Source organism: Lytechinus pictus, chromosome 2, assembly GCF_037042905.1.
Source record: "Lytechinus pictus isolate F3 Inbred chromosome 2, Lp3.0, whole genome shotgun sequence".
In the NCBI taxonomy this organism is placed as follows: domain Eukaryota; kingdom Metazoa; phylum Echinodermata; class Echinoidea; order Temnopleuroida; family Toxopneustidae; genus Lytechinus; species Lytechinus pictus.
This window is the reverse complement of record NC_087246.1, coordinates 31,817,803-31,876,127: the sequence shown is the minus strand read 5'-3', so window position 1 is coordinate 31,876,127 and position 58,325 is coordinate 31,817,803. Positions and strand designations below refer to the sequence as shown.

Here is a 58,325-nt window from a genome sequence, read left to right as displayed (position 1 = left end):
TGTACGACCTCCAGTCGAGTAAATGCGACTACTTAGTTGTGCCACCTCTCGCACCAAGTCGTGCAACGTTGAACAACACTCCCACGATGATCGCCCGACCGATGGTACGACCCCGGATACGAGCTGATGCGAGTGAATCGGTCTTATTTGATCGCGTTCGGATTTTGAACATGTTCAAAGTTCAGATGTGACCAGTCACGACCACCTCGAGTTCGTGCGACCGTCTACAACGACTGCGAGTGCTCGCAAGTCACCAAGAGATCGATCGTGCAACAGCAGAAAAAAACTGTTGCAGGCGGTCGTAAACTGGTCGGATGTCAATTGTGAAAGGGGCTGTACGGTCGCATACATGCGAATGCAACGGTAGTGGAATGTTGTAAGCCGTAATTTCGATCGGTCTTGCAACAGTCTTATATTATCGCAACCAGTCGCAAGACTGGTCTCTGTAGGTATCTAGCGCATGTGCAAGTGTTGTACGACCTCCAGTCGACTAAATGCGACTATACGTAGTTGTGTCACCTCTCGCACCAAGTCGTACAACGTTGAACAACACTCACACGATGATCGCCCGACCGATGGTACGACCTGATGCGAGTAAACCAATCGTATTTGATCGCGTTTGGATTTTGAACATGTTCAGATTCAGATGCGACCAGTCACGACCACCTCCGACCACCTCAAATTCGTGCGTTCGTCTACAACCACTGCGAGTGCTCGCAAGACACCAAGAGATCGATCGTGCAACAACAAGAAAAATCTGTTGCAGGTGGTCGTAAACAGGTCGTACGTCAATTGTGAAAGGGGCTTTAGGGGTCACTTATTCTTAAACATATGCACCCATAATGTACACAAGTCTATGAGAGAGGAAGTCAACATTTTAACAAATATGAAATGAGGGTTTGTTTCATGGACGGTTTTTGTTACTTCTGCCAACAGTTATTTCAAGAAACTTCTCACATGGCATCAGAGTAACACTATCCAAAAGGCGCGCACACCAAAATAACCATTCGATACGGCACAGAGTGGGGCCAAGGCCTTGAACTTTCTTCTCATTTGCATAATTTTCTAATATTGTGTGCTCACTGATGCATTAAACATCGGGATTTTCATAAAAATCAAATCAAATGAACTATGCAAGGAGGTTTGTGACAGATATCCATATTACAAATTGCATTTTTTCCAATAACGTAAAAAAGAGCTAATCACATTCCACATGTTCATTCAAGCGTGAATGTTTAATTAAACGCCTTTGAAGCATTGAAGCATGTTAATTGGTCATGAAAATAACTAAAAAAGTTGAGAAAAGATCCCTTTCAGTTACCAAAATGAAACAATACATGCCTATGATATTTGAGAATCGTATTTTTGTTTTCAATAAATGTTCATTGAACCGTGAAATGATGAATATTGTTCAAGATACTCTTCCCAAAAATAACTGTCATCATATTCTATCATTTTTATTGATAGAAATGTGTAAAAAATCCAATTAAAGCATATTTGGACTTGTGTTTATTCAACCGTGAAATTTAGCCAAAAAAGTTGTATCGTTTTTTAGAAAGTACCTTTTACAAGCCTTCTGACTATTTTTCATGATGAGAATGTGGAATTTGTTCCAATAAAATGGAATCAAAGTAATGGTATTTGGCTTGTGACTTTTGAAAAGTGACATTTTTGCCTTTTGACAGTGCTCACTGAAGCATGACGTAAAATACGTCCATAACATTTACTCAGAGGGTAGCTTATAAAATTACCTACACGCTCATGTAAAAATATATTAAAAACTTGCATTGGTTCGGAAATTATTGATGTTTGTTTAAGGGGGGACTTACTTTTTTTGTTGTGTATATTTAATACCTGGGTGGGTATAGGCAATGAAGAGTAATAACTTGTCAAAGGTTTCAAAAATTCTTATTTATAGTACAAGAATATGGATGTTATCATCAACTTATTTCAATAATAAGAGACACCAGTTCACAATTTACCTTTTGTAGGACTGCAACAGTCCATTCTTATTCACTAATCCACCGCACCATATTAACCCTCACATGTGAAAAGGGCTCCAGAGCTTTAAGTGTACAAGCTTCCTGCTTTGTCATTGAATGCCCCTCCCATCCACTGGGATAGATGTTGAGTGCATCCACATCAACTAATCTTGTTCTTGGTTGGTCCATAGAGGGCAGTGCTATTATTTAATTCTACCGCTGATACTAGAATGGGGTCCTGGCATTCAATGAAGTGCGATCATGTTTCAATTCTATCAGGGCAATGGGGTCTACATGTACATGTATATTGCCGTTTAATTTAACCTCATTCCCCTATTTAATTGTAAATTCTATCGGACTACCAAATACTGTATACCATTTAAATTACAATATATCATTTGGTTAAAGATTACATTGATCCAATATAAGTTTTGAAAATTTTACTTTGAATTTTTTTTTGATGATACACATAATATACATTTTTTCCAACTGAATAAATGAATACAAAATTCTACCTTGTGCATTTAATGTAAGGTTAAATGATGCTTCCACTATGTAATTTGATCATGAAAGATCTAGCATTTTCTTGATTTTTTTTAAGCTTAAAAATTTTAATATTGATTTATATCATAGAGTTCCACTGAAGATACATAAAGGAGTATTAAAAGAAATGTAAAAAGATATTGAAGGATATGATATCATTTTTACAATTATAATTATATTTGTGCATAGCAATGTACATGTGGTTTTTCATACTAAAGTGTGCATGAGGATATTTATTCTTCTTGAATTTTAGGAAACCAATTAGTAACCCCATAGAAATCAATATCAGGGTTACAAAATCTGAATGATCCTATAATGTTTGAGCCTGTAATGATGTCGTCATGACTCTATTATCCTTTCTTGTAATCCTTAACCCTATTTTTACATTTCAGTTTTAAAGAAAAATCAAGGTGATTGTCTAAATCACTTTGAAATCAACCAAAAAAAGAAGTAAACAATTTAGAAAATGTTCTTTATTTAACAGTCCAACCCCAACCACCCATAAAGTTACATGACATGACAAAGCTTACTGGGGCGTGAGTGATCACAGACAAAAAGAGCTGAAAAAGCTGAAGAGTGTTGAAAAAAAAGCTGAAAAAAGTTGAAAGAGCACCCATACTTCCGTACAGAGGGAAAACTATTAAAATAAACTGAATAAAATCAAAAATAAAAACCCCAAAAGCTGAAATCAGCTAAAATACCAAACTCTCACACCCCTGAGCTTAGCAACAAAACAAGGGCCAATGGGATATGAGACATTAAAGTGTTGCAGAGGCAAGTGATTTTTTTTTTTTGGGGGGGGGTCACGTGACAAAAAGTTCAGACTAAATAAATTCAAACAATTAATGCAAATAAAAATAAGCTAGCTTGAATTAATATGTCCAGAGTTGCATAAACAAACATGTCACGTCATCTAACACAACACGTGTTGTAATAATATAAAATCAATATCTTACAACATGAGTGATGACAAACCAATAATGACATCACAATGGAATCAAGAAATCACTCGAATATCATCCCTTCACGCTAAATTGAAATTTCAATGAACAGTTCATATTTTGTACCTTTATGGTATCTATTTGTACCTTTTTTGTAACATGCTAAGAGAATGATTCATGCCTAACATATATTATTATTCCCAAAACTTAATGGCCCGAATTCACAAAGGATGTATGCAGATTTCCTGTATAAATTACCCTATTTTATTCATGACTCCACTCTTCAAACAGTGGACTCATGAATAAAATAGCGTATCTAACCATGGTAACAGGCGTCAATTTGGTGCACTGTGACAAAAGCACGCATCAGCATGGGTTTTTATACGCACGCCCGATACGCGCTAAATTATAAAGCGTAATTTATACAGGAAATCTGCATAAACCATGGATTTCAACCGTGGTTTTTCAAAACCTTCTTTGTGAATTCGGGCCAATGGCGTTTCAGGGAATAATTTTCCTGGGTAATCACAATTTACATTTTCTAAAAGATTGATACATGAAGAGTCTTTTGTATAGCAGATTTTTTTTACATTGGACTGCACAGTACGCAGTTGAGAGCTCTTCTCTTATGACCGAAAATGCTAATCACATTTGGAAAGCCAAATTATTCCCTGCATTTGTTAACTAGCACATGTGAGGCAACTTGTCACCAAATCTCAACACCTGTACCATATTTGAATGTGGCTTTAATGTGCTGAAGTTAACAAGACACTTTAGAGGTGATCTCTCACTACGGATCACAGGTCAAAGAAGTAATCTAGACCTGACCCAATAATGGCTATCTCGGATTCATTCATTACAAGAAAGCACGAAAACAGACTCTATTTTCTTGGGGGCCTGTATTGATTTGGTGCTCTATTTACAGATGTCGTCGTAACGTAACATACATCTTTCTTTTCCAGGAGATAGCACACTTGGGTTTCTACTGTCACTCTGCTATCACAGCTGTTCACAGCCCGATGCCTGAAGGAACGCGTGACTTGATTTCTCATACAAGATTTCCTTTCAGGTTAAATTGCACCTTTGGATAAGCAGCATTTATTGCATGTTGTTTTATGAGCAACAAACAAAATGACTTTACATAGAATAGATACACTTTATCTCTTTTGTTGATGATTTACTTCTGACTTTTGACAAAATATTCCTTTCCACAAGAATGCCATATATTCTAGGGAAAGTCATAATTAAAAAAGAGGCCCTATTTTTCTTAAACTCATTGTAACAAATGCAAATATTGGTAGATGGATTAGTGGAAAAGTACAAGATCTCAGATTCAAATCAAACTAAAGCACTCATACCCATCGGCAAAGGTATTTATTGACAATTGCAATATACAATTGATTACAACTCTTAATACACGGTTTGCAACAGACTTAAATCACATCTGATTTACTGACATTGCAAGCCAGGCCAGGATCAGGATAAAAATGAAATTATCCCAAGAGTACAGAAGCCCGAGGTTAAATGTTGAAATGGTATTATTTGCAACTCAACTCCATCTCCCCCTCTACTCAAGTATTGGACAGAATGGAGACATAAAGATATACAATACTTGTTTTCTTGCTGATTTTATTGCAAAAATGCAAGCACCATGTATCATTTCATAGAACGTGTTAGCATTAAATAAAACAATAACAAATCGGCAACAACATGAATTTGGGTGAGCTGGTTTCAGAACATAAGGAATGTACATGTATGGTAGCTACATGTAAAATTAGTTTGAGGTTATACCCAAATGCGAAATAGTGGTGCAAAACTGTATAATTTGTTTGCCAAAAAATATCCTGGCTTGATTATCTTTCAATTGGAATTGCCAGTAAATGTGATGTTTGATCCAGTTTATCTCATGTGCACAAGGCAATATACTGTAAGTCCCGCGAGTACCAAATCCAGAGATGATGTGTTCAGCCGGGATCGTAATAGGCCTAAAGATATTTACCAGCAGTCTTGGGACTGAATTTCTACTTTAGATAACATCAAAGATTCAATTGGACAATACCTGTACAATCGATGATATCTTTCATAATACAGGACCAAGATTTTTAAACATATGTCATCACTGTTTGATTGAACGCATATACACATGTACAGGACTGATCCAAACATTTTTACAAACATGACTTAACAAATCAAACACTGTATTAAATTATGAATATGACAAAATCATTTACACACTAACATCTAGCACAGGAACATCACGTTAAAAAAAAATGCAGCATGAAAATTTGACAATTCTTGCAACTCTATATAAGTCTAAAATTATCAATGTTTGTGAGACAAGAAAAATTTTCAATTGGCAAGCTATCAATCCACTTCTGATATGGTGTACGCTAGAAAGTTTTAATATGCTGTGAAGTGCTATACGCATATCGTGCACGCTGAGTTTTTCTTGAAATTGATCAGGGTTCCCAGCTTTTCAAGAAAACAAAATTCCCTGATTATACCCGGATGAAGTTTAAAAAACTCCCTGATAATTATTTAAACCCATTCCCAGTCTCGCATGTTTTCTAAGTTGTTGCAGTGAATTACATGTATTTTCAATATAAAAACAATAATGTTTAACTAATTAGTACCACCATAACCAGTCATTCAATGGATGTTGCTTTGATAAGCAACAAAACATAACAGAGTCTGACTGACTACCGTGCTTTTGACTTTTGGGCTGATCAAAATTCCCTGATTTCCCCCTCATTTGAGGCATTTTTCCCTGATTTGAGGTATTTTTTATCAATTCCCTGATTTTTCCCTCACTGGAAAAAAGAAAAATAATTTTCCCTGATTTCCCTGATGGGCTGGAAACCCTGTTGATGTAAATCAGCATAACTTTCACAAAATAAAATGCAAAGGAGTGAGCCGATGATATCACACACCATCTTTTGCATTATGTTATTTAGTCCTTGTTGTACTGTTTAAGCTCTGGGCCTATAAATACAGATGCCATGAATGGATTAGTAGTATGGTGCTGTGAGTTTGCATAGTCAGTGAGCTGCCAGTAGCATCAAATATTGATGCCGGAAGCTATTATATTGAAAAGCTATCCCACAATGCAATACACATTATCTGGATTTCCCCGATTTCGGCATATCGGTAATAATAGTCAGTTTTTGCATAGGCATAACACATGGCAAATATGTCTCTATGCGCTTCAGAAAATAAAGGAGAGGAAGAGAAGAATGTGTTGGTGAGTTCACTTTGTTGAGCATACGTACAATTTAAATAAGTGGGTTTTAAGGGCTGTTTTGAATTTGAAAAATGAATCGCTATTAAACAAATGGTAATCGCTATTCAGGTGAGTGAGAATGAGAGTACATGTAGTACATGTAGGCATCATGAAATCATGCTCATTGCTGAAAATCACTTTGCGTTAGATGTTCAGGTTGTATTAAAAGCAACCCGTGCAAAAATTGCAATGTAAACTTTTAACTTTGTTTACAAAACAGAATATGACTGCTACTGTTTTGTTTGATAGCTGGTACACATTCTACATTATATTCAACATAAGCATACAATACTTTCTGCTTATCTCTCTTTCACCCATTGTTTCTTCTCTCTCACTCTCTCTCACACACACACAAACACCCTCACATACATGTAGATATAATTGTTGCTAAACAGGGATGGTTAAAAAAAATACACTTCCCATGCAGGTGGGGACACACACTCAGGTATTTGGCATGCAAAGTGGGGAAGTTTCTTTGTGTGCATAGTGACTAACCAGGAATGTAAGGGGTACAACAAAAATTTTGGGCCGACATCTGAAGAAATTTAGCCCCATCTACCTTTAACCCTAAATAGACTGGGCTATTTCGACGCCTAAGAAGACGGGGGGGGGGGGGGGGGCTGATTCAGCCCCCCTTATAATCTCGGCAGTCAATCGCGCAGTCGCGACGAAAATTGGCACCCGCGTTACCCGTGGCATTATCTACAAAACTGTTATATCAAATTCTGCGAAAAATCTCATTGCTCATTAATTATGCTAATTTATGCGTAAAATAATAAGCTTGCTCTAATTAACAAAACGATGCTCTGAAAATGCTAATTTTTGTTTCTCATACTCTTTATAGGCATCTGAACAAATTAATTTTTTTTAATGTCAACATCACATTTATTTTCTTATGTATTTCTTTGTTTTTGACTTTTTGTTGTTTATTGTTTTTTCAATGGAAATTGCCGGGGACTTTATTTTGACCATAAACAAGATAAACTTTATTGATTTTAAGCAGTAAAGGTAAAATAATGATACCATTTATGAATTTCGGCTAAAAACACTACTTGCATTGGATTTGAACACAAATTCATGTATTTGAGCAATTTAGGGTCTGCATGCACATACGAAGTGTTGCGTAATTTTGGAACCGCGTACCCGGGGGTCTTAATTTTGGTCTCAAAAGTTGCGGAAGACTTGAAATTAAAAAGTCAGCGAGCAACGTGTTAAAAAAATTTTGAGCGGCAGATTTATCGTGAAAAATGTCGAGGGGGGGCTGATTCAGTCTCCTTAGGGTTAATATGGAGCCATTTCAGAGGCTAAAAAACAGGGACGATCCCTATTTTCCAGACCCAGAGTGATATTTGAGTGTCACACTCTGGTTATAAGGGACTACAAGCAAACACACACAAACATTTTTCTTCCCCTTCCTCTCTCTTTCCATCCGTCACTGTCTCCCTCTCTTCCTCACAACCTCCCTGGATATACATAACAAAAGTATTACTTACAAGTTAATGAGAAGGGCATCACTGAGATTGCCAAGAGACCAGGTAGCTCTCATTCTCACGTTAACGGAGGAGTCTTGGAGAGAACTCAAGATTGCATTCGCTGTGTCTGCCACAAACAATACATCCTGGAAGAAATCAGAAGGGACAAAAACTTAAGACCCAAATTCATAAAGGTGGTGTGGTTTTGTATCTGTGGTCTGAAGAGAATGGTTTACGCAGACTTCCATGTGTTGTTTATGAATTTCAGAGCATATATTGAGAAAAGGTTAAATAAAAGCATGCTGTTCTCACAAGGTAATAGATTCTGGTTTGTTTCTATGGTAACAGCATTAATAAGTCTACTTTCGAATGTAACATAATTTACATAAAAAGTGTACTCAATATTGCGTTTAAACAAACAGTGGACACATAGACGGTATTTACAGGACTCTTTCTCAATATACATGTACACACTACATTAGGTATGAAAAATCCATGAAATCTGCATAAACCATGGTTTCAGATCACAGTTTCGAAAACTACGTTTGTGAATTTTGTCTTTTAAGATCAGCGCTATTTACCTCAGGAATAAAAGGGGCCACTGGGTGAAAATTGGAGGATCTATTTGTTGCCCTTTCCTTTCAATACACAAGGTACAAGTTTTCAATATTTATACTTCATACTTAGAATCTTGCTGTAAAATATACAAAAAGTGAATCAAGTGATAAATTTTACTTTTGCCCATGAATTCTCGCTACCCCAAATAGCGATTTCGCCGAGATCCGGGAAAATCCCTGTAACGCGCATTGCATTATGGGATAGCTTTTCGGTATTACAACTTCCTGATCGGAAGTCCAATGCACTGTTTTGCCATTCAGATCAACAGTGCCGTCATGCACAACAATACAACATCGCTTCCGCTCGGAAAGTTCGTGATCACAACCCTCTCTTTCACATTTTCACGTGAAATATATTTTTTATTTCTATTTATAATTCAAATGGAATCAAAACTGACCAAATTAGATAAAAAGTATTATAATCTGTACATATTACGCTGATTGGCATCGATTTCAGCGTGGTGGAAAACTCAGTATCGCGAACCTCGCGCGAGCATAACTCTGAACCGGAAGTGGTGATGACGACCCGACGAAGTGAGAATTATCTCGTCTCGCGCATTATGAGATTTTTGTTCCTATTTGGGGTAGCGAGAATTGCAAGGTGTGTTATTGATCTGTCCAGTTAAAGGTAAATGCTAGTTTTGGTAACGATATCAAAATGAGTTCGTACAGAATCCAATGAAATGACCACCAAAGTGTCTGTTTGTATAAATAAAACGCATGTGCCAAAGGATTCTGGAAGAAATTGTGTAATTGCTGAGAAATCAGCAAATAAGCACAGGATTCGGGTAGAGCGTCGGGCCCGACGCTCAAAGCAATAATTATACACTGTCCCACGTGCGCTTATCTGTGTTGGGGAAGTTCAGTCTGAACATTTTTCAGCGTAGATTTCAAGATTTCACAAAGTTCAGTTTATGTAACTGTACCAGATCTAGATCCTCGATGATATACTGACAATTGAGCCTGGTTTTAAAGACTTTCTCATGAAATCAGTGTTTACTGCAACTACTGGAATTTCTCTTTAAAGGATTTGATCCACATGCTTAAAAATGCTATGATGTAAAGTCTTCACTGGTCACACCTGCAGGAATGCAAAGCTTTTAAAATCCCTCTTTTGATCTTTCATATTGTCAGTTACAATAAGTCTTTGATACAAACTACCAACCCTCAAACACCCTACGATCCTCAAGATCTAATTTTTTACGAGTTCCAGTTTCTAAGAAATCATTTGGGTACAGTAACGTTTTCTTTTTTGTTTTGTTTCTGCTTGGCAACCTAATTTGCATGGGGTGCTGCCTACAGTAAAATAACAAACGCAGCACCCCTTGAAAAATTTTGGAGGTGCAGAACTTCCAAGGCTTTTACAGCGCAAATAATGCTGCAGTCACATTTCCCCTACGGCCGCCGCACGGCGAGTCGAAAACAGCCGTTTTATCTCATTTTATTCAAACCACCCAAATGTACCTGGTACAAAAAATGTTAAAATGGCTCGCCGTACAGTGACAGTAGGAGAAATGTGACTGCGCCATAAGAAGTATAGTGAGTGATTGTATTACCGACCGGCCTTGTATTACCGAACGCGCGCATCATACGTATCAGAAACTAATTTCATACGCTCAAAATTTTGCAACATCCTTCCAAAGAGAACTTGATTAGAAAGATGATGAAAAATGGTCAAAAACACATTTTCAAAGTCTTCATATTCTAAAAATAATAAAATATGGTCAAAATAGCCCATCAGTCATTTTGTTATTTTCTCAACTTTTCCCATAGAAAACACACGTTCGGTAATACGATACCTTTTTCAAGTGACCAAAATAATTCACATGCGAAGAGGGGTCCGATTGGAAGCTGAAATCGTAAAAATGAAAAACGATTTCGGCAAAATTGTTACATATTTATATTTTGTAGGTAATTGTGTATTTATGGTGAAAATTTGATGAATTTTATGAAAATAATGTGTTTGATATGATTGAATTCATGAAAAGTGTTCGGTAATACGATCCACTAATCCTACCTGTCTCAAGCATGGGTAGAGGACAAAGACCCCCAGGGCTCTGATCGATGCAGCTTTCACTCGATAATCTTCCTCACAGCTCAGACCAAGCAACAGAGTGATGCACAAAGCCCTCTCTCTTCCCTTCAAATGGATGAAATTAGAAAAAAATGTCATAAAGTTTTCACATTCTGGACAAAGATGCACAAGAGAATAGTTGATCCTGTAATCTGATGACGACCTTGGTTTTGACTCACATCTGTATTGGTCATTTTTCGTCATTTCTGCCTGGATTTCATTATTTCACAATGTTCGGCTTATGTGATCTATTTCAGAACTTTCTACATCTACATCATTGATGATATGGTATAAACAATTAACCTAGAAATCTTGTGACTCAATTTCACAACAAAAGAAGTTTAAACCAACAGGGGGGGGGGGGGATCAATATCATGGAAAGTTCAAATTTAATGGAATTGTGCTAAATTTAGCATGTTTTAGCCTTGGTGGACTTTTTCTCAGAGCACACACTGAATTATACATAATCTGCTTTGACCATGTTTCTGTGCCTCCTCCTGGCTCGTTCAAACCTATTTAGTGAATTTGGGTCGAAGGCTTCCTCTGGATTACCACTGCTCATCAAGTTCAGCTTAATCTCTTTCCTTGATACCCATGAGGGTTTGTGTCTTAGACATCAAGTGCTTACCTCTAAAAGTTCAAAGACCTGAGGTCCAATAGTTGAAAGACAATCACACGCACAGGATTGGAGTACGCTATTTGATGAATCCTGGAGGATTCTGGGTAATGTCCCTGATAACAGCTTCCTCCATACCTCAAGAGCCTGTAATCGAGAAGTACATGTATAATACATTTAAACCAAATGAAGTGAAAATAATCGATGACATTACATAGACACCATGAGCGTTCTGACAAAAGTTGTATCTATAATCAACTTGTAGGTGTTTTAAAACATGTTTATACTTGAAAAAAAAAAAAGAGTTATGTCCTTTCACTTTTTTGTAATAGCTGTGATTCAGAAACCGATGATAAATTCTTATTGATGTGCATTTGAGATCAACTTTCTCTGGCAAAAAAGTTAGTTTTGTTGGGAATACAGTATAGTACATATATGAACATGGTCTAGTGGTTTAGACTCTCGTCTTTCAATCTGAGGGACGTGGGTTCGATTCCCGACCATGGCGTGTTTTCCTTCAGCAAAAGCACCTAACAGGGTGGATACGTGTGCTATATAAATCCTATATTATTTTTTATTATTTAACATCACAAATAAACTTGTTTCTAATTTAATGTAAACACATAAATAAATAGATCAAATGCAAAGCTACACTCATACTTCATGTGATAATGGGGTTCATCACCACTTAAAAATAGTGTGCAAACTTAAATTACAACGGAAATAAGGAGAATAGAGACTTCACAGTACCTCTTGGGGCTGTAGAGGAGGTTTGAGTTTGGCAGATTTCTCACCCTCAGAATCAAGCTGATCTAACAAAGCCTTACCCAGCTCTTCAAGAACCTTCAAAAAAACATTCATAATAAAGGTCAGCACATAAGTGACAAAGCTTTGAACCGCAGATTCAAGGTTTCATCCCAACGTGGCACTAATGCAGCAAAGTCATGGTTTAATCACTTGGCTCTTCTTAAGACTTAGAACTGAGATAAACGTCAAACTGACAAATGGGAAGCATGTAAGCTACACAATACAACAGTGTAAGTTTTATGCACATGCACATGAAATTTACCCACATTGTGCTGCACTCAACCCAGGTGAGGTGAATGATTAACTGGCAGGATCAATTCCTTGTAAGCACCGAGTACCGGAAGGGTTTATTTCCAATTCGTCTAATGCCAATTCGTCCAATTGCCAACTCGTCTACTACCATTTGGTCTATCATCAGTTCGTCTACTCACAACAAGTTCTACTTTCATTTAGTCTAATGCTATTTTGTCTAATAACCAGTTGGTCCAATCGCCATTTAGTCCATATACCATTTGGTCTGATTAAACTAAAGTGTTAAATGTGCAAAATGAATGAAAAGAAAATGGGTATTAGACCAACTGGTTATCAGACAAAATAGTGATTAGATGAAATGATGATTGGACCAATGGTTATTGGACCAAATGATTGTTAGACGAGATGTTGATGGACGGAATGGCATTAGACTAAATGTAGGTAGACCATGTGGTGAGTGGACGAGTTGGCAGTGGACGAATTGGCAATTTACCATCGGAAGCAGCAGCTCAAGGTACATATAGAGCAGGGGTAATAACAATAATGCGCCTTGGCATAGATTATTTCTAGATCGGTGGCGCTGTATGAATCATTATCATTGGATGAAGAATTTCCTACCTTCAGACTATGGAGTTGTATTTGAGCATCTCTATCTGACAAGCATTCAATGATGATATGGGCCAGGTGCATGAGGGACCCTCTCATTATATGAAAGTATCCTTTCACCATCTGGGTTAGTACTTGAAGGGACTCTATCCGCACTGGAAGGGATTCTATACCGTACCTACAAGAAATGAGGTCAGATGCATGCCACGTGAGAGTAGAAAGACAAAGAGGGAAGGGATGTATGTAGAAGTATTGTTAGAAAAGAGAGAGAGAGGGATGATAGGTTTCAATGGCAGACAGAACAGAGAGAGGAAAAAAAGAGAAGAAAGGGAGGGAGAGAGGTAGAGAGAAAAAAAGAGATGATAAGAGAGAGAGGGGGGTTCAAGAGAAGGAGCGAAAATGGTAGAAGAGGGGAAATGCAGAAAAATAAGAAGAGTTAGAAAGAGAGACAGAGTTTGGGAAAACACCAGGAGGAGATAGTAAAAGAAAGATAAGCAGAAAATTGATTGAAACAAAATAGACCAAGATGAGTCCATGCAAACAAAGATGTAAAAACTAACACAAAGAGAGATCGGTGTTAAAGACTATTCAATCAAAGGAATCAGTTATCATCTTTTGACACTAGTCAAGTGATTTTTCAACAAACTGAACATATACACAAATGCCAACAGATTCTCTACAGTTCTCAAGAAAGTTATCCATGATAAAACATCATGCATCATATGTAGCTAAACATTTCATGAAAATTATTTATGGCAGGCATTTTACTGATCACAAAAAATCTAAAGGCAATTGATATGTGTATTCTTATATCATCCAATAAATGAGATTTTAAGTTTTGCATTACATGATATTTGAATGATCACCATGATGACTAACCTTTCATTTTGACTATTTGCTGCATATTCCAGAGTGTCAGCTGGCAAGCATATATCACTGCAAAGTCTTACTAACCAAGACATACGGTTACTACCGTCATTCGCAGGGTTCACAGTCCTGTCATCAGTTGCCTCTGATCTTCCAGAGGCACTTTGTCCATCTTTCAATGACATCCTCTTCAAGGCTTGTTCAGTTCGATCTGCCTCTCCTGCACTAGGGAGACCCAAGGCCTGTCTTGGATCCTGTTCCGCAGAGTCAGCAGGGCTTCCGACCTCTGTAGGATTATCTCTTCCGCTTTCATCCACGGGACTTTCCACATTGTTTGAGGACTGGTTGGCTTTGAGCTGAAGAAACAAGGTTCCGGAACCACCTGCTTTTGGTCTTTCGCTGCTCTCCAGGAGCTTGGTGACTTCATCTAATGGAGGGCTGGCTCCCAGGACGGCCCCTACACACGTCAGGCAGGCTGTCCTTACATTGCTGTCTACAGAAGGATATTATCATACAGATTATTATTTTTATGACTAAAAATATTTTCTGCAGTGTATTCATACATGAACATCTTGTTTCTTTGTGATACAATCTTTATAACCATATCCAGTATGCAATATTGTGAGCCAAATATGTCCCTAACATTGATCATATATAATCATATAAGTAGCAATTGTCACTAATGTCATAATTAAATCATGCAGCTCTGATAAAAAAATACACCTGTTACAGGTTTATAAAATATGATTTTACATAACTGTAATAAGGGTATAATTACCTCTGTGACAGAAGAATGGTTTGAGCGCTCTTATTACCCTGGTAAGAAGACCAGCTTCAAGGTGATTGTAAGGAACATTCATTGCTAACATTGAAAGACACTGGAATGATAACATAATAGAAAGTACATTTTTAAAAATGAGGTGCAAATATAACATAAAAGAGAGAACTTTGTTGGAAACCATTTATTGAAGTTTCTTTTCTTTTATATAGATAGAGGCCTGCTCAATAGAGCATACATTGTCAACCTTTATTTATCAATCTGCTCTTTTATATTCTTGATCTGTTCTGTTTATTCTTTGTCATTATTATTGCTGACCATACATTATTTCTGCACATGTTTTTTGTGATCTTTATTCACTGTTCTATGTCACAGGACTGCAATGTACAACAGCCACTGTAATGATTGTTCTCATCCTATATAAATATATTTCAATAAATAATAACAAATAAATAAGTAGATAAAAAATTAAGGTGCACATAATGCACAAATGAAGAAGAAGCAATGTTGGATTTATGAGACCTGGGGGTGTTTCACAAAGATTTAAGTATGACTTAGAGTCGCACTTAAATACCGAGATGCGTACGGTACGAAAGGCTTGACCACATTGGTCAGATCATGTCATGAGGACGCAAACTACTGCGTATCAATCAATAAGATCGTGTTGCATATCACGTACACGTCGGCGTTTAAGTGCGACTTAAGTCATACTTCATTCAATCTTTGTGAAACAACCCCCAAGATCAAGATCACTGTGCCCATTGGCAAAAGACCCCACATCGAGACTGAGCTGTATTTCTGCTAAAGCAATGGCCTGAACATGTTTTCTCAAGGCACCAAACTTCACAGTAATAAAAGTATAAAAATAGTTGCATATGGTTGAGAGAAGTTTGGGGAAAACCATCACACATGAATGATAAATAGCCTTTACACATCTGATGTTTACAGGCAAGATCCAGGAGGTAAAAGTGTACAGTATTACTGTAAATGCAAAAATAATCATGCAATATCAAGTTTACAGATTTCATGACAAGTGAGATAAACACAAATTAAAACTCAGCACCAGAGTAATAACAGTCGACACATGCAGCAGCAACTCGGGACTGCGCTCTGTAACTACCACAAACTTGTCTGATTTTCTCCAGAAATTTTCATTTATGAAATACTTTAAATAAACTCTGTATCATGTTGAGATAACTGATTTTATTTATTAAGTATGTGAAACTAGTTTAAATAATCCCAGCAATAATGAGCACATAGAGTGTAGAAATACCAAGACTGAAATTGCCAATTTGTAACTTTATTATGTTAGGCCAATTTTCCATTTTGGTCTCTTTGATTTTATGATCCATCATCATCATCATCATAATTTCAAAGTATTTTTCATGATGTTTGAATTATGATTATCCAAACATGGTTGAATAATTATTTCCTGAATATATATTTTTTGCAAACTGGATTCTTTGAGTCAGCTTCAGTGCTGCAAGCTTGACTACACTTGACTTGACTGTGTGCATATAAAAGTGTGTAATGAAACCATTCTTGTGATATTGCGTAGCGTGAAATTAAGATCTTGAGAATGAACTTCTGAGTTTTCTCAGCATGAAATAAAAAAACATTATTTACAGTGTACAGGGTTGCCTTGAAGTGCACTTGTAAACTGCGTAACACGTAAAATATCCCAACTGAGGTCGATACCAACAAGTATTCCTACCTTTACGATTTGTGTAATTGTGGTATGGAAGCTTTCAGCAACCAAGGCTAAAAGAAGGCTTCTGTGTATCTCCTTGATCGTACATGCTAGTGTATAGGAAAATGGCGTGAAGGCGGTTTTCTTCTGAACTCTGTGAGGAAAAATAAATATTATTGTCATTTCACACTGGAACATAGACATAATGAGCAGAGCAATTCCATAAAGGATGTATAAACTTCCGATTCCTCATAAACAGAACCTTCATACGAAAGGTTTAACGCCCATCATGACTTTGGGTAGTTCCTGAAGTGAAGTGAAAAGGGGGTTTGACAAACAAAAATGTTGATTATTTTATGGAAGTATACTCTGACAAACAGTATTGCTACATGCAAAATTCTCAGTGACATCATCTGCAATGAGGTACTGCTTGGAGTTGTCTAAGAAAGTGATGATAATTCCAATACTCCTGCCTATGGGAAGGGTTATTCTTAGAGTCTTAACTACAATACTTCCATCTTGTAAAGCTCAATAATGAGAACAATAAGTTATTACTTATCAACTGACTGTAATAAGAACTTAACTGGGCCATCACGAGCCATGACTACAGCATTAGTTGCAATCCCTGGCCTTGCTTGTAGAGGGCTGTACTCAATTTCCTCAAACTTAATAAAGGAAGGCTAAGATTCTTTTCACAAAGGGTTAACATTCACTTATTCAAATAATCTTTATCCTTTTTAATCCATCAAGGAGAGCTATGATGACCACAATGTGTGCTACCATGTCTGTTGTGATCACAGTGAGTCCCTAGATCTCTAGCAACAAATTCTTATGGAGTTTAATACTGTAAATCTTGTGGTTCCATTTGACCATAGATCGAACAATTACATTTTCTACATCTAAAATATCTTTTTGGTCACCTATACCATTTATGTCTATTTACCAATTTACATGGGAATGCATGTTATTTTGGAGTAATTAATCTGTTGCCATGGCAATGGCCGAAAATGGCATTTACAAATTTACCTCCCACCTTTAAAATTAATCTTACGAAATATACTAATGCTTGTAAAAGTTTCATGCTTTGGTCAAAATTTGCACGATTGTTGTGTTTTTTAGAGCTTATCCGCTCTACTAAATATCATATGTCGTGATAATAGTAAAAAGCCATCACAAAGAGCCATGTTAATTGCAACCCTTGCCATCCTGGCCTTTGGAGTGAGAGGGTATTCTCAAATCTACCAACTCCCTTTCTTAATATCTACCAGAGCTTAATAATGAAAGCTTGTGGTTCCTTTGGGCCAATAAACATGTCAGTTGTTACCTGTCATTTACTGTAATAAAGGAATGTTGGGAGCCATCAAGAAAAGCCATGATGATTGCAACACTTGCCATGTTTTCCTTTAAAGTAACAGGAAATCCTTCGACCTCCCAACTCCCTTTCTCATTTACCAGCTCTAACTTGATAATGAATACCTGAGGCTCGACATGTACATGTATTTAGCCATAGATTAAACATCAATTCTTACCTTTCATCAGCTGCAATAAGGAACTGTTTAGAGCCATCAAGGAGAGCCATGATGACTGCAACACTTGCTACCCTAGCCTTCGGAGATGGATCCTTCAACATACAGGTGAATAGGGTCTGCGTGTTGAGACCCGTGGTAGGCGGTGCGTCTGGAATGAATGCTGCCCAGTAACCAAACATCTGCCTCTTATCCGTGTTCTGGTGAGGAAGTAACAAAAAAATGAGAGATCCTTGAACTACCAACAAAAAACCACAGAGCAGTATTCTCATGAATTAAACCAGGATTTAAATCCAGACAAAACAGGGTTATAGTCCATACTGCTACATACTACTAAATTTCATCTTCCTTATTCAAATACTCACCAGAAAGGCAATGTACTACAGAACACATTAAAATTCATATTAACAGATTGGGGTACACAATGTCCAAAGACCTTAGCCTGAAAATCATTTCATTTCAATGCAAGATTTATTTTGGACAATGTTCACTGCACAATTGAAATAATATATACCTAGTTGGTATTTCACAAAAATTGAGTATGGATAAAACTCAGGATTAGGCACCAACACACATATGTTATTTGATGCACTGATAACTACATGTAGGCGGTAGCATCCTTTCCCTGTGCATAATCTGATCAGTGCAGGGATACATTACATTCCACTGGGTATTTCAGTGTGATGTTTAGTCCCAATTTATATCTTTGTGACCTCCCCCCCGTTGATTAGTATACAAATAGCGAATAGACATGAGTGCGATGGTGCGAGATTATGCATGAGGTGAAAGAAAGATGCTCTATTCAACGAGGCATTAGCCAAGTTGAATAGAGTGTTTCTTTCTGTCACCGAATGCGAAATCTCACACCATTGCACGAATAAGAATATTCGCTATTTGTGTTGTACAACACCCGGTGTTTAGCGAAAATATGAAAAACAAAGAGTTTTTTTCCTGCAGTAATCTATGAAAAGGGAGCAATATATTAAAAGCAAAAAGCAAACTCTCACAAGCGCACATGACCTCAGGCAGCATTGCGCATTTAGCCAGCAGGCTATACGCGTGCATGTATTTCACCTTCATTTTTTACTGAGCGCAATGAATTGAATCGTATTGTGACGTCACCTCCTAGAACCGTGCAATGGTACATTTTGCATGGTATGTCGTGTGTGCAACAGTACTGTTTGACATTCAGTCTCCCATTTGCTCGTGTACAACAAGCTAAGTAGGCGTTGTACAATTGGAACTGGTACTTCATATGAGTGTGATCTTTAATAGTTATAAACCAAGAGTTGATCAATACTATGAGAATGCCTATGGGTACACATGATGAAAGTATACAAGTAAGGAACACTCAGTCACCAGAACAGAAAATGATTATATTCTTTGTCATTTGATTCACAAAAAAAATCAATGTGGTGAAAGTCTTCTCCTCTATGACCTCTAATTACTGATCATCTCTTATTGTCAGTGATATCTATTTTCAAAGTTGCATTAGCTTAAATCAAAGCATCATCAAATTTTGAAACTATGGGTAGTCGAATGTTACAATAATCCCTTACATTATTTTTATTTTTTCAACCTTTTACAAGAAAATGACGAATGTTTTTGTTTTTCAATCATGACAAAATAAGACCAGTTGCCCACAACACAGAGCTTGACAATCATTGTAGAACATTTTCATACGATTGATTGCATTGATTGACTACAATGTTCAATTACTCATGAAATCGAGCGTACGATTAATCTTTACCCTTTGTGTTACAGGACCCAGAAGTGCAGCAAACATAAAGATCATTAAGGTGCTGTATAGTCAAGAGATGTCAAATTCAATTTAGAATGATCTGAAAATTTCAATCAATAATTTGTAACCCTTAATCAGGCTTATGTTTAGAGTCCCTCGTGACATAATATAGGAGGATGTCTTACTAACAAGGCAATTACCTTTCAAAAATAAACTTGTTAACCTTTTAGGCAACACTTTACTTCACCATACTCTACACATCGTGGAAAAGCATGTCTCCTTTTAGATGAAACTGATCTTAATTTAGATACCGGCCCTTCCTCCAAAATACTTTTTAAACCTTTAAATACTCACCTTCACGACACTGTGGAGACACCCTAGGGAAGCCTGCCTCACTTTACATGATGCAGATCTTAGTTTTGATACCTGTCCTCCCTCTGAATCTGAGTACTCTGACTCTGAACTGCTTACTCTACCCCAGCTAGGCCAGAAGGAGAGTGCATCTTGATTGGAAGAGCCATCTGCTGCGGCTGTTCCATCAGGCTGGTGTCCTCCCTGTTTCATGAAAGCTGTTGGGTTTTCTTCCTGTTTCTCCCGCTGTTGTTTTGCTAGTCTACACAAATCAAGAACATGGTTCAATCATATATATCATTCACAGCAATGCCCATTACAAACATGAAAACTCAAGCATCTACTATTAAAATGAACGAGCTTCCAGTCTGCTTTCACAACATTGATATGGTGACATGGGGGATATTTTTTTACTTAATCCAAGGAAATATTGTGGCAAATACTGCAGTATTGTCGGGCATTTATGATTGGGGGCTTTTGAGAGCGCATAGGCCTGGCTCACACCTTTGCGATTTAGGCTCACGTTCAGCTGTGTATTGCACTTTTTTTTTACTCACAAAGTATTACATTCACATTTTGTTGATGATTCCACAGTTCCATTACATCATTGCATATTTTACTATGTCAATATTTAATGTTTTATTGTTTTGAAATCTCACTGACTTTAACCTGCTACCATCTCTAAGTGATAGGATATGGTGTGTACATGTCAAGATTTGATAAACGTGTTCTCTTCTTTTCTCTTCCTTTTCTCCTTCTGGGTTTCCTCCTTTTCTCTCCTCTCTTTTCCATTGAACTCTCTATTTACTCCCTTACACCTTCATGACTTTCATTTTCATTCGTCTAGTTTCCTTCTTTATTCTCACTCACCCACTACTACATTCTTCTTTTTCTCCACTGACACTTTTTTTTCTAAGATCACAAAGTTTAGAGTGTATCATTTAGAAAATGTTATGATACTTTGTATGAAAACTTTATATGTAACTTGCATGTTTGTAAAATAGATCACAATCCGGCCTTTGGCTGTGATTAATAAACCATTCTATCTATCTATCACTCACTCTTTCTCCTGTTGCTTCTTTCCTCCTCTTCTCTTATTCTTCCTTCCTGTGGACGACTTTGGTGTTCCACCCTGGGCGCCTTTCCCCTCTGAAACATCATCTCCTTTCGGCTGGGTATTGGGTCTAGCAGGGGAAGGGCTGGACTGGTAGAGGGAGGAAGGGAAGAGGGTGGAAGGGATCTGAAAATTGGTCCCAATGCCTGGTAATCCATACAAGGAATAGCTCTAAGAAGAAACAGAAAAGGCAATAATATATTAAAAGTTTTTGGAATTTTCTTCTGGTAATTTTTTTTTCTGGTATATTCTATAGCTTTCATCATTAAGAAGTTATGCCAAATTTGACTATCTATAGCTGAACCACAACTTTCGACCACATGCTCAGTTAAACTGGGATTCGCAATAGAAGTGCTTGGATATATCTCAAATAGACCAGTTCGTAGTTATTTCTGGGACAATTTTGGTCAAAAGACCTTTCATTTCTTTCATTAAGATAGGCAGATTTCAAAGCAAGATATTACATATGCATGCCTTACATAGCGGGATGAAGAAATTGAATAGACCAGGTGACTAGAATAGTGCATCAATGAACACTCTATGAAGTTATTTGTTGCATTTCTACTTTGAATGCATACTAGAGGATGTTGTACAATGTACTTGGCAAACTGTGAAATATACCAGTCATTCGTGGACGCATTTTTTTGTGGATGTGAATGAAAAATACAATTCAAAATAATATATGAATAATCAAGACATCGAATTTGGTGCTTATCTCATTAAATTTTAAACCACCATGTCACTTTAGTACAAACGACCTTCCTCTGATCATGCGCAGAATCTTCTGATCATGCGCAGAGTGGAACTACGAACTGGCTTATTGAAATAATGCATTTGTTACTACCTAATTGCATAAAATAATTACATGTATATCAGATAAGAATGTTTGGAAGATGGTGCCGTGATATTACAATGTGATTCTATAGATTATGCTCTTCACCTTCAGGGCTGCTAAAACTGACCCCAACTGTTCAACATGGATGTTCTTCTGAGCAGATAAAAGGTTCTGCAACCCCCGAAGTGCTCCTAATAAGAACTGAAAGAAAAACAAAATCAATGGGTAAGTAAATGTGTTTGATTATGTAACCCAAGTGTGCACTGATTATTCACTTCTACTCCTCTATCAAGGTCTTCTTGTATGTCTTCTTCAGGGTCTTTTTCTTCTTCAGTGTTCATTCAGTTTTTCATTTCTACTCATTTGTCTTCTTCAAAGAAGACAATCTGCTCCCTTCGCAGTCTTTCTGCTTCTTCAGCTCTTTCTCTCTTCCTCTCATTCCTTTTCTGCCTAGTATTCTTCCCCTTTTCTTTTCTCTTTCTCCTTCCCATTCCTCCTACACCTCTTCCTCCTCCACTTCTTCATCCTCCTTTTCATATTGTTCTTTCTCATTTCCTTTTCCTCTGCCCCCTTCCTCTTCTTCTTCATAATTCTCCTCCTTCTGCTCTTCTTCCTCTTCCCCTCCCCCCTCCTCCTTCTCCTTCCCTTGCACCTTCCTCTCCTCATCCATAAAGTGTATGTTGAATAATCTGGTCTGAAAAGTTGCTTAAACTTGGGCAATTATTCAAATTATGGGAGGTAAATTCAACCAGACTACATTTCTTTACTCACCCTAACATGAGTATAGTCATCACAACCAGTCGGTTTAGAGGTATGAAGTGCTGATAAGATTATGTCTAAACTGAGACTCAGAAGCGGCTCGCTGATCACCCTTCCATCCTCACTCCTGTTCGATGTAACAAAAAGACGGGAGAACATAATAAAAGCTTCTAAGATGAAAATTGTTTCCCCCGGGAGCATTTCATGCACAGACTTGTCAGGTGATTTATCTGACAAAGTCCATCTTATCTGAAAGTTACCATAGTAATAATCAGACACCCCTGCTTCTCAGCCAATGAAAATCAATATATTTGTGAAATCTGACCCGTCAGTGACAAATGTTGATGAAATACTCTCCTGAAATCAAAGGAAATCTGCTGTTTGCCTGGTCAAAAACATGAATTGGAAACAAAGTCAACAGCATTTGATTGCCTTTCACAGATATTCTGAACAAAATCTTACAACCATTGACTTCACTGAATAACAGATTTTATGCCTAGATAATAGTATACAGATAATTGTTAACATGCATTCCAATTATAAGATCCATAAATTTCACCTTTCTCACTTATAACAGGTTTCAAGAGTATCCCACTTTCTCTCATATTTCCCTCCAGCATTTGATTTTCTTTACAGCCTTAACACTCTTCAACTTTTGGAAGCCTTTTTTCCCTAGCATTGAATATATCATGAAACATGAAGAATTAGAAAGAAAGTTATGGATTATTGCTTACTTCATACAAGCATTAGCAACGCAGAGGATAGCTGTGCGTCTGACTTCATGGTCATGTGACAAGACCATTTTCTGCAGGAGACCTGGAGGCGTCGGCATCAACATTTCTTCAAGAAACTGAAAAGGAATAAGTACAAAACACATTTTGACGATATCAAGACCCAATGCATTAATATCTATAGTTTAAAGATTTTATTTTACTTTTTCTTTCATAATTTATACTGTTTGGTATGGCAAGGGTTGTCTCACATGTAGGAATATTTTGGGCCTATATAATACAGGACAGTGTCTGAATAGTCATATATACTTGATTAAATTATAATAATAATCCAGTGCTTTTGTTGCAAATATCACTGCAACAGCATCTCTATGCACTGAGGAAAACTAAAAAGATGATATAGTAACTGTATGCTGTAATTGGAACTGTCTCAGCCTAAATACTGTTTGAAACTCAGCTTTAATCTTAGCAATTTGATGATTTACATTGTTGTATTAAATAGTATCAGGGTCTTATGAACAACTAACACTCATTTGGCAGTATGAGCTATCCTGAATTAATAGCAGAAATGAATGAAAAGTAACATATCTAAGCTGCTGTTGAGAAGAATGACCGGAAAAACAGACTTAAAGGTACCAAGGTCACATGAATGCAATATCTTAATAGCAAGAGACTTGATGATCCTTTGAAGGTCAAGTTCATTCTGAAGTAAAATCAGTTTATAATTCAATGGAAAAAACACTATATTTGGCAAAAAAATGAATGAAAAAGTTATGACTTTCAAAACTTCAAATTTATGAATTATTACACTTTCAATTTTCATGTCATCATGAAGCAAGCAGCTCTTCCACAGGTCATGTGATACTAATTCCATTAATTTACATTTTGTCCAAAAATTGAAAATGAAATTAACTATCATTTCAGAATATAAAAAACATTATTTCATAACACTTCTAAATTGAAAAAAAAAAAAATTTCAGTCATCATGAACTACTAACGGTTTGGAAATCATAAAACAGTCATTTCTTTGAAGGGTATTTGCCAAACAATGAATATTTTCCTCAAACTGTTCTCTTATTATTAAACCCTACTTGACGTCTCTTTTAACACAAAGCTACAATGAACACATTTTTCACTTCTAAAGGATTGCCTACCATTTCACTCTTTGGTCCATTTTCATAGAGAATGGCACCTAGAGCCCTTAATGTGTCTGGGAGCATCCATGATACACATTGCTTGCTAACTCCAATCACAAACTCTAGAAGTGCTGTCGTGCTGGGTTTCGTGAGATTCACCTAGGAAAAAAAACACAAGCAACAAAAAACTATTCAATTGTTATGTTCCCATAGCAACATGGTATTAAAAGGGGACAGTTTTATGAAAGTTTTCTGCACTAACTAACAAAATAGTCATTTTCTAACAGTTTCTACAAACATATTACAGCAACAATCATAGAGCATTGCTTCTCAGCCAATCAACAATCTAGAGTATAGTCAGTGCTGATAGTTATATAATGACAAAGGCCCGTATTCTGAAGTCGGGTTTTGAATTAAACCATGGTCTAACACTGTGCTAAAATTATGGGGAGCCAAAAGTTCTGCTTATATTGTATATTTCTTATATTTACTATTTTGTTTCGCTTTGCTTTCATAATAACGAAAATACTTCAGTTATCATTCTGAGACAGTTATTAGTGATATCAGTACCATTAGAGTTAATAAATTGAACATGTACTAATAGAGATTTGTGCCCAAATTGGCTCTCCATAGTTAAACCACAACTTTAAACCAGACTTCAGAATACGGGCCAATAATATTTGTCTGGAAACCAAAGTATGCTCAGCATGTTGCTTTGAGGAACCCAGTGGCCCTGTACAAAGTCTTTGGAAAATTCAGGAATTCCATATTCAACCAGTTAATTTATAAATGAAACAAATTACCTATGATATCTTTAGTGTTTTCTGTAGTCTGCTTAGGATTCCCTGTTAAGTCACTGTCAGGTTAGCAAGACAGTACAAACAATGCACCCAAAATGCGCAGTGTTGCACATAATGATACATCAAAAATGCCCTGGAAGGTTGCATAGATCTGATTAAAGCACAAACCCGAGACTTTAATACACATGCAATAAAATAACTAGGGATCTAATTGATATCATTTTTGCTTCCTTTTTTCCATCATAGAGACTTGATTATTATAAAGATGATTTATTACAGAAAACAAGCGTCTGATACTTTACCTTTTGATGAGTAATGATGACTATTAGCTGACAGACTTTGGTAACCATCAAGTTGTCTTGAAGCGGGACTAGGCGACATGCTTGGCACAAGATCTGTCCAGCGTCCTGTGAAAAAAATGAAATCAAATTAACTTAGGTTAGGTATAATAAACAGATCAAGAAAAATGGCTAGAAAGACCATAATGGTAAACAGCAAGGGTAGTGTGGTCTAGTGCTTAGAGCATTGGACTCATGATTGAAAGGTTGTGAGTTCAAATCCCAGCTCTGCCATTATCTCCAATTTAACCAAAAAGGCCCCAGAGTAATTTCTGTTGTCTATGACCGATTAGCCTAGACGTAAAATGTTTCATACGTAATGGGTTCAGCTTAGCATAATGCGGCAAAAAACTGCTTTGCAGAGTTCCTATGGGAACTGAATGAATTGAAACACAGTTATAAAACTATCCACGAGCTGAATTTAGGTTATGAAATTTATTAGCGCCACAACCGAGCTTCCTTTCATTTCCGTTGAAGAGACATGCGAAAGCACTTTCCCGGCCAAGGTTAGCGGTTTTTCTCTTCTATGTGTGCTTTCAAAGTATGATTTTGAAAAAAATTACTATCTTATAGCTGCTCACCGGGAAGAGCCCCGCTGACTAGCTGGAGCAAGTTTCGGCAAACATTACTTCTGTAATGAAGTGATGTTTACCGACTTCTCAAAAATCCACTGCATAATCAGTAGAGATGCTGATCCAAAAATTTGAATTTTCCAAGAAAACGAGGATATCCTCATAAACCAAGACAAATGGTGTCTTGATAAATTGGGATTGTCCTTGTTTATGGGGATAGTTTTCTTTTACTTACCCCTGCGGGACATAGACAGCAATTACGGGGATTGAGAGTGCTAAAAATGGATTCAGTGACCTCAATTCCCTCAGTGACCTCAATTCCCCCAGTTCACCGTCTATTTTTCATGACCTGATATGTTTACATTGACTAGCGCACTTGATTGGTGTCGGCACTTGACAGGTGAATGAACTTTCCTAGATTTCTTGTGTGGAGAAATCTTTGAAAACTGAGACAGTCCCTGTAAACTGGGACGACCCTAATTTTTTGACCAGCACCTCTACTGGTAATCACGTTTGCAGCGCAGTGCGAGGAGAGTATAGCTAATCTCGCACTAATGTAAGTTGACAAAACATTATACTATAAGTATAAGCCAGAATTAGGCGACATGAGTATCCATACAATGAATCAAGAATCTAGTTTTACAAATACCGACAAGCTGAATTAAGGTTGTGAATTGTATTAGCGCCACCAACGACCTTCCTTTTATTTCCGTCGAAGAGACATGCGAAGCCACTTTCCAGGACGAGGTAAGCAATTTTGCTCTTTTATATGTGCTTTTTATATTAAAAAATATTCAAAAAATTGAAAATGGAACGTTTTTCACCAGAAAAAGCCCTGGCAGTAGAGACTTACGGCCAATATTGGAGACTGTCTCCAATGTGGGAGATTATCTCCAATATCAGAGACTTTTGTAAAGAATTTGGGTATCCAATTTCAGAGACAGTCTCCAATTTTGGAGATCAATTTCCTTTGTTTACATTTGCTGCAAAAGGATTACCTTGGCCGCAAATAAAAATGTGATAAGCAGATTCCTCATGAAAAATTACCCCTTTTCACCGTCTACTTTAAAAATTCACCGTCTACTTTTGTTTTGATAAGGATTTTTGTTGTCAATCACACACAAAACAAATGGGCTTCTGACCTCAGTGAGACAAAATTTTGGGTGGAAAAAATCATGTTTTTGTTGGTGTTGTTTCTTATGTCCTTTTGCAAAGCAAGTCTCTAATGTGGGAGATTGTCTCCCCTATTGGAGAGAGTCTCCCATATTGGCCGTGCGCCTGGTGAGTAGCAGAATGAGTTTCGGCTCACATTTGCGTTATAAAGCGATGTTATCCATCAACTAAAAAATCCACTGCGTAGACACGTTCGGAGTGCGAGGTTACATGTAGTATAGTATTGATACAGCTACAGTAAGCTAGACGCTGCCAAGTGTCTAACGTTACTGTTAGGATAGTAAACTTGCATTAGCAAATGACTTGTCTTGTAAGTATTTCACGTTACTTAAGGCGACGCACACCTTACGGTTGGTCTGCCACACAATTTCAGAATAAAATGTAGTAGAATTTGATGCCAATATCGAGACTTGGAATATCTTACTGTGTAAAAACTGTAATGTTCTAAATCATCGTACGAATACCTATGTTCAAATCTGCGACTATGCTATCATCCTTCAGAATAAAAGCATATTTAATATCTAGTCATAATGACGTCATAGCAGTCGTATGATTGGCTACGATTTGAAACTAAAAAGTAATTTGGCCTTTACTATTTTAGTATTTATTAGGCTTGCAATCTTTCAAAATGGTTATTAGTAGGAAGGGGGGTCGGGTGTCCGGACACTTCATATTTTTGAAGCCTTCTTTTTTGTCTTTGGATTACACTAAAAATACGAATTCAATAGTTGTAATCATCTTCTATTTTGTTCTCTATAATATTTCCTGACATTTTGTACTAAAAATTGATAAAACTTCCCTTGTAAATTTTTCCAAATGACTTTCTAAAATTGATCGTCCGGACACACAACCTGTTCGGACACACAACAACTATTCTTTCAATTAATTTTAACCTCAAATAAAATGATATGCATGATATGTTCCATTCACTTTTTCAGAAAATGAGCAAAATGCGATTTGTTCCAAAATCGGATCGCGAACAGTTGTAAGGTGTGCGGTGGCCTTCAAGTTGGACCACTGGCGTAAATCCGTGTTGATGGGTGGGGGGGATGACTGAAATATTTTGGCATTTTTTGCAATCATGTTTTTAGATATGCAAGGAATTGTCATTGATATGTCCACAGTGGCGTACCGTGGGTCACGGCATTGGGGAGGGGGGGGGGGCACCAGCAAAATTTTTGAATCACTAAGTGAGTGCGCTAAGTTGCCAGTTATACTGACCTAATTGAAACATTTTAAAGACAATGTCATTAAACGGATATGTAGCTCACTGATCAAATAATGCGAGCGCGAAGCGCGAGCTGAAATTTTTTTATATTCACACCTAAAAAGGGACAATATAATCAAATTTGTGTAATCATGATAGGTACCTGTCTCGCTAAACAATGCGAGCCCGAAGCGCGAGCTGAACACTTAGATAATTCAGACCTGAAGTGGGGCATTTTAAGGTTTCTTTGTATGAATTAACTAGGACCATACGTATTTCATTAACCAAATGATGCGAGCGCGAAGCGCGAGCTGAAAATTTTTGATATTCAGATCAGAAGAAGGGACATTTTAAGGACTGATTTTAGGAATTCATGAAGAGCAGACATATCTCACCAATCCACTAATGCAAACGTAATCACGGACAGGAAATGTTTCATATATACGAAGACCTTAACATGGGGCAATCACTTTTGAGTCATGAAAAAGAAGCATATGTCACTACATAAAACAATGATAACTCAAGTGCTAGGAAATATATTTGGTTTATATTGACTTGAAAACGGTATGTTACAGGATTATATATCTCGTTAAACAGACAATGCGAGCACCAGGAACAATAAAAATAGACGTAGGCCCTGGGCAAATTATGTTTCATAAAGTTGTAATGTAACATAACATAATTATAATATAATATAACATTATAATGAATAATATAACATTATAATGAATAATATTTTCTTCTTTCCCACTACGTTTCTCTTCCTTTCTCCCTCTTTTCTCCTTTTCCCCCTTTCCTCGTTTTTGTTTTTGGTCAGCCGATGATGGGGGGGGGGATGTGCCCCCCATGTCCCCCGTAGTTACGCCACTGTATGTCCATATGGCAAATACCCCTCCAATATTATTATCTTTTTTACCCCACGATGGTTTAATGGTTTTATTAGAGATTACATTTAAAAAAATTTGACATTCCATCTTCATCCCTTCCCAAAGACCCCAACATTGATGAATTGGAAGAAACAGGGGTTTCTCTTCAATGTTATAATAAGGAAATAAGTATTTCGTTTGGAAATGGTGAAATGGCTCTTTATTTGCATTTTATGATTTAATAATATTGTTTTATTTGTTAAGCGGTATTTTAGGAAGAATTTTCACCAATAAAACAATTATCTCTTGTGATTTTTGGCATTATCGTGATCCAAGTCCCCGGTGACTCGGATCCACGGACAATTTTTCACAACGTAAAACATGTCCTACCTGTCTCTACCAACGGCCAACCTCGTAGTTGTGTGTTACTTGTCTCTTTTCAGTCTCCACTTTATTTTATTGGCGTAATAAATCAGAATTTGCATCAATATCTATTGCTTTAGTTCGTAAACTATTACTTTTCATATAAATAAATCAGGATTATATTCATCTTTTTATGTTTCTTACAATATCAAATTTGCTTTATTTCGTCTACGTTTTTACTAAATAAATCAATAAGCCCTATATCCTCTTCAGTCTCAATTGCTTAAATTTCGTTGATTCCTTATTTACTAAATAAATCAGAATTGCATCTACTTCTTTTCAATCTATATTGCTTTATTCCGTAAACTAGTACTTTTCATATAAATAAATCAGGATTATATTCATCTTTTTTATGTTTCTCACAATATAATTATAAAATTTGCTTTATTTCGTCTACGTTTTTACTAAATAAATCAATAGGCCCTAGATCCCTCTTCAGTCTCCATTGCTTTATTTCGTTGATTCCTAATTTACTAAATAAATCGGGATTGCATCTACTTCTTTTTCAGTACTTATAGCTTTATTTCGTCGTACTTTTTATGCTAAATAAATCCCTTTTCATATATATGTTTCTTATGATTTTGCTTTATTTCGTCTATCACGTTTTTACTAAATAAATGAAATTGCATCTCGATCCCTCTTAACAGTCTCCATTGCTTTATTTCGTTAGGTAAAAAGAATGTCTGCATAATTACTCCTCGTGATCGATCCAAGTCCCCCCTCTAAAATAAAAAGGCAATTAACCCCGTTGATATTCTACTCATTTCCCTCCTCTTCAAAACCACTCTGCCACTTTTAGACAGTTTCCTAGAGATGATAAATGAATATTTTCGATAATAAGAATCATTAAAATAAATGAAAATCACATTAAAAACACTATTTAACTGTCTTATTACTCCTCGTGATCCGAGTCCCCTTCCCGTGTTAAGACTGTTCAATTTATCATAGGAGGGGACTTGGATAACGAGGAGTACTATTACTCGTGATCCAAGTCCCCTCTCCTAAAAATACAAAACGGTAATTAACCCGTTGATATTCATCTACCCCTCATTTCCCTCCTCTTCAAAACCACTCTGCCACTTTTAGACAGTTTCCTAGAGATGATAAATGAATATTTTCGATAATAAGAATCATTAAAATCAATGAAAATCACATTAAAAACACTATTTAACTGTCTTATTACTCCTCGTGATCCGAGTCCCCTTCCCGTGTTAAGACTGTCCAATTTCTCATAGGAGGGGACTTGGATAACGAGGAGTACTATTACTCGTGATCCAAGTCCCCTCTCCTAAAAATACAAAACGGCAATTAACCCGTTGATATTCATCTACCCCTCATTTCCCTCCTCTTCAAAACCACTCTGCCACTTTTAGACAGTTTCCTAGAGATGATAAATGAACATTTTCGATAATAAGAATCATTAAAATCAATGAAAATCACATTAAAAACACTATTTAACTGTCTTATTACTCCTCGTGATCCGAGTCCCCTTCCCGTGTTAAGACTTCTTCTTCTTCTTCTGTTGATTTCCTCCAGTCCTGGAGAACTGCGAGATCCAGTGGATACGCAGAAAAAGTGGTTAGATAAATACATATAGAAACAAAAGAGCAAGGCTCAGGAGGAGATTGGAATAAAGTGTATCACCAGACTGTCTAGTTGTTGTTCACCAACAGAGAACGTTTAACATGAAGCTCATGCAAGAAATGAAGAGAGTAGTAATGAAGTTGGGGAGCTGAGGCAACAGATATACTAGTTCCATTAGTGTCCAATCCAAGAAGTACAACATTCGTAACAGCTGCTGCGACTTGTGACACAGGAGTTATGGCAAGATCATGTTGGAGGTAGGGAGGAAGGTTGGTGAGGAACCTTTTCCTTTCATCCGTATAGAGGGTGCATTCTCCTATAAGGTGGGTTACAGTCTCATCCTTGATATTGCAATAGCATGTGCTATCATGACGCCTTCCAATCTTGGTGAGACGTGTGTTGGTAGCATAGACACCACAAAGAAGTTGACTCTTCAGGGATAAGGCTTGGCGATGACTATGAGAGTTTAGCTTTGATGGGAGCAGAGTTGTCCTCTGGGCGCAGTCTAGGTGACTAAGCAGCTGAAGTGAGGATTTGGCTGCTAGAGCCGCTTGGGTTTCTTCCTCCCTGTAGTCAAGAACGGCTGTAGAGATGAGTCTCTTCCATTGTTTGTACTGTATAGGGGAGTTGAGAAGATCATTGAAGGAGGGTAGGTCATACTTGTTGATGAGGGATTGGAACATTTGGACAGTCTTGGAGCTGGGGTGCTGGCACATAACATGAAGAAGAAGACGATACTCTAGCCTGCAGGGGTCGAGGTTCACCAGCTTCCCCAGAAGTCTGAGGCGTTGGATGGCTACGATATCAGATACCGCCGGGAGGCCAGTGAGGATATGGACTGATTCATTGGCAGTAGAGCGAGGAAGACCTAGTAGGGTTTTAAATAGGGATATTTGGGCCCTATCTAGGCGATCTAGGGCTGCCTTCGTCAAGTGGATGACCTCTGAACCATACAGCATCCTAGGTATGCAATATCTCTCCCAGAGTGATGCCATGACTGCGGGGGTGAGTCCCATACGGAATGCTCCCACACCAGTAAGAGCATAGAGAGTCTTGTTGCCGGTAGATATCATCTTGGAAGTAGCATCAAGTTTGTGTGAGGAACGGGTGATACCCAGATGAGGGTGCTTGTCTACGAGAGGTATGGTACAAGAACCAAATTGCCATGCCTCTGAGGTCTGGGGACCAGATCCAGTGATGATGACAGCACTCTTAGACGGATTGATGGTATAGCGCCACCTGCAGGAATAGTCGAAGACAAGTTGAAGCATACTGTTCAGTTCTTTTGCGGAGGTAGCCACTAGTGCAACGTCATCTGCGAGTACAAGAATGCCTGTGTATATGGACTGGGTGAAAGCTCCGAGGCCCGACGACTGGAGGCTGTTGATCAGACCATCGATGAAGGCCAAATAGAGTAGGGGGGAAAGAATTCCTCCTTGTCTTACACCTTGCTTCACAGGAAAGCTTTCACTTATTCTGCCTTTCCACCACACAGCAGAGCTAAGATCTTCATACAAACGCCTTATAACAAGCCAGAGATTGCCCCGAACACCAGCCTTGTATAGCTTGAGGAGAAGACCATTGTGCCAAACTGTATCGAAAGCTTTGGCGGCGTCCAGATATGCAATGAATGTTTGCTTCTTGTTGCTTTCGATGATGAGATTCAATGTAGCCGCTACCAGTAGACATGAGTGACCTTCCTGGAATCCACTTTGAAGCTCATGAGGTATGTTTGACTTATGAAGAGCCTCTTCTAATTCTGGCTTAATGAGGAGTTCTAAGATCTTGCAGAACACAGTAGTGAGAGATATACCCCTGTAGTTCGAAGGATCAGTGGGAGATTTCCCCTTTCCTTTATGAATTGGAAGGATTAAGCTGGTCTTGAAGTTGGACGGTATGTGACAGTGGAATAGGATTGAGTTGTAAATCTGCACAAGAACAAGACGAGTGATTGGTCCGGAAAACTTTACATGTTCAGGGGAGATCTGGTCTATGCCTCCTGCTTTGCCGGATTTTAGCTGGGAAATGGCGATGTTCAGCTGCGAAGATGTGACATGCAGTTGAGTTCCTTCGAGTAAAACTTCTGCCTGAGTTACTTCCTCATCCACCTGGCAGGGAGGGCAGGGATCAGGGTTGGAAAGAGCACGGAAGTATTGCTCCCATCCTTCAAGGAGTTGTTGTCCTGTATGCTTCTTATCGGAGACAATAAGAGAGTCTGTTTCTGTCCTGATGTTGCTGGGGGATCTGTGCTGCTTAACAAGTTTGCTGAAGAGAAGGGGGTTGTCATCCTTTGAAGATTCCACTTCTTTTATAATCTCGTTACGACTTTGTTGCCTGCTTTGCCGGAGTGACCGTCTGAACATATTCTTTGATTTTTTGTAGGAAATCCAAGCCGTATTTTCCTTACTCCGAGGGCGACCCTGATCTTTCCAACTCTTCCAATTGACCTTCATTTTTACATACGACTTGTCAACATCTTTGTTCCATTCTGGTTTCCTGTTCCTTGGAGTACTAGAGAGGGAGTGAGGTAGGTTTGAAGTAGACGTCTGTACCATGACACTACAGATTGTATCAAGGAGCCGTTCTGCAGTATCTGGCTGTAGAATTCTGGCTTTGTCTTTGTGTTGCGCCCAGATTTTCCTACACTGAGCCTCCAGAGGTTGTGTGTAAAGTCTTTCGGTACTTGTAGAATCTAATTTATCCCAATGTACTCTGAGTTTCGACAGTTTCTTGCCATAGGGCATTTCACTGGGCTCATGTCGAGGGGTTACTAAGCTGGGGTCGCTGCAAGTGAGAAAGTAGGTCACTCCAACAGGGAGGTGATCTGATGTGTTTTTTGGTTCCTCGTTGCAGATGTGAAACTCTTTGAAACAGTGTTCACTAGGAGTTTTGACCAAGACAAGATCGAGGTTAGACTTCGTGCATCCATCATCACTGGAATAAGTGTAGACTCCAGGAATATGAAGCAGGGTGTTCAGACAACTGAAGTTATGCTCTTCCATGAACTCTTTTAGGGCCTTGGCTGGTAGTCTGTGATGCTTAGCAGGGCGGAGGAGATCTACATTAAAATCTCCAAGTATGACGACCTCTGTTTTCGGATTCAGAGACTGTAGGATGTGAGTCAGTTCGTCTAGTACAGATATGTATTCTGTGGTCATGTCTGTGGAGTTGCCAGTAGGCATGTATACGCTCATGATGACTAGATCCTTGAGGCTTCCATGAGATTTCAACTTCATTCCAATAAGTCTTTCAGAGGTAGTTGGAATAATGGAGGTATATGGCTCTAAATTCTTGCTATAGAAAATCGCAAGACCACCATGGCCACGGCGAGAGACTACAGTCTCTGCAGGACGACAAGAGGACTTACTTAATACCAAATGATTCTGACTAATTTCTGTTAACCTACCAAGAGAGAGTTCATGTAGCCAGTGTTCTTGTATGCAGATAATGTCACAAGTACAAAGAAGATCATATAAGTAGAACTGAGACGAAGCTATTCCACGTACATTGAAGGAGCATAGCTTAACTGAGGATCGGTGGCTGGGAGCAGGTGCTGTTTGTGAAGGTTCAGCAGCCTTATGTGATAAGAGATGTTGTGGAGGTGTGCTTGCATGAGAAACTGTGTCCCTGTCTGATTCCATATGTTGGGGGTTTGTAACACCGCCAATGATGCCATTGCTGCCCTGGTTATGACTGCCATAATGTTTAGGTAAGTGGCGTGGGATGCTCTGCCATGCCGAAAAACCTGGTCTTGTTGTTTTTCTGCACTGTCAGCATCAGGTAAAGGTGCAGATGCAGGATTGGGGATATTCTGGGTACGAGGTCCACTATTGTCTGTCGCTCTTGGTGAAGCAGAAATATTTTGTCCTACAGAATCAGGCATATTAGTTTTTACTATATTAGCATATGTATGGTTCAGTCTGCTGGTGGTGGTTGGTGTAGAGGTGGGCGAGTCAAGAAGAACTGCATCATCATCTTCGGTCACAGTTGTCTCGAAATCCATTTTTGAGGGGATGTTGATTTCACCTTTTCTTTCTGCATCTAGCGCCTCGACAGGATGGGCATGAAGTGTGGGGTCTTCTGCCATTGCGCTAGGTCCGTTGTCTATAGAATGGCGTCTGTCTTTCCTTGGGGAGTGGGCCAGGCCAATCTTATGTCCATTAAAGGGTTGTGAAGGGCTTGGCCCTGACTGTCCAATTTCTCATAGGAGGGGACTTGGATAACGAGGAGTACTATTACTCGTGATCCAAGTCCCCTCTCCTAAAAATACAAAACGGCAATTAACCCGTTGATATTCATCTACCCCTCATTTCCCTCCTCTTCAAAACCACTCTGCCACTTTTAGACAGTTTCCATGATAAATGAACATTTTCGATAATAAGAATCATTAAAATCAATGAAAATCACATTAAAAACACTATTTAACTGTCTTATTACTCCTCGTGATCCGAGTCCCCTTCCCGTGTTAAGACTGTCCAATTTCTCATAGGAGGGGACTTGGATAATGAGGAGTACTATTACTCGTGATCCAAGTCCCCTCTCCTAAAAATACAAAATTAACGGCAATTAACCCGTTGATATTCATCTACCCCTCATTTCCCTCCTCTTCAAAACCACTCTGCCACTTTTAGACAGTTTCCTAGAGATGATAAATGAACATTTTCGATAATAAGAATCATTAAAATCAATGAAAATCACATTAAAAACACTATTTAACTGTCTTATTACTCCTCGTGATCCGAGTCCCCTTCCCGTGTTAAGACTGTCCAATTTCTCATAGGAGGGGACTTGGATAACGAGGAGTACTATTACTCGTGATCCAAGTCCCCTCTCCTAAAAATACAAAACGGCAATTAACCCGTTGATATTCATCTACCCCTCATTTCCCTCCTCTTCAAAACCACTCTGCCACTTTTAGACAGTTTCCTAGAGATGATAAATGAACATTTTCGATAATAAGTATCATTAAAATCAATGAAAATCACATTAAAAACACTATTTAACTGTCTTATTACTCCTCGTGATCCGAGTCCCCTTCCCGTGTTAAGACTGTCCAATTTCTCATAGGAGGGGACTTGGATAACGAGGAGTACTATTACTCGTTATCCGAGTCCCCTCCTATGGGAAATTGGCAGTCTCAACACGGGAAGGGGACTCGGATCACGAGGAGTAATTAGACAGTTAAATAGTGTTTTTAATGTGATTAATTTTGTTTTATTTAGTGTTTTTGATCATTGTTTCATCAACTCGGAAGAATATACAGCCACAGGAGAGAAAAGAAAAAGACTATTATTGTCGTTTGAAAAAGTGTCCGAGTCATTTGTTATTGTGTCAATGGGAAAACGTGTGGTGGAAGGAAGTCCCCGTTCAGTGAGAAGCTTCGCACCGTTTCGCATCGCGAACAATAGATTTCTTTTGAAAATCTGCCAACCGTGGATTCCATTGAAAGTTTGCTGATATTTGAGGTGTATCTTAAGTTTGTCCCCAGTGACTTGGATGACGATAAGGCCTGATTTTTTTTCTTCATTTCTTTCGTAAAAAGTGGGGGGGATGTTTGTACAGGCCATCCCCCCCTCCTCGAAAAGTGGGGGGGATATATCCCCCCCATCCCCCCCGGCCCCGGGATTTACGCCAGTGAGTTGGACATTGTCATTAAAACGCCTCTGCTACCCCATTCCCAGTCATCAAAAGTCAATGAGTGGGGCTGAGCTAAGTTAATTTACCTCATCAATCAATCCATAAATAGAATAGTCTAGAGAGTTCAATTCATCCAAGAGAGCATTCAGTGTCTTCCTACTATCTTCATTTTTGGATGGCACCAAAATACGTAATTTAGAAGCACAAGCCTTGAATTTCTGCCTTTCTTCTGAAGTGTAGTTTCGGTCCATGTTAATTTGTGATGAGTGCGAATGGCATGGGCACCGTATTCCAAAATGGCAGCGCCCTTGAGAACTTTTCGTGCGTGTTTTTCAAGCTTTCGAAAATGTCATACCGGACCGCGTATCTCAGCAGTCAATGCTCGAAATTTCACTTCCAAAGATGCATCTTCAGATAACAAAGGTGAAACGCATTTTGGATTTGAAAATGTTTCTAAAGCAGAGAAAACTGAAAAAGGTAAGCTACTTTTGAGTATAGTATCCATAGTATTGGAGAACGGTCAGCTGAGACAATCTTCCCCGGGACTACCGGGGTAGAGTCTGGGGGGATTGAGCGAGCGCTAATCAGATGCGTGGGCGTGGTTTCACTTCAGGGCAAATTCCGTAGATGGGGCCGATTGCACGAAAGGGTCTTTCCAAGGACCATCTTTCGTGTCGCCCATCTTTTAGTTTTATGATAAGCTGTATGCGGAATTTTTCTTAAATGTAGGATAAACAAATTAAATTTGTTAGTTAGCATTTAAATCAATTTGTAAACAAACTGTATACGAATCTTACGATTTTATGTTATATCAGTTTATCACATTTTATAAATAAACTAAAGATTTTGTTTACTTTAACGGATGAATAAAATATGTTTGCAGGTAATATATGTAAAATGCGTTTCACATGGCGCATCATAATAAATGGGCGACACACGAAAGACGGTTCTTGCAAAGACCCTTTCGTGCAATCGGCCCATGGTGGACCCCAAGTCTGCGCACCTAACAATTTGAGTTAAGATTTAACATGATTTTTTTCTTATTTCACAAAATCTTGCAGTTAATAATGTTCCTTATATTATTATGAGTAAGTGTACCAAATTTCTCATTGAAAAATGAAAGAAAATATAGGATTTTCTTGAAAAAACCTGAAGCAGTCATTTTCAGATTGAAAAAAAAATGGTACCCCATGTCTGCGCACTCATTTACTTTCCACACGATTCGGGGATTTTGATGAGAAAGGCTGCATTTTGAGGCCGTCACATGAAATACCTTAAATTCATTATTTTTCCACTATTTTGAGTCGGATTTTTTTATGAATACCTGTCTATGTATTGCATGTATAAAGTCTGTCACTCTGTGTTTGTTGCGTATCTTCTTTTTAATGTTGTAAATCGGATCAAAAATCAGATCGAAAATCGGATCGGCAGTTAAGCTTATAAAATCGAATCGAAAATCGAATCGGCAATGTTTAAAATCAAAGGAATACATCAAAATTTTGTTTGCGGTCGCGCGCATCTTCCTGAGAAAGTCACAAAGACGAATGCATTGGAATGGAAGTCGGCAACATGCGCGATCGTTTGGAACATGTTTTAAAAGGGTTTTGAGGTGTTACTGCCTTTCAATTAATAAAATGAGTGATTTTTATTGTCTCGCCTGCATAGCAGAGCGAGACTATAGGCGCCATTTTTCCGACGGCGGCGGCGGCGACAACATCAAATCTTAACCTAAGGTTACGTTTTTGAAATGACATCATAACTTAGAAAGTATATGGACCTAGTTCATGAAACTTGGACATATGGTTAATCAAGTATTACAGAACATTCTGCCCGAGTTTCAGGTCACATGACCAAGGTCAAAGGTCATTTAGGGTCAATGAACTTAGACCATGTTGGGAAAATTATTTTCAAAATCTTAACATGCGCGATCGTTTGGAAAATGTTTTAAAAGGGTTTTGAGGTGTTACTGCCTTTCAATTAATAAAATGAGTGATTTTTATTGTCTCGCCTGCATAGCAGATCGAGACTATAGGCGCCACTTTTCCGACGGCGGCGGCGGCGACAACATCAAATCTTAACCTAAGGTTAAGTTTTTGAAATGACATCATAACTTAGAAAGTATATGGACCTAGTTCATGAAACTTGGACATATGGTTGATCAAGTATTACAGAACATTCTGCCCGAGTTTCAGGTCACATGACCAAGGTCAAAGGTCATTTAGGGTCAATGAACTTAGACCATGTTGGGAAAATTATTTTCAAAATCTTAACCGAAGGTTAAGTTTTTGAAATGACATCATAACTTAAAAAAGTATATGGACCTAGTTCATGAAACTTGGGCATAAGGTTAATCAAGTATTAGTGAACATCCTGCTCGAGTTTCAGGTCACATGACCAAGGTCAGAGGTCATTTAGGGTCAATGAACTTTGGCCAAGTTGGGGGTATTTGTTGAATTACTATCATAACTTTGAAAATTTATGGATCTAGTTCATGAAACTTGGACATAAGGTTAATCAAGTACTGTATTAGTGAACATCCTGCCTGAGTTTCAGGTCACATGACCAAGGTCAAAGGTCATTTAGGGTCAATGAACTTTGGCCAAGTTGGGGGTATTTGTTGAATTACCATCATAACTTTGACAATTTATGGATCTAGTTCATGAAACTTAGACATTAAGTTAATCAAGTACCACTGAATATCCTGTGCGAGTTTCAGGTCACATGACCATGGTCAATGGTCATTTAAGGTCAATGAACTTTGGCCGTGTTGGGGGTACATGTATTTGTTAAATTACCATCCTAACTCTGAAAGTTTATGGATCTAGTTCATAAAACTTGGACATAAGAGTAATCAAGTATCACTGAACATCCTGTACGAGTTTCAGGTCACATGACCATGGTCAAAGGTCATTAAAGGTCAATAAACTTTGGCCATGTTGGGGGTATTTGTTGAATTACCATCCTAACTATGAAAGTTTATGGATCTAGTTCATAAAACTTGGGATAGAAGAGTAATCAAGTATCACTGAACATCCCCTGTGAGTTTCAGGTCACAAAACCAAGGTCAAAGGTCAGTTAAGGTCAATAAACTTAGGCCATGTTGGGGTAATTGTTGAATTGCCATCATAACTTTGAAAGTTTATGGATAGAGTGAATGAAATGTGGACATGGGTGTGGTTGACAAGTCTTAAGTCACCGTTCAAATGTCATTTATGGTCAAATGAATGTGGTATTATGTCATTATATGAATGGTGTTTTTGTGAATGATTATTTTATAGTAGTTTTCAAAGTTAGCACTGCTGCTATATTAAATCGCGTAATGCAGGCGAGACCTCCAGAGGCGTTCCACTTGTTAGAAAGATAAACGAATGATGCATCTTCCGAGCAAAGTCGCAAAGGAAAATAAAATGAAAATAATTCTCATAGATCACAGGTCGATGTCATCGGCGGGACATCTTTTATAAGTTATTTTATGTCAGGTGCTAGCGATTTAGAATTATTGGAATGATCTCTTGATCTCGTACGATGTAAGAGAGTAGCGCAGTGATGTCCGTCGATAATACGACCTTTAAAAGTTCACGGCGGCGTCCGTTATCACCACGAGGTTGAAGAGAGGATGTATATAATCATAAACGGAGTAAGAGAGTACCGCAGTGAACTCCGTCAATAATACGACCTTTAAAAGTTCACGGCGGCGTCCGATATCACCACGAGGTTGAAGAGAAGATGTCTATCATCATAAACGATGTAAGAGAGTAACGCAACGAGCTCCGTCAGTAGTACGATCTTTAAAAATTCACGGCGGCGTCCGCTATCACCACGAGGTTGAAGTGAAGATGTATATAATCATAAACGGAGTAAGAGAGTACCGCAGTGAACTCCGTCAATAATACGACCTTTAAAAGTTCACAGCGGCGTCCGCTATCACCACGAGGTTGAAGAGAAGAGGTCTATCATCATAAACGATGTAAGAAAGTAACGCAACAAGCTCCGTCAGTAGTACGATCTTTAAAAGTTCACGGCGGCGTCCGCTATCACCACGAGGTTGAAGAGAAGATGTCAATCATCATAAACGATGTAAGAGAGTAGCGCACTGATGTCCGTCAATAATACGACCTTTAAAAGTTCATGGCGGCGTCCGCTATCACCACGAGGTTGAAGAGAAGATGTCTATCATCATAAACGATGTAAGAGAGTAGCGCAGTGATCTCCGTCAGTAATTAGACCTTTAAAAATTTCACGGCGGCATCTGCTATCACCATGAGGTGGAAGAGAAGATATATAATATATCCTCGTAAACATCGTCAGAGATAATACCGCGTCTTTCTCCCTGAATAATGCGACCTCTAAATAGCTAGCACCTCAAAAACAATCTTGAAATATGTTCTGAACGATCACGCACTGTAACTAACGTTAGATCTACGCCGATTTTTTATATCCGATTTTTTCCTTCAAGGGGCATGATCGAAGATCGGCAAGTGATCTCCGATTGTGGTGAAATCGAATGGAATCGGTTGCCGATTGCAAAATCAGTTACAAGCTTACTTCTTTTACTAGAATCGCGCAGATACGCATGTGCGCAGACAAGGGGGACTGCGCAGACTTGGGGGAACTTGCCATACGGTATACCCGTATGTATGATGGTTGTCCCCAAGTCTGCGCGCCTAACAATTTGAGTTAAGATTCAGCATGAATTTATTTTTATTTCACAAAATCTCTCAGTTAATAAAAATGTTCCTTAACCCTAAATAGACTTGGCTATTTTGATGCCTACATGTAAGAAGACTGGGGGGGGCTGATTCAGACCCCCCCCCCTATGATCTCGGCCGTCGACCGCGCAATCGCGACGAAAATTGGCACGTGCATTACCCATGGCATAATCTCCAAGACTGTAGAATCAAATTTTCCGAAAAATCTCATAATTCATTAATTATGCTAATTTATGCGTAAAGTCTAAGATTTGCTCTAATTAACTAAATAAGGCCTCTAAACTGCTAATTTTTATTCACAGACTCTTTGAAGGAATCTGATCAAATGTATATTAAAAAAATTCAATATCACAATTCTTTTCTTATGTATTTTATTGTTTTTAAAATTTCTTATGTATTTCTCTGTTTTTCGACTTTTTGTTTTTTATTGTTTTTTCAATGGAAATCGTCCGCTACTTTATTCTGACCATAAGCAAGATGAAATTAATTGAGTTTGATTAGTAAAATTGAAAATAATGATACATTTATGAATTTTGGCTAAAAACACAATTTGCATTGGATTTGTACACAAATTCACGTTTTTGAGCAATTTCGGGTCAACGTGCACTTACAAAATGTTGCGTAATTTCTGAACCATGTACCAAGACTTGAAAAAAAGTCATGGAACGGCGCGGCGCCAGCTTTTCGCGTTACAGATTTATCGTGAAAAATGTTCAGGGGGGGCTGAATCAGCCCCCCCCCCCCTCCCAGTCTTTTTAGGGTTAAATCATTGTGAATAGGTGTACCAAATAAATATCTTATAAAAATGTGAAAGAAATTGGCCTACCGCCTAAGTTAGATCTAAATCATGTAGCATGTAGGCCTATACCTCGAGCAAAGTTCGTGCAGGCTCCTCTCACTTCACTACCGCTACACTACACTCAAGTTCCACCTACCCGAACTCCGGGACGGTGAACTCAATCGGATATTCCGTGTGACAAAGGTGGGATGAAAATGTTATTTATTGTAAAAATTATAGAAAAAAATATAACGAGAAAGAAAAATAGCTTAATTTCTTACTCTTCACCCGTACTTCACTCCATGTTCATCCTCCGGTTATCCTCAAAATTGGTGATTTTGGGCCAGTATATATTTCCTCACATGTATTATTCACGGCTACTGATTCGTGGAATATTTTTCCAAGCTCTTCGAATATTTTTGGTATTTTGATGAGAGATAAAGTGGGGCATGCATATTAAAGCAAATGATTTATCCCCCAAGTTTTTTAAACTTTTGGAATAACAAGGTAGCCCGAAGTGGATGATCGCAAAGACCTGCTTGGTCTGTAGTAATTAAATAAAAGAAAGGCTCTATTGGGATGCTGATCCGTGAATGATATGAAAAGCGAGCAACAAAATCTCAAAGATAATCCGATTTTTGATCGGGAACCAATGCAGCGAATTCAAGATGGGAGTGATATGAGAGCGTTTATTTAACAAAGTGACGATCGATGCAAGCAGCTGCATTCTGAAGCTTATATAACTGCGCCTGGGGTAGATTGAATAAAAGGACATTAAAGAAATCAAGGCATGGACTATCTTTTTGGTGGCAGACTTTACATTTCCAGATAAAACATAGGTTACATAGATGGTACCAAACTAATTTACAGATATTAGAGATTTGGGAAGACACTGTCATATGTGAATCAAAGATTACTCCAAGATTGCGGCAAGTACATGTATGAGACAAATGGATTGTGTGGCCAGAAAATGAAAAGGAATCGACATCAATTTTGTTGATTTTGTCTTCTCTCCCTTCGGTTAATGACATAATTAATTGACATAAAAACAACAATTTGCTCATCACTGGCTAAACTTATAAAATTTGGTGTGGTGTTTTTTGATGTACCGGCTGATGTGGTAGCCTGGTCAGTAACTATAGACCTTTGATGCTTCAGCATATTTACTTTTTTTCTTTATTTCTTGTACTTCTTTAGCCCTTTTTGCCTGCTGGCATCCTTTAAAAGTGTTCTCCTCCACATATTGGTGTCAATTTCTTCTGGCATTGATCAAAATTATGATGATCTCCACATCTAACACACCTAATCTGTAATCTGCATATATCAGCAGTGTGACCATACCTTTGACACTTAAAAAACCTGGCTACAGGAGTGATATACGGTTTTACTGTAAACATCTGGTAGCCTAGATTGACATTCTGAGGGAGATTTGCACGACTGAAAGTAAAATATCGCACTCCTCAAAGGAATAAAAGTAGGCTGATTGTTATCAGCGCCCTCTCATTCTTTTCATTTTTGTTTCTCTGGTCTTTCTTTACTATTCTTTTCACTGCTGTTACTTTCTGGTCTCTCAATTGTAGAAGAATATATCCTCTTCTGATGTTTCAGTTGGGACACCATATATCACACTGTTATGTTAACGCCTGACCTACATGTACTTTCAGTGACCTTTACTGGTATATTACCTATGTTTTTAATCTGTGAGATAGATTTCATCTGCTTTAAGTTGATACATTTTACCAGCAACCCTGTGCTGATGGGTTTAATAAACTCTACTGGTTGTGAACTCACGTCTCTACTCGCTTCTTTATTTTTGAAGGGCAAATCTTCCTAAAATTCAATTCCTTCTTACTATCTATCAGTGCTATAAATAGCTTGAAATCAGTTGATTGTTTGGTTGAGGTAAAAGCTGGGGTAAGATAAGATGTATTTGAATCTGAATACGACGATGCGTGTTGATTAATGTTTTCAATTGCAATATCGTCACTCTTATCTCTTTTCCTTTTTTTCTGAAAGTAAAATATCGCACTCCTCAAAGGAATAAAAGTAGGCTGATTGTTATCAGCGCCCTCTCATTCTTTTCATTTTTGTTTCTCTGGTCTTTCTTTACTATTCTTTTCACTGCTGTTACTTTCTGGTCTCTCAATTGTAGAAGAATATATCCTCTTCTGATGTTTCAGTTGGGACACCATATATCACACTGTTATGTTAACGCCTGACCTACATGTACTTTCAGTGACCTTTACTGGTATATTACCTATGTTTTTAATCTGTGAGATAGATTTCATCTGCTTTAAGTTGATACATTTTACCAGCAACCCTGTGCTGATGGGTTTAATAAACTCTACTGGTTGTGAACTCACGTCTCTACTCGCTTCTTTATTTTTGAAGGGCAAATCTTCCTAAAATTCAATTCCTTCTTACTATCTATCAGTGCTATAAATAGCTTGAAATCAGTTGATTGTTTGGTTGAGGTAAAAGCTGGGGTAAGATAAGATGTATTTGAATCTGAATACGACGATGCGTGTTGATTAATGTTTTCAATTGCAATATCGTCACTCTTATCTCTTTTCCTTTTTTTCTGATTGGTGCGAAGTGCTTTTTTTCCAACATGGTCTTTGTATCATCCAAATATCTTCATCTGTACTGGTTATTGTATGGTCCAGCTCTGATGCCGCCTGCCCAGTCGCCATGATTGGCCTTTGATAAAAGGGCGGGAAATTTGAATGTTAGTACGTATAGGTGCATCCTACATATGGGGATAAAGTAAGTGTGAAGTGCTTAAAAAGCCCACAAAATGTTTGCTTACCCTGCCAATTGACCATAGGAAGGATGTTCCAAATGCACAATTTAATCTTGCAAAATCAAAGCTCAAAAACCAAGGGTGGTATTGGTAATTTATAGAATTTTCCTAGTATTTTCAGAGAAAGTGAGTTGTACGTCCTATTGCCACTTCATCAGCGTTCTTTCCACCTCCTTCAACTAGTCATAGTCATACTCATAGACGTATGGAAGTGGATCGTATTACCAAACACTTTTAATGAATTAAATCATATCAAACACATTATTCTCATAAAATTCACCAAACTTTCACCATATATTCACAAATACCTACAAAGTATAAATATGTAAATATTTTGCCAAAATCGTTTTTATTTCTTATGGCTTCCAATCAGACCCCTCTTCGCATGTGAAATATTTTGGTCACATGAAAAAGGTATCGTATTACCAAACGTATGTTTTCTATAGGAAACGTGAAAACAACAAAATTATTGTTGAGCTACTTTGACCATAATTTATCATTTTGTGAATATTAAGACTTTGAAAATATGTTTTTGACCATTTTTCATCATCTTTCTACTCAAGTTCCCTTTGGAAGGATGTTGCAAAAGTTTTGAGCATATTAACTTATTTTCTAACGCGTATGATGCGCGCATTCGGCAATACAAGGCCGGTCGGTAATACAATCACTCACTATACATGTCATGCATGTAGGGGCCCATGTCTGCACACCTAAAAAATGTTATGCCTTTAGGAAAGTAATGATTAAACCTGAATTTTTCTTTATTCCACACAAAATTTAAGTTGATATTGTTCCTTTTATTCTAATGAGTAAGTATACATCTTCTTTTAATAGAATGAAGCAAATACGCGTATGCACAGACAAGGGGCGCTGTGCAGACTTGGAGCCCCCTTACCATACTATTAAGCCATTCAACTTGGGGGTTCATACTGCCATTGAAGTCTGGAGAGTGGACAGCATCAGCAAAAATTGTTTAGAGTGTGCACACTCTAAAGTTAAACGAGTTCAAGCAAGGGCAGACTGCTAGGAATGTTAGATATGTAGAGAGAGGATGTTTAATTCACAATATCGACCCTTTACTAATTAATGCTTGATATGGGCTCTAATTCTCAAATGATTTCTCTCACTGAATCCAAAATACAGATTTAGTTTTAAGGAGTGACTTCTGAACAGTATGGTGTGTGATACCCTTTGATCACAGACTTATTGATGAATAAAATGACCACTTTGCTTTTAGCCCTAGCCTTATTCTTGTGACATTAAAAGATTACAAATGTTTGAAACTTTGAATGAGCATCTGAATTTGTGATTTCTTACAAGTTATAACATTTTTTATCAGTTGTGATAACCTTAAACTAGCTTATTTTTGCTTCCTTGTCAGAAAATCTTTTTCACTCCTGATGAGGTTTGCTTGGTATTCACTATTTTTAACTGCTATTACTTATTAAAGTGAACCTGTAACACATAGATCTGCAAAGTATAACAAACCATATATACCATTATATTTGTACTCTGTAGTGCATCAAGTGTTTTCCAGTGTTGCAGACAGCTATGACACCATGAATGATGCAATGAGTCTTGGGATTCACCGTTTATGGAAGGATCATTTCATCCAGGTCCTGAAACCAACTCCAGGAACTCAGTTATTGGATGTTGCTGGTGGGACAGGTTAGTGATGACAACCAAATTTAATTCTCTTTAGTATTTGACCTTTTTGTCATTTTATATAATTGTGTCTCTGGGTCCCAATATATTTCTACCTTTTATAAAATAAGCCCCCAAAAGCCTTGCTTCTTTTGTGGTCCTGCGACCACTCGTGTAAAGTTTTTGTGATGTTTATACAGTTTGAATTGAATGGATTGATACATTCATTAATTCAAACTCTGCTTTTATTCAAAGAAGGAAACTGCTGAAAAAAAAGTTATTATTATAAAATTGGTTACTAACAGATTCAAATGAAATGACCACCGTTGTGTTCCTAATGAATCTAGTTGAAGATCTCGTTTCATAAAGAGTTACAACTGTTGTAACTTTGCCATTAAATGGAAACTACCATGGCAACAGGGCTCAGCAGGCAATCAAAATCAAGGTTACCATGGTAGTTGCCATAATGGCAAAGTTACAACAGTTGTTAACGGGCCTCAGCACTTGCTTTGTAATTAGTAAAGTAAACGTGACATTCTTCCAGTGCATGAACTATTTTCAAGCCATTTCTGTGCTCATGTGCTTTTCTGTAATTGCAATGATCAACCTCCTCAGCTGTCAGTTATAATAGTTTCAGTATTTCCCAGCATTTGGCATGATAAACTATGTCAGAATTCAACTAGATTCACCCTGACTTAAAAAGACTTTCTCACTCCAAATACTCCAGCTTAGCTTTTATTTGAAAGTTAAAGGACAAGTTCACCCCAACAAAAAGCTAATTTGAATAGAAAGAAAAATCCAACAAGCATAACACTGAAAATTTCATCAAAATCGGATGAAAAATAAGAAAGTTATGACATTTCAAAGTTTCGCTTAATTTCATAAAACAGTTATATGCACATCCTGGTTGGTATGCAAATGACGAAACTGATGACGTCATCCACTCACTATTTCTTTTGTATTTTATTATATGAAATATTCTTTATTATATTCTCCTCATGGTCAAGTAAAACAACAATTAATTCCTCCCTGAACATGTGGAATTAGCATTGTTTAATACTATATGGTTCAGTCAACTTGGTCCTTATTGTCAAATCTGTAAAAAATGAAATATTGTATAATTCAAACAATACAATACAAAACAAAAGATATAGTGAGTGATGGACATCATCGACTGACTCATTTGCATGACACTGAGTTGTGCATATCAGTTTTGTGAAAAATAAGCTAAACTTTAGAATGTCATAACTTTCTTATTTTACATCCGATTTAGATGAAATTTCAAGCATCATGCTAGTTTGATTTTTCTCTATTTATTCAAATCAACATTTTTCTGGGGTGGACTTGACCTTTAAAAAGAAAGAAAAAACACTTCTTTCTCTTTTATGTATGCATTAATCTTTGAAGGACTGCATCCCCCGAACTAAGATGGACATGAGTTGTGTGCATGTTACTGTAACTAGAGTGTGGTTTATATTAAAGGGGAATGAAACCTTTGGAAAATGTGGACTTGTGTGGAAACAGAAAAATCAAAGAATAAGAAAAAAGAAAATTTGAGAAAAATCAGACAGATAATGAGACAGTTATGAGCATTTGAATATTGTGATCACCAATGCTATGGGGACCCTCCCATTGGCAATGCGACAAAGATGTGGGATGTCACATGTGAACAATTTTCCCTTTGATGGAGTGTGGACTATATTAAAGGGGAATCCAGCCTTGGCCAATAAATCTTGTGTTGGGAAGGAGAAAAATAAATTAAACAGAATGGTGAAAGTTTGAAAGAAATCGGACAAGCAATAAGAAAGTTACAGCTGCTTTAAAATTGAGATAAGTAATACTATGTAGATTTCAAATTGGCAACTGGGTAAGTAAATTTTGACAAGGGGCAAGGACAACTTTCCCATATGCCATGTACTTTATTATCAGGGATTTGTGGTTTTCTCCTAAGTACCCATTCCCCTGGGGCAGTAATATAAATATAACCCAGGTAGTATATTGTTTTATGTCCTCATGAAAGAAAAATAGAATTTGAAATAAATTTTTGGGGAATATGACATTTTAGCCATAATATGTACTGGAGTACATGGAAGAGTAGTCCTTGCCTTACATCACTATGACATCCCATATGCGGCCAATTTGAAGTCTCCATGGGTATAGTGATTACCAATATTTACAACTTTTAAAAATTCATAACTTTCTTGTTGTTTGTCCAATATTGTTCAAACTTTCACAGATCAACTTGTCTGATTTTTCTTTTCCTTATAAAATCAAGTTTTTGCTTGGGTTGGATTCCCCTTTAAAAATACCCCCCAAAATGTCTCTTTTTGCTATTTTTTATGGTGATACAAACTCTTTATCCATAAAGTATCCTCTGAAAATTTGTATTACATGCCCTCCTATAGAAAGAATGCATGATCTACTGATAGATGTGATAAAAGAGGCACTTTAAGTGAAATCTATACAAAGTACTGGGAGAGTTGTTCACAAGTGACATCATACATCTTTGTCGCATTGCCAATAGGAGGATCTCCATAGCAGTGATCGCAATAGAATGCTCATAACTCTCTCATTATTAGTCTGATTTCTTTCAAACTTTCGTTAATCTGTTTCTTTGATTTTCTGTTTTCACACAAGCTATCATGTTCCAAAGGTTTTATTTTTTTTCAAAGTGGTTTGTTGAAAGTTTGACTTTGGTATGAAATTTAAAAAAATTATTAAAAAAGGCTTCACTCTAGCTCAAGACATATTGTTGACTATGCAATTGAAATAATAACTGCAATTTTTTTTTTGTTAATCAATCAATATATTCTTATGTTTTTGTTTTTTTAGGTGACATAGCCTTCCGCATCATAGACTACATGAACAATCTGAAGCAAGATCCAGAGTTTACAAAGGAATGGCCGGAAGAGATAAGATGGTCTGGGTTGGAGATGGGAGAAGATGCGATCCTCCAAGATAGAGAGCAGGAGGGGGCGGGGCATACAAGGGTGCCGGAACATCATGTGACTGTATGTGATATCAATGAGAATATGCTGAGAGTTGGGAAGAAGAGGGCTAAACAGAGAGGCATTCACAGTGGTAAGGGTCTGACTTTACTCCATGGATGTACTTAGCAACTTGCTTAAATGAAAAGTTGTTTATGGGGACGAAATATTGAGTTGTTTTTTGCTTCCTTGTAGTTTTTATTCCTTAAAAGTAGTATTGAATAGTCAATGTTTAGGAATCTAAAGGCCAAGCACACCCCAGCAACGTTGAATTGAACGAATCTATATAGAAAAAAAATTGGACATGCATCTCTTCAAAAATTTTATTCAAATCTGGATGTAAAATAAAGTTACCATTGAAATTTTACTTATTTGTATATAATAGACATCCTGGTGACTATGCAAATGAGGGATCCAATGATGTAAAATTGTCAGTGTTTTGTTAGTTTGATTTCATTCTATCTGATCAAATAATATTATTTCCAGCATAGAGTACTCCTTTAACTGAGTTTATAATCATCTGGTATCACCGTATCATGTCTTCAGGTATATCATGGGTATGTGGCAATGCAGAAGAGCTTCCCATCGCAGATGACAGCATAGATGCATACACGATAGCATTCGGTATAAGGAATGTCACAAATATCGACCAGGTAAGTTGCAAGGTGGATGCATCGATTGTGGACATAAGGGTGGATTTTGACGGTTGATATAATGGCTTTTAGCCACTTGGTGTACTAGTAGATGTTCTAATTCTAATATGGGCTGACACCATCATAACTATAAAACCCACTTGGTCTACTGTCAATTCATTTAAATTACTCTTGGTCCATACTCATGTAGATGATGATTAATATTGATTTTAGCACCGTCAAAAGTTTGTGTCCCTTGGTCTACAAGGGGATGGTCTAATTTTCAGATCATGTAACACCATTGCTACCAAAATCAGTCGGCATTTTATCACAGTTTGATTAAATGATGTTTTAATCTTATTTTGTAAAACTCTCACTGATTTTTTTTCTGTTTTTAATCACGTACATGTGTGGTTTATTGTTAATCAATTTTGATCATTTTAAAGCCTAGGGTGTGCTTTTTCAAACTCAATAAAAATCTGAACATCTATATGTATGTAGATCTAGAGTGGTAACCATCGGGTCTAAGGGTAATGAACAACCACCCTTCCCTCTTCTTGAAATAAAAATAATAGACCATTTTTGGAATTGATAAACTGTTATTTTGCAAATGGGCAATTCCATAAAATAATCAACCTTTATGTATTTTTCTCAAGTTTTACTTCACTTCATAAACTGACCAAGTCATGGTCATTTGAGAGCATTACAGACTGTCTAAAGAACAAGAAATCGGAAACAGAGAATTTCATGAAAGTCCTACATATAGGGGGTCGGACGTACATATTTTATGGAATTGCCCAAATGTCAACCCTTTCTACCTCTCTGGTCAAACATTTATTTCTCAACAGGTTTAGTGTGATTGCGTGATTTGTTAACTCCTTGCCCGCTTTGTTTGGCTAAAGTCACAATCCAGCTGACCGCCAAGTTTGACTCAAGTCACATTCTATTCTCAGTACACACAGAGTGTATTAAGTCTATTTCACATATACACATACACTATAGTAATGTGTGTAATGCATTTTACAGTGTACACACAAAGCTTACCAATTAACCAATCAAAATCTATTGTGAGTTGAATTAGCGTAGTCCATGCAAACCCCCCTTCGGGATGCAGCTTGAAACAAATGTGACACAGGAGGGATTGTGTCTGTGGCGGGCAAAGAGTTAGATAGTAATAATAGTATTTCTCAACTTATCATTTACAGTGCCTCTTGTATTCAGAATGAAATAAATTAAAGAAGTTAATAATTCACTTTTTTTTATTTGTTGATTATGATGCTATTTTTCAAAATTCTTTTTTACAGGCACTGGATGAGGCTTACAGAGTGCTTAAACCAGGAGGTAGATTCCTCTGCCTAGAGTTTAGTGAAGTCCAGAATTCACTGTTAAGGATGTGAGTAGACTTGGTTGAGTTATAAAAGGAGTATTCGAGGCAGAAAATAATGATTTGAATAAATATATTCCCCAAAATGTTAATTGATTTTTGTAACACAGTTTACCTGTAACCGTGAATGCACAATGACTGAACCGATGTCATGTCCCCATTTTCCCTTTTTAGCTCATCCGGCCTGAAGGGCCAGATGAGCTTATGCCGTGGCGTGGCGTCCGTCGTCTGTCGTCCGTCCACAATTTCAAAATGCTTCTTCTTCGCCATTTTCAAGTCCGATTTCAATTCTGTTTGCTTTATATAGTCCGGGTTATAATTGAGCAAGGTGCCACAAGAAAAAGGAGAAATTTTCATATAGTGCTTCTAGACCAGTTTTTTACGCTGAATATGAATATATGAGGTAACCAGGCTGTATCCTGAAAATTAACCCGTGAGGGCGCTTTTTTCAAAATGGCCGCCAAATTTTCAGAACATTTGAATTTTCGTACATAGATTTTGACATAAATATTCCATTGCCACAAAATTAGTGTCATATGAAAGACAAATAAATTTTCTACAATTTGGTACTATTTATAGGGGATAAGTAGGTCATTTGGCTGAGATTTTAAGTAGAAAACTGCATTTTTTGTCATTTTTTCCCAAAAATTGAAAATTTTGCAAATACATGATTTTACATAATTCTGAGAAAAATGAATGAATTACCTTGAAATGTTCCAGAAAACTTTATTGATATACTATTATCATGTGGATGAAATTCCAACTCTGTATCATTCTTCTTAGCAAATTTATAAGGTATCAAACTTGAATACTTCAATTTCAGAAATGTCGCTTTTTGTATGCATTTCCATAGACTAATACGTATAACATGTACTGTACATGTATAATATGTATAATGTATAGTTTAATAAAATTTAAATGCAATTATCTCCGCTATTTAACCACTTGGAGAGTTAAGAGTAGGCTTTTCTCTATCAGCTACATAAAACAAAATGTTGGCACATCAAGGCCTGACCCTCTCATGGGGTAGGGGTGTCGAAGTCACCCCCCCCCCCCCTTGCCCTTGGCTATATCATGTTGTTGTATATTGCCTATTTGTTGGAAAAATCTCTGTTTTTTGGAGCACCCATTGAAGCAAAAACAGGCATTTCTGCTATACAGTACAGTCACTTTGATTGCTTTGAAACCACTTGGAGAGGAAAGAGTATATAGGCTTTGTTCTACCAGCTACATACAAAGTGGCACATCGAAGCCTACCACTCTCGGGGGGGGGGGGGGGTGGTTAGCTTAATATTGCCAATTTATTTGAAAATTCACAATTTTGGACCCAACATTGAGGCCAAAAATCGTTTGTGCTTTGTTGTACACCCCATTTTATTGATTTGAAACCACTTAGAGAGGTAAGAGTAGAGTTTGTTCTACCAGCTACATATAAATAAGCACTGGCACATTGAACCCTAGCCCTCTCATGGGCTGTCTAAGTCACCCCCCCCCCCCTCTATATCATGTATATTGCCGATTTATTGGATATTTCTCCATTTTGGATCACCCATTCAGGCAAAAGCGCGTTCCTACTATATAGTACAGCCAATTTTATTTTCTTGCAATGACTTGGAGAGGAAAGATTAGGCTTTGCTCTATCAGCTACATATCAAGAAGTGTTGGCAAATCAAAGCCTATCCCCTTCAGAATGTTCAGGGGGCTGTAGAATTTACCCCACCAATTTTCGGTAATTGACTATCTATTGGACAGTCACAATTTGCATCACCCATTGAGGCAAAGGGCGTTTCTACTACATAGTACAGCAAATTTCTTTTCTAGCAATGACTTGGAGAGGAAAGAGTAGGCTTTGCTCTATAAGCTACATATAAAGAAGTGTTGGCAAATCAAAGCGTATCTCCTTCAAGCGGCTGTAGAAGTTACCCCACTAATTTTCGGTTTTTGGCTATTTGTTGAAAAGTCACCATTTTGGAGCCCCCATTGAAGCAAAAAGGCGTCTCTGATATATACTTCTGCCACTTTTATTGCCTTGAAACCACTTAGAGAGGAAAGAATAGGCTTTGCTCTATCAGCTACATAATTTTGTGCTGGCAAATAAAAGCCTACCCCCTTCTGGGGGCTGTCGAAATCACCCCCTCACCCCTTTGCGTTATTACCTATTTATTGGAAATTCACCTTTTTTGAGCCCCCATTGAGGTAAAAAGACATCTCTGATATAAAGTTCTGCCACTTTTACTGCCTTGAAACCAATTAAGGAGGAAAGAATATGCTTTGCTCTACAAAGAAGTGCTGGCACATTGAAGCTTACCTATCTTGGCGGCTGTCAAATCACCCCACCCCTCTTGCATTATTGCCTAATTATTTGAAAATTCACAATTTTTGAGCCCCCATTGAGGCGATATGCACTTCTGCTGTATAAAACACCCAATTTCATTTTCTTGAAACCACTTGGAGAGGAAAGAGTAGGTTCCCATCTTTCAGCTATATATAACGAATTGCTGCCATATCGAAACCTGACCCACTTCAGGGGACTATATAGATGTTACCCCACCTTTTTTACGATTTTTTCCAATTCATTGGAAAACTCGCCATTTTGGAGCCCCATTGAGGCAAAAAAGTGTTTCTGGTATATAGTAGAGCCACTTCTTTATATGTAGCTGTTAGAGGAAAGCCTACTCTTTCCTCTCCAAGTAGTTTCAAGGCGGTAATAGTGGTAGAACTATATATCAGAACCGCCTTTTTGCCTTAATGGGGGCTCCAAAATGGTGAATTTTCCAATAAATAAGCAATAATGAAAAAGGGGTGGGGTGATTTCAACAGCCCTCTGATGGGGATAGGCTTTTATTTGCGAGCATGTCTTTATATGTAGCTGTTAAAGCAAAGCCTAGTTTTTCTCTCCAAGAGTTTTCAAGGGTGAAAAAAGGCAGAAACATAATCAGAAATGACTATCTGCCCCAATGGGGGCTCCAAAGTGGTTATTTTTTCAATAAATAGGCAATAATGCAAAAGGGATGGGTGATTTCGACAGCCTCCTGCTGTTTGCCTGCACTTCTTAATATGTGGCTGATAAAGCAAAACCGATTCTTTCCTCCCTAAGTGGTTTCAAGGATTTAAAAGTGGCAGAACTATATATCAGAAACGCCTTTTTTCCTCAATGGAGGCTCCAAAATGGTGAATTTCAAGGGGGGGGGGGGTAATTTCGACAGTCCCCTAAAGGGAGTAGGCTTTTATTTGCCAGCACATCTTTTTATGTAGCTGATAAAGCAAAACCCATTCTTTACTCCCTAAGTGGTTTCAAGGCAGTAATAGTGGCAGAACTATATCAGAAATGCCTTTTTGCCTAAATGGGGGCTCCAAAATAGTGAATTTTCCAATAAATTGGCAATAATGCAAAAGGGGTGGGGTGATTTCAACAGCCTCCCGGAGGGGGTAGGCTTTTATTTGCCAGCACTTCTTTATATGTGGCTGATAAAGCAAATCCTATTCTTTCCTCCCTAAGTGGTTTCAAGGCAGTAAAAGTGGCAGAACTATATCAGAAACGCCTTTTTGCCTAAATGGGGGCTCCAAAATGGTGAATTTTTTAATAAATATGCTATAATGCAAAAGGGATGGGGTGATTTCAACAGCATCCCGGAAGGGGTAGGCTTTTCTTTGCCAGCACTTGTTTATATGCAGCTGATAGAGCAAAGCCTACTCTTTCCTCTCCAAGTCATTGCAAGAAAATGAAATTGGCTATATAGTAGAAACGCACTTTTGCCTCAATGGGTGATTCAAAATGGTGTAATTTCCAATATACATGATATAGAGGGGGAGGGGTTGACTTAGACAGCCCCTGAGAGGGATATTTTTCGATGTGCCAGCGCTTCTTAATAATTTGTAGCTGATAGAGCAAAGCCTACGCTTTTCTCTCAAAGTAATTGCAAGAAAATAAAATTGGCTGTATGATATAGAAACGCCCTTATGCCTCAATGGGTGATCCAAAATGGTGAAATTTCCAATAAATAGGCAACATACATGATATAGAGGAGGGGGTGACTTAGACAGCCCCTGAGAGGGCTAGGGTTCGATGTGCTAGCGCTTATTTATGTAGCTGGTAGAACAAACTCTACTCTCTCAAATTAATAAAATACTATTTAAGCACAAACGCTTTTTTGCCTCAATGTTGGGTCCAAAATGGTGAATTTCCAAATTCATTGGCAATAAGCAAAAGGGGGAGGGGTGACTTCCCCAGCGCCCCCCCCCCCCCCCGAGAGGGGTTGGCTTCAATGTACGTGCCACTTCTTTTGATATAGCTGGTAGAACAAACATGACAAAGCTTACTCTTTTCCTCTCCAAGTGGTTTCAAAGTAATTAAAGTGGCTGTACTGTATAGCAGAAATGCCTTTTGCCTCAATGGGTGCTTCAAAAAATAGTGATTTTTCCAACAAATAGGCAATATACAACAACATGATATAGCCAAGGGCAAGGGGGGGGGGGGGGGGGGGGGTGACTTCGACACCCCCACCCCATGAGAGGGTCAGGCCTTGATGTGCCAACATTTTGTTTTATGTAGCTGATAGAGAAAAGCCTACTCTTAACTCTCCAAGTGGTTAAATAGCGGAGATAATTGCATTTAAATTTTATTAAACTATACATTATACATATTATACATGTACAGTACATGTTATACGTATTAGTCTATGGAAATGCATACAAAAAGCGACATTTTCTGAAATTGAAGTATTCAAGTTTGATACCTTATAAATTTGCTAAGAAGAATGATACAGAGTTGGAATTTCATCCACATGATAATAGTATATCAATAAAGTTTTCTGGAACATTTCAAGGTAATTCATTCATTTTTCTCAGAATTATGTAAAATCATGTATTTGCAAAATTTTCAATTTTTGGGAAAAAATGACAAAAAATGCAGTTTTCTACTTAAAATCTCAGCCAAATGACCTACTTATCCCCTATAAATAGTACCAAATTGTAGAAAATTTATTTGTCTTTCATATGACACTAATGTTGTGGCAATGGAATATTTATGTCAAAATCTATGTACGAAAATTCAAATGTTCTGAAAATTTGGCGGCCATTTTGAAAAAAGCGCCCTCACGGGTTAATTTTCAGGATACAGCCTGGTTACCTCATATATTCATATTCAGCGTAAAAAACTGGTCTAGAAGCACTATATGAAAATTTCTCCTTTTTCTTGTGGCACCTTGCTCAATTATAACCCGGACTAATATGATAGCACTAGGTGGGGGATTCAAAACTTTTACACAGAATTTTGAAACTCATTAAATATGCTAATTTATGCGCATATTTCAAAATTCACAAAAAATGCTTCTTCTTTATTTGTTGACCGATTTTGAATTTTTTGCTTCCATCGGGTAGAGCTTCATGAGGTTTACCAAACTTTTCACAGAATTTTGAAATTTTGACTAGAACAATTTTTATGCTAATTTATGCGAAATTAATTTGTGCAAATTTTCAAAAATTCACATAAAATGCTTCTTTATTTGTTGACCGATTTTGATTTTTTTCCTTCCATCTGGTAGAGCTTCATAAGGTTCACCAAAGTTCTACACAGAATTTTTAAATTTGGATTAGAAAATTATTTATGCTAATTTATGCAAAATTCATAAATCACAGAAAATGCCTCTTTATTTGTTGACTGAATTTCAAAATACTTCTTTTTCATCGTTTCAAGTCTGATTTCAGTTCTATTTGCTTTATATGATAGCATTAGGTGGGGATTCAAAACTTCTACACAGAATTTTGAAACTCATGAAATATGCTAATTTATGCGTATATTTAAAAATTCACATAAAATGCTTCTTTAATTGTTGACCGATTTTGATTTTTTTTCTTCCATCTGGTAGAACTTCATGAGGTTCACCAAACTTCTACACAGAATTTTGAAATTTTCAGGAGGAAATTATTTATGCTACATGTAATTTATGCGAAATTTATTCATAAATCACACAAAATGCCTCTTCTTCTTTATTTGTTGACTTATTTTGATTTTTTTTTCTTCCATCTGGTAGAGCTGCATGAGGTTCACCAAACTTGTACACAAAATTTT

General features: G+C 37.6%; 2 protein-coding genes across 2 annotated transcripts; one reads left to right on the top strand and one right to left on the bottom strand.

Moving 5' to 3' along the window:
- Nucleotides 1–7,684: 7,684 nt before the first annotated feature.
- LOC129254400 (HEAT repeat-containing protein 6-like) lies at nucleotides 7,685–26,532 on the bottom strand. Its single transcript, XM_064095597.1, has 17 exons — nucleotides 26,509–26,532; nucleotides 25,821–25,925; nucleotides 24,737–24,877; nucleotides 23,586–23,701; nucleotides 22,864–22,978; nucleotides 22,198–22,293; nucleotides 21,205–21,428; nucleotides 20,147–20,405; nucleotides 18,055–18,251; nucleotides 16,550–16,679; nucleotides 14,836–14,935; nucleotides 14,070–14,550; nucleotides 13,203–13,368; nucleotides 12,276–12,368; nucleotides 11,538–11,672; nucleotides 10,853–10,975; nucleotides 7,685–8,364 (listed from the first exon to the last, which is right to left on the bottom strand). Exons 1-17 carry the CDS (start codon nucleotides 26,530–26,532, stop codon nucleotides 8,236–8,238), a joined length of 2,634 nt encoding a protein of 877 aa, XP_063951667.1. The 3' UTR covers nucleotides 7,685–8,235.
- Nucleotides 26,533–37,515: 10,983 nt separating this feature from the next.
- Nucleotides 37,516–52,268, top strand: LOC129254401 (2-methoxy-6-polyprenyl-1,4-benzoquinol methylase, mitochondrial-like). Its single transcript, XM_064115447.1, has 5 exons — nucleotides 37,516–37,795; nucleotides 47,127–47,276; nucleotides 50,085–50,333; nucleotides 50,786–50,892; nucleotides 52,176–52,268. The coding sequence occupies exons 1-5, from the start codon at nucleotides 37,591–37,593 to the stop codon at nucleotides 52,266–52,268; spliced, it is 804 nt and encodes a 267-aa protein (XP_063971517.1). The 5' UTR covers nucleotides 37,516–37,590.
- The last annotated feature ends 6,057 nt before the right edge of the window (nucleotides 52,269–58,325 follow it).

Bases quoted from the DNA above. Each gene is read 5' to 3' on its own strand.
- LOC129254400 (XM_064095597.1), bottom strand. From the start codon at position 26,532: ATGCAGTGGATTTTTGAGAAGTCG. The intron at 16,680-18,054 runs GTAAGAATTGAT...TTTTCCTCACAG, and splicing joins CTTATTGCAGCTGATGAAAG to AGTTCAGAAGAAAACCGCCT. The intron at 14,936-16,549 runs GTAGGAATACTT...TTATCATTCCAG, and splicing joins CAATTACACAAATCGTAAAG to TGTCTTTCAATGTTAGCAAT.
- LOC129254401 (XM_064115447.1), top strand. From the start codon at position 37,591: ATGGCATGGGCACCGTATTCCAAAATGGCAGCGCCCTTGAGAACTTTT. The intron at 50,334-50,785 runs GTAAGGGTCTGA...TCATGTCTTCAG, and splicing joins ACAGAGAGGCATTCACAGTG to GTATATCATGGGTATGTGGC. The intron at 50,893-52,175 runs GTAAGTTGCAAG...TCTTTTTTACAG, and splicing joins ATGTCACAAATATCGACCAG to GCACTGGATGAGGCTTACAG.